Here is a 72,089-nt window from a genome sequence, read left to right on the forward strand (position 1 = left end):
GCATTGCGTTAGAGCTCTTATATCTCGTTCCAAGCTTTTAGATAGCCCTTTGGTAAGGCCTAAGTCACGAAGTTGGCGATTGCGCCCTTGGAGTCAGCTCATAAACGTATACTGATTTATTATTCGATTCGCAAACACCGTGTACAAAACGCACGACGCTTGCGACGAGCTTTAATTCAGAGATTATATCTTTGAGGAAAGCGTAAGCTGCCACAGGAATCCATTTATAAATGTCCACCGGCTGCAACGGTAGTGTCGTTAAGCTGCAAACTTTTCTTACTATTGAACAGATAATCTATTAAGGTCAAATTACGGTTGAGTAACTTAATCAAATTACGATCGAATGTTATTGAGTGCAGTCCAGAACTTGCGAATATATTCATAACTATTTTCTAGAAATGAAGATAAAAAAAAAAAACTCCAAAATTTATGGTTTAATGCTATATTTTTATAAATGAGACTTTTTCTAGATTAACAAGATCGGAAAACACAGAAGAGAAAAGAATCTATGTCACTTTCACATATATTAGTCAATCACGGGTGGTGGATACTCCCAGTTGGTCTTTACCTGTCAGATGAACAAGCATTCTAATAGTCAATAATTAAAATTTTGCTTCTTTACCAGAGCGACTTAAAAATATTCACACAAGCATGCAAATAAATAAGAAAAACAAGAATGGAAACAAACGAAGCATAAAAGAAAAGATAACAAACTTATAGAACAACACATGGATATTATTGCCTGTAACTAGAAGCGTAGAAAAACAGCATGAAATCAAAGTAACAGGGAAGACACTTTTCAAAGAATAAGACAGGCGGATCTATGTTGCAGTAGCAAATACACATACGCAGACATGCCAACATTGCCCCCAGCGGTAGCATCGACAAGCACTCATTCAACAGTGGACGCCTACAATGAACATTAAAACAATGCATGTCACTTACAATTGTGCAAGTAAGCCGAACAATGCCGTACCCACCGGCAACAATAGCAGCAACAGAGAATGGACGAACTGAACTTAAATAAAATAAATCCCATGAAAAGATTGCCATATCCGTGTAGATAATTCGGGAGAAAAACGCATATAAAAGAGAATTGCAGTTGCATCGAAAAAAAAAAACAAAACCGAAAAAACAAAGCAAATTTTTATTTTCTTCATCTACCCAAGCAGCACGAATAAATTTCCTTCAGGAGCGACACATATATGTTCGCTTTTAGTTTGACAAAAAAATTAAACCAGACAGTAAAGTAGTTAAAAAATCAAATCAATCCCCCTTAATATATCGAAACGGAGGAAGGAAAATAAAAAAATTTAAAGCAAATCAAGTAATTAAGCAAATTATAAATTAAATGAACCGGACCGTCCGCAATTTCTAAATCCCATTATTTCGAAACGTTTTCCACGAAACTTACTATAAAGTACCATAATTTAATTCCTTAGCTCTCGAGGGAAAGATCTGCGGATATGTGAAAAGAGTACACCCGCGAAGGCAATTTCGGAACATTTTAATCAAAATTTTGACTTTGAATTAGGCCAAAATTTTGCCACCGTCCGCGTTCATTCTAAACACATTTCTGAGCAAACAAATTAAACGGCCGAGTAAAATTTGAGTCTCCGCTTACTCCTCTTAACGGAAGATAGGAAAAAAGCAAGCAACGATATTTTAGACATCTGCTGATTAAGCTAAGAAAAAAACGCGTAAGCTACTCAGCCATATAAATCAAAAGTTTGCGTTTGTAGCCAAAATAACGCAAATCTGGTGTTAATTGCGTTTTGGATATACATACACATTAGTTATAATTGTCGTAGGGGAACTATTTTCGTCATTTCGTCATAGTGATCGAGCAATGACTTTCGCAGCGCAATCTGTGGACGAGGTGTCTTGCATACCGAAGTATAAAATAACATTTTCCGTTTTTCTGGAATTTGATACCAAGATTTTATATTCCATTAATAGGCAACGCTGCGAAACAACGAGTCGACGCTAGCATAGAACTCAAAATTTAGTTTCACCATAAATCATAGCTGGGCGCGTTATCTGCCTGAGTAGCAGAGCGACTCCAACACCATTGTTTGCGGGTTTAAATCTCCCTGCAGTAGAGTCAACTTTGCGCTTAGCTGAAGTGTGCGCTTACTCTGCATAAAGGCGTAACACTTAGCGATTTTCTCCCTACTTGTCTTTCTTTTTCTTTCCTTACATCTTTCTAGCTGTCATAGCGTTACGCGAATACGATACATCCCCTGGTCATTTTAAAAAGAAAACAAAAATCTAATAGTATTAGAAAATCTAATGCTATTGGATGAGCATTGACCAGCAAATAATTTCTGCTTTATAGCACTCATCGAATCTACTCAACTGGCTGTTAGAACGACAAACATGAACTTTCTTGACACTTGGTATATTATTTGGGTTTTACCAACGAATGATGATGTAGCGAAGTGAATAGTTGTCTTCTAGCGGCGTATGTACATTATAAACAATATTCATTCATTTCCTTGTGGACCAAACTTGTAGCAATCGATTTCGTTCTAATAGCCTTTTTTGCCATTTCAAGCCACAGAAAATGAACTTTTAAAATAATTCAAACAAAGTCTCTTTCTAGCGGTCATGAAAGTCAAACTTTCTAAAACATAAAATAAAATTCTGTTTAATTTTTCACAAAAATCAATTTTCTATACTTACTGAGTCAGAAATTTTATTTATAACTCATCTACCAAGTGTTGGTATCAACGATATTGCAATGATTTTCTGGCATGAAAAGCGTCAGTGCTATAGTTGTTGAATAATTTATGTAATTTTATTTATTAACGAGTAAAGAAATTATATTCGGCTGTGATCGAATGATACATACCCAACAATGTTAAAAAAAACCAAGAAAAAAACGAAAAAAAGGGAAGAAAAATGTTTTTTTTAGCACAAGTACTGCGGCATCAATCAACGAGTACACGTGAACATGATTATTGTGATATCTGTTACAGGGCAGGGAAAACTCAGTATCTTTCTTTTCAGTCTTCAGTCTGAGTTGGAGGTTCAATGTTTTATTTCTTGCGCCTAAAAGAATATTTACCACAGGCACCTCACTCGCACAATTCACAACGCTGGTCTCTCTGGAGATTTATCATAATTTTTTTTTTCACTTCCTCATGTGTACTTAATTTTTATATTCCTTAACAAAAGCGACAATTTTTTGCTGAAATAAATAAGCAAACTTCTTATTTGTGTGACATTACCACAAGTGTTCCTCAGAGATCGGTTAGTGTAGTTATTGTACTGCTCAGATGCCCATCGAGTTGATTGTCAAATATGCCTCTTCCGCTAATGTGATTGCAGTATTCTGCTTCACTGTGCATACTTGAGAAGTATTGCTCAACTTTCGCTTTCACCTCTGATACGTGTGAACATTGTCAAATTTCGAACGTTATAACTAATGAGAGCAAATCTCAGGCCATCTTTTTCACAAGAGTTATAATATTTCACATAGCGAAGCATAGCCAATGCTGGGAACAAAACAAAATGTCTACATCAAAATGCTTTACAGCGTATTAAGTAAAAATTTAGAATCAAGTTTTATCATTGAAATTTTAATAGTTTGACTATATTTGAAGTAAATGTCCTGTGGGTGCTCTAAGAGCTGTTAACGATTCATCTATAAGTAAGAAAGGCTATGGCTATGAATTTGTTCTGGTATTTTTCAACCATGAGACTTCAGGTTAAAGAATTAACATTCGATTTACATGGGGTTATAAATTAAGATAACGCTGCCATCTAAAGTATGGAATGCGAAGGAACTGTCCTCGCGTGAATTCGCTTTGCTGACATTGTTTGAATCTTTTGAGCTGGAGTCGCATACAAAATATTTTCTATGAGAATAATAAATCCCCCTTATGACACGCCTACATCCTAACACGCCTAAATCCTCGTTTACGTGGAGAGTATACAAAATTCTGCCCAAGAGCCCATTTAACTGTCATATTCAGTTTCTATTATTATTTGGCAATGCTTTTGTTCTTCTACATTCTAATGTGCTTTTGAAGTTTCAATACAATATTCATTTGTGCATATGTATATATAGAGCCCTTTTTTTGTTTTTTTGTTTTTGAGTTAGGATATCATTATAAACTATCATTTCATTTTGTATTCGACGTATGCACTCAAATCGTTTATTTATGTTTTGTATCATAATTTTATTAAAAACATAATTTATCACTTAGCTAATGTATAAATTTTCTAATAAACTATTTATATGTTTTGTATGCATACACATGCGCACACATTTATCTACATTTATTTTTGCAATATGTGTAAAAACCTCCTCTGCTTTATGTAATGTATTACTCATTATTAAATGCATTACGAGTGAGAGAGAGAGAGAGAGAGGGAGAGGTGTCTGCACACATTTATGTCAATCCTAATGCCACACTCACAACTTTGCTTCAGAGAAGAGGCCTTTTAAATATATATGCATGTATGTTTAATTAGGTATCCAAATATGTTTGACCAACGTCCGTTTGTCTGTCCGTCCAATTCCATAAACATGCTTAGAAAAGGTTAAAAATACAAAAAGCCACAAAAAAGCCTCGACGTTAATATAGTTTTCTTACTTGTTCGCTGTTAAAAATATTTCGAGTTGTTGACAGACAGCCTCAATCAAATATTTGCATTTGGAATGCACTCATTACTGTCACTGTCGCTTTAAAAATTATAATAGTTTATTTTTAATACGTATAGTTTAGTTAAAGTTTAAGTTTTCCTTTTTTTAATTATGCCATATTTAAAAACTAAATGTATTTAGAAAGACAAGCGCTGTCAGAGTAGTTAACCTTTAAAATACTTTACTATAAAATATAATTTCGGAATCTATAATGCAGAGAACATGATTAAAATGATGTCGGGCTTTCAGTTATCAATAACTGAGCCTAATTTAAATCAATTAAGCGCGCTTTGTGCAAAAAACCTAAACATATTAGTTGATCGAATCTCATGTGGATTTTTCATAAATCCTATCGCGGTACAAGATTGTCTTAGATGTTAACCATTGCCTAATATATGCTTAAAGTATGTGCTTTGAAGAACGGATTTCACAACCATAAGCTATCAGTTTAGTTGTATTGCAACTTTATTAAAGGGCCCGGCCTTCGTGTAATGTAATTAAATCAAAGTTTAAATCTTTTTCGACGCTATTGTTGAGTGGAAAGTTACGAATAACTAAAATATATTATTAGTATTATGTATAATATAAATATGGAGCTTGTTCACGAATTGTCTCCAAATAGAAGCGAAAGGTTAAAAATTTTAATAAACGGTTTGAATGACTTTAAAATTTTTATATGATTTGTTCGGCAGTAAGCACAGATAACATCTCGTTGCGTTAGCATCAACGCGAAAAGAGAATAAGAATGGGCCTTTACTACAAGTTGTGAAGGGTGGGGTATCTGCGAAAAGTTTTGTAACTCTACGCTTCAAGGCCTCAGTCACATCTGTTCAATGACCACCTAACAAATAAGTATGCAATGCACTGCAAAATTGAGTCTCTGCATTTACCGTCACTCCTAACTTCTTACCAGCTAAAGACTACCTAAATCTAATCAGTAACATATTGGAAGTGTGTTAAGCGATGAGCGACTTGAAGGTTATCGAAGCAGCTAATGTTAGACGTACCTTGTGTAACCATCAAGAAGTTGAAGGCACTTTGTTGCGTTGCATGGTCTTTTCAGGAAAATGTGCCCTGAATGAAAATGAATATGAGCAGTACCTTGAATGCCCCGGATTGGACCACGTTGGCTAGTTATGAACAAAAGGCAATAAAATACAAAAGCATTAGTTGTGTCAATAAGTTCCCTGTGCTATAATTGTGTGCTTTACAAAACGTACCTGACGTCTTCTTTTTTGCCAACATTTTAAGAGCCGATCTTAGAGTGTGGGGTTTGTACGGTGTAAGCTTTAGTTGCTAGAGCATGCAACTAAATTCCTCAAGAAATGTTCGTTCGAACATTTGCGCTGACTAAACAAATTTTATATCTTCCGTCTGAATCTGCAATCCATCCCTTTTTATAATCCCGATGTGTGTTTATGTTTTTTTTTTTTTTTGTCATGCCCTCTATATATGTAGATATATCAAAGATATATATGTACAGGTACCACGGTATTGAGTATTGCTACGCGTTACGAATATTTGTTAACAGATATTGCCGTCGTCTTCGAGGTAACGTTCGAGTAATCGACTTTTTTCTTTCATGCCATCTTCATTCATGGCTTGCGTAGGAAATGAGCAAGTATGTGTTAGATTTGTCTTTTAACGTGTTTATCGTGCACATTTTTATTAACGAAACCGATTAGCATCTTAAATTATCCAATCTCAAATCTGAATGAACAAAAAACAACATCACTAGCAATTTCATCCTTCTAATTGTGCTGTTTTCAATGTATTTTTTTGTCGCGCAATTCAAACTATGAAAAAGGATATATAAATTAAAGGCAAAAAGAAAGAGAACAGTTTCAGTTAGATGCACATTCATTGCCAAAAACAATTAAGTCATTCAGATAGCAAAGTAAGAAATGTATTCTCTCCCATATGTGCAAGTGTTTAACTGCGTATGTGTCTATATAAACAAAAAAAAAAATAAATAAATAAATAAAAAAAAAAAAAGAACGGAAAAGAAAACCAGTTCACTTACGTAGGCAATGTATAAATGGATTGAATTGAATGAATGAATGAATAACTGAAATGTTTGGTTGAGCGTATGAATAGAAGAGTGAATGTAATGAATAGATTGTGTAATGTGTGCATTTAAGTAATATTTAGGATTTTTGTTTTGCTTAAATGTATGTATATATATATATATATGTTGAAAAGGCTTATATGTTATGTATACAAATATTCATATTTTCCTTTTTAACCTCATGTATATGGGTTTGTATATGCGTGTTGGATTTCCACAGATAGTATTATGATTTTAATTGGTTTTCCTTTAAACAGTAAAATATCAAAAGGAAAAATCTCATCAAGTGGTTACCTGTTCTATTTACACAACAAATACATAACAAAAAAATATTTTCATCGTCATCAAACTCATCAGATGTGAATGTTGTTTTCTCTTCTCTCAATGCAAGAATGCGTTATGAATGCGCTTTTGTATGATGATAAGATGATGTTTAAATTTATCTTTGCTTGCAAACATCTTAATATGAATAAATAATTTAAGCTTATAAGCACATGCATAAATTCCATCATCTCCAACATATATTATAACAATTTTACAAATGTTTATTTTACCCTTTACGATTTTTAATATTATCATTAAGCAAACATGGCAACACTCACGCCTACATGCTTAAGGATTTCGCATGCTTACTAGCTTAACTTTGGTATGGGAATAATAAGCCAAGTGGCAATTATCATCAATATTCTAATCTCCTAAAATCATTTGTTACTTGATCTTTTCTGTTCTCAAATTTTCATCAATATTTATTTTCTGTTATGTGATCCTTTTGTGAAATATTGAACCGTACTATGATTTGCAGAAGATGCTAATAAGTAATCTCGTTTAATTGGCAAATTTGTTTAGCGTAGATGTAAATCCAAATCGTCCGTTCTTCTTCCATATTCATTTTTGCATCGCAGTAATAAAAATACTGTCGCCTACAACGCTCTAACTCGGCTAATATGCATCTGAGCACCATGTCACTTTGGCCAGTTTGACAATGTGCCTTTAAGTATGTTCTCTTCCAAGTCAGTTTTGCCACGAATAGGTGGCGCCACTAGCAAACGTCATTTTAACAAATTCCTTTGCACAAAAATTCAAGACATAAGGAAAGGACCGAACCGGGATCATTCATTTCGTGAACTTTCAAATAGTAAATCGTTTAGTTCGGTTACTGTCAGATGTGATTGCTTCTCTTCCGCATTATCGTTTTACGATAGTCCGTGAATCAACTCGGAGCACAGATTTTTCAAAGTAACAAGACAGCTGTCTACTTATAAATACTGAACGTAAATTATGGAACCATTCGTATACCTCGATAAAATTATATTCGGCTTAAGCTGAATCCTTATAATAACTCTTATTTTCTTGGTGTTCTTATTATGTGGTAGGAAGTAGAACATTCAAATAACAGGCCAACTGGTCCTGAGTACATTTTCAGACTTGACAATGATCATGTGTTTTGACTTATAGTTACGAGTCTTACATGGTTTCTCGGACAAATATTTAACAATGGCTAACGGTTACGCTGGGTCGCGATATATCCTAGAATAAATATAATTGGCTTGCTTGCATGCTTGTTTGAACAAATTGTTTTTTGCGAAATTAGTTTTCAGACGGCAAACGCCAGATGAAACCTTATATTTGTGTTGTACTTTCTCCTAATTTGCTGTTGGGACGCTCTCAGCTTTAATTCTGTAGCAAATAGGACAAGGTTGTAATCATTTTATTTGTCAAAAGAAGATTACTCGTAATTTTGGTCTTAGCTTTCTATCTACGATCAACTGGCATGCCGCTCCGCAATGATCGGAGTCCGCATATTACATGCTCGTTACGTAATAACTTTTCTTGTGCGAATGGCTGCAAGTGTTGAAATCTTCAGTTGAAAGTCTTTCAAACATAACTTACCTAGATATAGAGGGCGATATAAAATGTGTTATGAACCAACTTAAAAATTAATTTTAAAGTAATAGTAAAGTTTTCACAAAAAAAGAAAAAAAAATTAAATTTTTATCATAGGATAAATAAACATTCCTCATGCAACACAGCAGTTGCCGTTGATAAGTGAAAAAGTTATTGTTGTTATTGTTATTGTTATCTTGTTGAATTTCCTTATTCTTTAGAAAATCTTGAGGCGGCTTTCTTCACTTTTCTTCGCCCAAATATTTGTGAAAACGTAATAATATTTATTGTTATCTTTTGTTGAAAAAAACTTCTCCGTAAAACTGAAAGATATGAAGAAACGTACTTTCATAAGTTTGTTATCCACAATGGTGATCTACATACTGACCCTAATGCATTATGAGTGTTTATAATAAGTTTTCTCTTTGGGTAGTGATTCATTGAAGACCATCCAATTCATGTGGATTATCTATTCATCTTTCCTTTTCTATGCTTTTTCTTTCTCTCAACTCTCTAACGCCAGCATTTTCCCTTATAAACGGAAACATACACCAGCATATAGTGGATGAACTTTGTTTGTCATTGTTTGCATAAATCTTTCGCAGCAAATAAAAATAAAAATCTTTCGTTCGCTTTTCTTATCTATATATGCACTGTGTAAAGAGATTTGCGAAATAATTTTTATTTATTTTATTTTTAAACTCAGCATGAAAACAACAAACATTACAAAACAAATAGAAAAATTTGCTTTAAAACATTTTTACTCTACGTCATCATAAAGTTTTTAATAAATCCTTAGGAAATTTATTTATTTCTCTCTTTTTTCTCAAATCCAAAAGGACGACAAACAGTTAAAAGCTAAAAAGTTACGAGGACAAGCAATCGGACACAAACTGTTGCAGTTCAAAATAACTTTTAAAATTTTCCTAATAGCCGAAAACGTTGAAATAAAATTATATGTTTTCCTATTTTGTCTTTGTTGATATAAAAACTTAACACGGAACACGAAGAATAATTTCAAATGATACAACAAAAAGACCTTAGCACACTCTTCTACTGATGTACATCAAATAAAATGTTGTGATTGTCAATCACATTTTAGAATATCCGGCAATCCGAATAATTGATATACCAAGTATGCAAATAGAGATTATTAAACCAAGTACTAAATAGTATGGACGGATGAAACCAAGCATGGACAATTGACGTTTGGGAAAAATTCTTCAAGTTTCTAAGATCTTTGATTACGTTTCTTGAATTTTTTTATTTCGATCTCTCCAACCGCAATAGCAATGCAATGAAATTTATTTGGGGGAGAAACACTTTTTTATCCGCATCAGTAGCCGAGGAGGCAAAGTATCGCGACTAACAATATAATATTCGCGGGCTCATATCTCAAATGCGGTACAGTCTCTAATACTGGCGAACTTATGATCTAATTTCCTCGCCAGCCTTTTAACCCATACTTTGTTAAATTGTTTACACAATATGTAGACAATATGTAGACAATAAATGAAAGTTATATAATAATAAAAAAAAGGTATTCATGAAGAAATTTTTGCGGAAGAATTAGGCATTTACGTCTTCGAAAATCAACTAAAAATCCATTAGCTTTGTGAAGGGATCTTCGATCTTATGTTATAAATAGAAAGTAGAAAAACTTACTTTTAAACCGGCATTTTTCCAATCTGAGTTCAACTAAGCCAGTTTTACGTTTCACGCATAAAGCACAGATAAAAAAAAAAAATATGTATAATAACACAATTCCAGAGAGCAGTCGAAAATCTTTTTTTCTATACTGTTTCGTTTCCCCAAATTTAAAAAAAAAAGCTTACATCCTCTCTAAATTATTCATCAACATTGGCTCCTTTCTCTAAACTGAATGCACAAGACTTTGCCCAGCATTTGTAAATAGCAACAGAAGGCATATCAGTACAACCATTACACTACGTATATGTGTGTGCACACACTGTTTATGTATGTGCATGAGAATAAAACATTACTATTTATATGTAAACAAAAAGTTTACTCATCTCTAAGTTTTGCAACCATAGCTCCAGCATCGAAGTATGCTAACCTTGTTATCTCATTTGCCACACTCTGGACTCAAATGACTGCCGTGGTAAGTATACACTGAAACGCGGTACATATTCACCGCATAAAACCAATACTTTTTAAATGTGTTTTGCCTATTACCCACTCAAAGATCGCGCAAAAACAAGCTTGAGTGTATACCTGAGTAAGACATAAATATTGTTTTTCGAGGGGCGATTTTATAATGTAAATGACATATGTAAATGACATATCTGTCTATCCGTCTATCGCGTCTCATTCGATTTGAGGATAGTTGAAAATTAAAGCGGAAATATGCTTAATAAGTACCCAAGCGCCTTGACAAGGGTTCGAAAACTAAGGCTAACTTAGACATCGATCTTGAGAGCATATTGTTATTTAATAAACCCAAGTGAATTTCTTGTCTGAATAAATATCGTAAGCAGAAAAGTTGCTTGAGCTGTACAAAAGTGCGAGACTTTAATAGAGCTTCACAAGGTGATGGCGATGGGGCTAATTCGTTGTTCTTACTTGCTTAGAAATAAGATTTAGAGAATTCGTAACATTTGATATGAATTTTTTTTTTTTTTTTATTGTTTCTCTGTTTCACTTACCCACTCTGGCTCTCTTTCCGTTCTGCTTAATGCTGTCTGCTGTTGTGCATTTTATTATTTCTGTTGTTATTGCTATGTCGCTACTGTGTGTTGCCAATGCTACACCCAGTTGATGGGAATGCAGCATATTTTTGAATTGTTGTAAAGATGTGTCCTTTTAAATAAAATTTACATAAATTCTCCATTAATTTTTCTGGCGCCACGTACCAACTGTTAAGTACTGATTTATGTTTGCAAGGAACTCTGAATACTCACAAACACAATTATGTATACACGCATACATACATATGAAAATAAGAAAAATGAAAAAAAAAAAAGAAAAAACAAGTGGAAAGTATCCAACGACTGGTGAGCTAACATGAATTTCAAATTTTTTAACCGGATACACGGGGTGTGTTTATGCCTTAAAATTGTATTAAAAAAAAAAAAAAGAAAAAAGAAGAATATAAATAAATAAAAGAGAGGAAAAACAAAAATGACAATAATTCCCCAACACAGTGTTAAAACAGATGTTGAGTGCACACAATTGCAACATAGTCATTTGACTTTTGTGTGAATATATGCGTGTATGCGCTTGTTCGTCATTTTTCAACTGTTGTAACTTAACTAAGATTAACAGTAAGTGGTGTTATGACATAATAAAGCAGCAAAAGCAGCAGCACTAGTTGTAGCTCGGGGAACGCAGCATAGAATTCCATTACCCGTAAATTTGATTTCTCAATGCATAAGACGAAGTTTTGTTACGTGAATATCTTTGTTTGATGTCATCTTAAAGGAAATTGAAATTAAATTATCCCTAGAAAAGAAATGGCAGAGACAACATTTTTTACTTATCAGTAGCAATACGGGATCTTTAGTCTAATTATGATAGGCTTACCACCGTAACGAAAGGAGTGCAAATCAGTCAATGTATGCGAAAAGCACAAATAGGTTTTTCTTAAATGGAAATCTGGTAATTTCTTGTTGAGTTGTCTAAAGAGAGTAAGAGAGATAGGAAGAGGAAGAGAGAGAGAGAGAGAGAGAGAGAGAGAGAGAGAGAGAGAGATAGAGCGTGAGAAAGGGATGGGTGAGAAGGGTGAGGAGGGTTAATAGAGATGCTAAACTGCTCGGGTCGTATCAACGATATGCTCCACAAAACTCAATCCTCTTCAAAGCCTGAAAAATTCATTAGCATAACAATAATAATTTATCATCCGCACTGAATTCAGCCTATTACAGAATCATTCCGAAAACTGTTCACTCTCAATCTTTAAGTGAATCTACTTTCCTCTTCTATCCTTCGATTAAGGTATCGATCATCCATCACTCCATCTTGGTGGCAAAATGAATAGAAGGACTTGAGAATTTTGCGAGTAAACAAGCGAGTACACAAGTTTGTTTTGCACATTTTAGTAAGTGAAATAAATGCTTGCCTTTCCTATACATTGTTTATGCTTCTAGGTTAACGCTGCCGGTTGCTGTTGATCAAAAATTTATTGAACGATATTTTGTGTCTAAAAAGTAACCAGTTCTCTTATCAGATGTGTCAATAAAAGTAAACATAAGATCTCGTTTTGCGCACTGAGATAACTTTCCGCGAAATTATTTTGTTTTCTTTGCTTTATAATTTCTTCTCCCATAAATTTTGTGGTCCTTTCTTATAATCCATTATTTAAAGCGGTTGGCATTATTTGGTTTTGGTGAGCAGATGTTATTAAATTTACGAAATTTTGATGAAAGCTTTTAAATTTTTGCATGTCTGTTAAGGAAGCGCGTGAGATATCTTAAAGAAGCTTTCATCTTGGTTTTGATTTCCCCCTGATGAAGTGAACCACGCATAGAATCTCCCAAATAAAAATCTTTGATATCTTTTCCCTACGACTTAGAACTTGGTACCTTTCAATATTCTATTCCACCTTTTCAAAGCTCTGCCCTTACGCATCTATGGAAAGAATCTCAGTCAAAAACGTTAAAAACAAGCTTCCAATTATATGTGTACACATCATTGAAGAATGACGGTTTATCTTCAAATATTCATTAGTCCTTACGACACAGTTCTTTCGTATTTCGTTTCCTTTTCGAGCGCTCACTGATTGCAGTGAAAATTAACAAGAAGGTTTAAGCTTTGGCACACGCACACTCTTCATTTTAAACGTTTTGTGCAGATATGATTCTCTCCCTCAGCAGACGAAAATTACAACTTACAGTTCAAACCATCTAGCGGTCCGAACTTTTGCAAGCGTCCTTAGAAGAGTTTCTTAACAAAAAGATGCTTGATCTGATTGTAAAGCTCACCCTATGCAAAAGGGAGATGTTGCAGCAAAGAAAAAAATATCAATATAGACTTAGCCGAAAAATCGTGTATCAATAATGCTTAGAGGGCATGCAATAGCTTTAAATCGTACACAACATAATCGAAAGTTCTTTTTTAAGTTTTCCTATCAAAAACTTAAGTGAAAAATTAGTTGCATAACTGTAGCTCTTCATCTGTTTCTCTAATTTAATTGGAAAAAGTTTCGCCTTTAACCAGCTTTCTCTTTCATTCACTTTGTATTGATTATTATTATTATTATTATTATTATTATTATTATTAATATAAATTTAGCCAGAGAATAAATTCTAAGACTAAAGTCTTAAAGGATTAGCATCTAAGACTTTCGGCTTTGTTAAAAACTCTACCGCACTTGAGATTTGAACCCACGATCATGGGCTTTGTATTTAATTTAACTCTTGTCCACTATTTCTTTTCAATTATTTTATTAGCTTATCCAGGACGCACTTATAGTAGAACAAGCGGATATATATAACGAAAAATTACTTTAAATGAATCAAGCGTGCGAGCGTGTATGTGAGTACTTACATGTATGTATAAACGATTATAATACATTTATACACTTATACATAAATAGTCGGTTCGATTTAAACAATAAATTAAAACCACTCTTTTTAATTTCTAAAGTGATTAGTAAAAATCCGTAACCGCACACACACACACACCCATTCGCAAAACATATCATGAAAATCGCAATAAATCGCATTTTGAGATTTTAATTTATTTTAAGCGGATTTTATTACAATTTTCATTTTATATTTGAAAGTTATACATACATGAAAGTCTGAGACAACAAGACTACGTGCAACTTTGTTGATCCTATAGAACAAAACCAAAAAAAAAAAAAACAAAAAGAAGGGGGAAAATAAAAACCAATAAAAACTAATATTTATTTCTAACAATTTACGAATTCAGCTGTTTGTGTGCACGATATGCATGCAATTCCCTAATGTGAAACTATTTAAATGAACATTTGTTATAGGATACGTCAGGAAAGCAAAAGATACCACCAACAATAATAGCAATGAAAAATAGCTTATGTACATCAATATCAATTATATATGTATACCGGCTGTACGCTGGATTTTATAATAGCAATAATATGTTCATTTGATAGAAAATGCAGGACATCATTATAAACATTCGAGGATTAACACCCGATAACGGATAACAATCGATGCGCGTTCGGTGTGCGAGAGAAAGAGAGAGGGAGAGAGAGAGAGATATTTCCATCTATGCAATTACACCTTAGCTTAGCTTAAGCATAGAACATATGTATAGGTAAGCTACTATTTATAATTCATTGCGATAAAATTTAGTGGCAAAATTATTAATGGCCAATTAAAGTCCATTAAGTGCTTACAGATAATCATTAACTTTTAGTACTTCAATGATTAATGTTAAATATGTATAATGGGAGAAATTTGCAAAATTTTCGACATAACTAACATTTCCATTATGCTCTGAAAGGCTTCATTCGAGCGAGCAGAACAAATTCGTTTCAATTCGTTTCACTGTTGTATGTAATTAAAATAAAATTTAATTGATCTGCATAAACACATTACAAAGTAAAAATGTCTTTCTGCGATTTTCCATTTTTTTCCTAATATTCTTCAAATTACATTCGCATCACTGAATTATGAGCTTAGAATAGCGTCGAGAGCATTTTAGAAATACTATGTGCGACGAAATTGTCTAAAGGTATTTATATTGACCAGGACTTCAAAATCTTTTTTTCGAGTTGGTATTATTATCTGCATAAGATATCCTTACTCTGTGACACTGGTAGGTGAAGCATTGTAAGTCCGTATGAGTTTCCGATAGTTTTTATGCAGAATTGTCTTATCAAACGTGGAATGTCCTGAGTAATTTTCACATTGGATGGTAAGAAAAATGCTTTATCGTAAAATTTCTACTCGTTGCAGTGAGTTCGGGTCGGCATGACATCGGTTACCACAACGCTAGAAAAGCGTCAATTTAGATGAAAATTACTTCATATAGCGTGTAGCAGTCAGTTCGGCCCATTGGTTTGTGGTCAAAAATGCATTTATTTTAGAACAAAATGGATGAACAGATTAATCAAACTATTGTCCGTCACAGCGATTGCTCAGGCGGCTTTCTAATTCCATCTCGAAAAAATCTCTCGCCTTCTCAGGTTATCCCCAACAAAATCTGCATTTGGATATCATCACTAGAATCAAAACAGCGTCCAAGCAAACAGTGGACGATTCATGTTGTTCGATAGGACCTAATGTCTGCTGATAACAGCGGGAAAAACAAGGCATTGCAGGTTAAAAAGAAATATATTGACAGCAGTTCTTAAGACGAGCTCTAGATTTTCACCAGGGATACAATGTGGAATCTATTTACAACACTGAAATTCCCATACCTGAGTTGAATATACTGAGACTTTTCAAGACACCTTTCTCTCTTTCAGACCGTTATTATAATTATGAAATCTGCTCTCGGCCAATGGGTTCTGAAAGGTGTACGATGCTCGCTCACGCTCGTTCTCCACCAGTTTAATGATTACTAAAAATCACAGCGATTTCTTTGGCCAAGAAAGCCATGTCGTATCAAGTGTTAAAATTGTTCGTCAAAAAATTGTTACCTGGTTCTGAATATAGCTGAAAATTCATTCGCAATGTTAGAGGCCATTTCGAAATTTGAGTTTCGCGTATTGCTGAAGTGATGCCTAAGGGAGTTGCGTTCTGTACAAGACCGAGCAACCGAGTCATTTCTCCATAGTATCAGTATACTTCTGAGGCACCTTACCATACCGTATCTTGTTTAGTCGATATTCGACTCGAAGTATTTTTCTCTTTTGGAGCTATAACAATAGCTCCAAATGAAAATGTGTACACAAATAACTTGCTTAAATAAAAAGTCAATAAGATAAATTTACCTTATCCGTCTGCAGGAGGGTTTTAATAAAACTTTTCAATTATTGTTATTTTTGTTTTTTTTTAATCTTTTTTATTTTTCATTTGTTTATTATATTACATTTTAACACAGACAATTTCTCTAATTAATATCCGCACTTACATGTACACATATTGAAACTTGCATATTGTATTTTTTATTATGTAACCGCACATCCTCATCTGCAATTTGGTATAATTTCTCATTTTTCACAGAAGATACAACTATTTACTGGCTCCGCCATCGTATAAATCCAATTCAATTTAATTTTCAGGTACATGTGTGCGTGAGTAATATTAAATGCGCGCATTTTGTATACACAATAACAAAAAAAGAGCCAGTTAAGCAAGAATGTTATTGTGCCTGTATGTGTGTGATATAAATCTGATGTTCTCTTAGCGAACGTGTTCCTGCGAATTGCGAACAAAATCTCATCAAATATTATTTGCATACAAAGGCAAATAACGCCCACCCAACGATGCGTATACTTGTTGTTTACAAATCATATAAAATAATATGCAAACTATAAATGTGTGTGGGGGATGTACTTGCGTACGGATACAATATATCAGGGAAAGTGCTTGGGAAATAAAATTTAATGTTTTCCATATAAAAATCACATACACAAACTTACGCATATTTATGCACGTACGCTATTACTACAGTTTTACCTTCTACTCATACGCCTTCTCTCTCTGCATTAGTCTCTAGGTAACGGAAGTACATGCTGCCTTGAAAATAGATCAAAATCTGTTGTACTACATTGTATAATATAATCTGTCACGCGTTAAACGCGATGTATGTGGGCGTACATACTTCGTTTTATGCTTAAGCAGTTATAATATAATACGAATAAATATCAATAAAGCTTTCCGTACATGTATAGGAAAAACATGAAAACTAAATAAATACATGAACTAAGGATGGTACTTAGGCAGGCTTCAATTTCAATTGAATGACATACGTTTTGCTTATATAGTATATAACAAAGCAAGTAATAAAATATCTCACCTACCGATACACAAACATTACGTACTTAATGGCTATAATCTGTAAAATCTTTTTATCAAAAATATTTGATATCGAATTATAATTGAATGAAAGTGAATGAGTGAGAAAATAATATATATATATGTACAAGAAGATAAAATTATGGAATTCGAGATATCATAAAAAAGAGATTATTTTCATAAAAATAATTCAAAATTGTGTCCTATTAATTATTAGTCGGCCTTTGTTACACGTCTTCTTATCAAAATTTAAATGTACACGTAAGTCTTTTATTATTTTACAATACGTTGAACAAAATGACGTCGTTGTTATATTTGAAAACGAGGTGCAAGAAGATGAAAACCAAATACATGGGAAGAAGAACTATAACAATCGACTAACGAAGGCTCCAAAAAATTTAAACGATCCAATCTCGTTTGCATTTAATTGATCGCTGCAATATTGTGTAGTAACTGTCGGCAAAGGAATTATTTTCATTTTGCTTGTTGAGTGACTTAAGGCCTTTTTTAGGAATTTTCTCAAAAAAGTTTGTGACTTTGACTGCTCCTAAAACTCATTAATCTCTGAAGAATAGGTTGACGGATGTCGAAATACGCAGGATCAAGTGAAAAATTATTTTGGCTTATCTCTTATATATTAAACTCCTAAACATTTTCATAGCCATCACAAATGCGAGTAGACTAAGTTTGTTATTTTGTTCTTAACTTGTTATAGACTTCTTTTCTTTTTCTTTTTTTGGTTTCTTTAATATGACCAAACATTCGGGAGATGTTCCCTACTCGGCGAGGAGGAGAAAGAAGTGTGAAAAGAGAAATAAATGGGGAACTAGTGAGCCCAGCCAGCCTGGTAGGTGTATGCTCAATCGGCGAGTGCTACATCCTTACTGACTGACTGAGCACTCAATATAGCTACGATCAATGTAAATTTTACCGCATTTTACCGACTTCATGAAGGCTGTACATGATAAACCAATTAATAAATTGAGTTGAATTAGTCCTGATCGTTTGTCCGTCCTTTTGATGAATATCTGCTATAGAAAGCCAAAGCCCGCTACGCCTATTGCATTTATGGCTGATTATAATAGCTCAAGCATGTATGCAAACCATGAGTAGCCGAGTGGGTAAGAATCGCAAATGCCAAGAGAATACTCATGGATTCAAATCTGAGAGTAGTTTGACTATAGTTAGTCGTAAAGTCGCTAAAGGTATAACACTTTCCGCCTCAAACTTTAGGCGTACGTGCCACTAGACTACTCCTACTCCCTATCTCTTGGCCTTTCCGCACTTCTTGCGAACCGTTCTCGTGTTACACATATAAGAGAACTACCCTTAGCGCGCGATCATATTACAAAAAAAAACCGTATATCGATTGAAAGCTCTCTGTATAAGCACTTATTGTGAGCTTGGGCAAATAAAGATACAAATCGACTTGGAACTTCCGTTACCGCGATCCTTATAAATAAGATAATATAAAATTTGAATTCAATAGGAAATATTGGTCCAAAAACCTGCGACTAATAGTTTAAAGGTATTTTGTCATCCTTATATATTGATTCAATGTGGTGAGTGTCTAAGATACGCCCTAGAATGAGTATACATTTTTTACTTGTTATAAAAGTGATATGTTTTGATGCCGTAAATCTTTGTCAACTGTGTGAAAGGTTCTTATTTTTATCTCTTTTTCCTGTTGTCCAAACACTTTCGACCAAACGGTCTCGGGCATATAAGTAAATATACACGATGAAATATCATAATTTTTCAGTAAACTTGTGGCCTGCAGAAGTAAAGCGTTTTTTTTTTTTCTTTTTTTGTTCTGTTGTTTTGTTGTCTGCTAACAAATTTCCAACTTTGATAACTGCTGCTTCTATTGTTGTTGTTGTTGTTGTTGTTGTTGTTGTTGATAACTACTAGCCATGTGCAAATGATGGAAGTTAGTCGGTGTAATAATATAGCTTAGCATAGGTTGCTTATTGTATGTCTTTGCATGGAGAGCGCAGGAGAAGTTAAAGTTGAGTACATTGCGGTTTAGTGTGAATGCATGATTACGTGTGTACAAAGAAAATCCACAACATGACAAAACAAAAAGTGTCATGAGCAGGTTGCCTAAGATAACATTGATTAATCTTCTGTCCACTATACGAAATCTCATAACATCGCTTAGTTAAACATAGCTTTGAATGAATGCATTCAACGACTACCAGCCTGCAAGTAAATAAAAGATATCCATCCATGCACACATACATATTTATCTTAGCCATTGAGATGACTAAAAGCATTAAATTTAAACTCAAACGATTTACTTCATTCATTCATTCACTGGATAGCGATTTTGTTTGCAAAATATTTAAAACATTTCGTTGTGAACAAAAAGACTCTTTTTCGTCACAGTATCTCCTCCTCTTCTTTACTCCTCTGGCTGACAGATTTAGTAAAATGGAAAAAATTTCAATTATCGTTAAAAGAGTATAAAGAGCAGCCACCACCTTCCATAAGATCTACACTTTAAATATAAGATACCTGAGAAAAGTCTTTGCGTTTCAATGCAAGTTTCAAATTTCCGCCGCGTAAAGTAAATAAACAAAAGGTATTTTTAATAATTACTTGAACGCCAAATGACAGAATATCCTATATCACCCTCCCTTTCTCTTTCCACACTTCTTCTCTCTTCCCATCAGCACTGTGTGCGTGTAGCACGGTGGACATCATTCCCCTGAGTTGTGGATGAAAGCGTCAGGCTTGAGCAATTTCAGTGCAATATCCCAACGTTTTCCTCTTAAGACTATGAACAATCGCCGCCTAAATATAGACTAACTAAAGATTATGCATTGCTTAATATATCGGAGAAGGTTCAGACCTTCAGTCACCGATGTCCACATGGCAATGGTGCCTACTTTGCTGCCACTGACTAAAATACGTTTATTATAAAATGGCTTTTTTAAGTTTTTCCGGTGTACGCATTATTTTTGTGCATAAAACTTGCAAAAACACTTGAAGAAATTCTCGTTAACGCCATAAATTATGTCAAGTAACGTGAATGAATGACACGAAATTTTTGATGAATATTTAGTGTTTGCTGACAATTGGTTTGTCCCCATTTCTCAATTCGGTTTTGTACGAAATAAAAAAAATGCATTTGTTGTTAGCTTTTTCTATAGCGGGAATTTTATTGATAAAATTTTATCAGAGGAAAAACACAAAACTTCACTTTTGTGATTAATAACTCTAATACGTTTGCGAGGAATTTTTGTGATTCACTTGCAGACTACAAAGGGCAATAAAATAGAAAACACAGCTTTAAGTCAACGGCACGATACAGTCGATGGGTAGTCGTTAAAGCAAAGTAACTGGAAGTGCTATGTATTTAAAGAATGAAATTTCTATTGTTCTAATTAGCTTAGCTTTGATGTAACTAACATGAGAATCCTTTGGATGAAGGCAAAGAAAGTTAGAAGGAGACTGGAAAAAACTACTCTACCTGAGTGTTAATAATTTCCTCCCAATGTGTTTCGTTCAAAATATTGTCTAAAATTATTCAACGATATTATTGGCTATATTGTAGACTGAACACCGACTCCGGACAGAAAAACCATTTGAACCTATTATTTTGATTTCGTCATAGGAGTGGAAGCCTGCTCGAGCAAACAATAAGTCATCGATTAAAGCGAGCATTAATCAGAAGGCGTATTGTCTGACGAATATAGCGGAAAGAGACTAAACGTGCTAGTAATGCCAATGTGTCCGGGTCCAGTTTTACTGCATGGAGCTGAATGTCATCATTATAAAATATCAAGAGATCATAACTGTGCACAACACAACACAGTGCACTCACTTCTTAATACAGACTAGGTTGAGCTAATCTACCAGACAGGCACATCGTGGACACTCAGCTTTAGCGTAGAAGTTAACGGCAAAAATTGTAGTTATTCGTAACGCATTCATTATTCTTTGCTCACTCCGGCAGTATCGCAGTACCACTCGCCGTTCGACTTAAACTGGCAAAAGTCACGCTTGCCGCACATTGTGTTGCTTTATCACAACTTTTTAGAAATTTCAGAATAAAAAATGGCTCTAAGAAGCCATTAAGATAATTTCTTAAGCAGAAATGGATAATTAGTGGAGTAAGATAGATAGCACTGGATTTTTTTGTTTATACCAATCTAAAGCACCTGCCTTTGTAGAGGCGTGACATGGTACTTTCCATTCATAATATCTAAGCATTCGCATCTGCTATTCCCTAAAGTACATATAGCTTTGAAGAGCATGCAGATGTCAGATAGATTAGACATAACCGCCCGCCTACATACTCAATTTTCCTTGTGTATATTGTAGAGATCCAAATCTAAAACTTAGTAGTATCTATTTTACTCTCATAATTTTTCTGACTGGTTTGAATACGTGGACGTCGAACAGTTGCACCGAGGCGAGTCAAATTTTCTTAAGTGTGTGTTTTATGCAGTCGTCCGCACCTATTAACTTGCAAGCAGTCGGTGAAAGTCACATAAAATTGAAGCTTGTTGCGAATAAGCACATAAAGATTATTCTACAAAACCATGAATTTTATTCCAGCATTTATGGTAACTTTAAGGGCAACTTTGAAAACAAATATTTCAGAATTATCTCTCATTGTAAAGCTCTGGCGAATGAAAACATAAAGCAAACTCGCGTAACTAACGTGTATTTGGACAAAAAATGTATATTATTAACTTTTTTCTTTTTTAATATAATGAAGCATATAGTAGGTGCCAAATGATTCACTTCATGCGAAATGTAATTTTCTTAGGGTAAAACTAGATTTGGAAGGGTTTAAAATAACACGTAAATAAAATATTAACATTAAAATTATGAGATAAACATTAAAAATTATATATCATATACATAACTACGTAATAATTTATACGTGTACGTAAGTACTCGCATCTATCGCTTACGAGGGTTCTTCACTATGCAACGAGAATTTCAAACTTGTCACTTGTATAAATATTTATTTTACGTTAGCAAGCAAAATAGCATTAGTCACAGTAATATAAACTTTGTGCTCAGACAGCGGACAGACATTTTTCTTGGCATATGAATACCAAAAAGAATTTCGCGCATCTTTGCTTGACTAAAGTGATTTAGAGAAAACGCGAAAAGCCTAAAGGGGTTACCTAAAGACATGGCACCCATCTTGTAATTGTACGTAGCTGCGGTTGATAAGACATTGCATTGCTGTTCAAGCAACTAGAAGACGCACTTAACGATATAAATCGTCCTTCAAGGACCCATGAAGTTTTCAAGTTATTATTAATATTAATCTTTCTTACGAACGTAAGGCATTATGTAGGGTGTAGTTCAAAGAATATATGATATTAAAATGTTACCTTTTTTTTTTTTTTCTGACCAAACCTCGCATATAAATACAAGAGCATTTATGATAATATATTTTGCATTTATCAGAGCTTCCAATATGTGGTTGAACATAAATGAAAGTTATGTATATAATTGACTAAGTGGGACGGAAAGATATTTATACGAAATTCCTGTACGTTTTAATAGGTAGAGCTGGATTAAAGTATACGTATGGGTTAAATTAGCAATAAATATGAATATATGAAATATTATATATGCATACTCAAATAATACCCTTCAGGATATTAAGAGCGTATGAGTAATGGGTGTACCTTAATAATATATGGGATATCTACAAACAATAAGTCATAGCTTCCGAATAACAAAAACAAAACAACTCAGAAATGTTCCATTAGTTTGAACCGAAGCGATTAGTTTGCGAATGATCATTGTTCGTAACTTAAAAAACTAATTATCAATAATGTTATAATCACGACATATACATGCATATGTACTGAATGTAAAGATCGAATTGTAACTACGAAAAGAAAGTAAATCTATGCCATTTTTGTGTTAGAAAATATAACGGAGTTATAATCAAACAATCATTTGGCGTCTAGGAGTAATAGCCGAGGGGATAAAAATCGGGTTCGAATCTTTATTTTATTCTCTCTGCCTGCTTCTAATTGGTACCCTTTGCTATGATGTCATAGTTTAAGCCTAGGTGAACTAAGTTCAATTACTAGTACTTTGAGCCTAATAATATCCTAAAAAAAAAAAAATTTATTGATATTGACCATTGACAGTTAACCTTTGACTATGAATGGCTGAATGTATATTGTACTCAGTAATGAATAAATGAATTTAATATCATATAAATAATATAAATGAGGGACGAATTTCATCCTCATCACATTAACAATGTATTGTATGTATGTAAGACGCCCTCCTTTTGATGCTTAGTGCATTTCATTGAATTACGGTCTTTACGTTAACATTAGATTTATCTACGATTCTTAGGACATGTTTTTACAAATTCTTTTGCCGTATATTGCATAAATTTCCAAAAAATTAATGCTTCTTTTGGTCTTGTCTGTTCGTAAATTGCAATGTAACTTGAGTAACTTTGCCTTCTGCAATTATTCCGCTTACACGCCCTTTTACAGACAAACATTACAAATGTAATTTCATTGTGACATTTTCGGCTTAAACCCTCTTTCCGCGAACTATTGTTAAACACCAGCTGCATGCATTACTTTACTTGATGAGGCCGTCAGGTAAAGCATTAGAAATCTGTATTTAGTTTTTGCTTTTCACAACCTCGTTTCATTGATAATCGCTTAGTTTCCATGGGGACCAATTTTATCGTACGTATGATACAAGGGATACAAGGGGAAACAGACCGTCGTTTTATCATATCGAACGTATCATAGTCACTTTTCTCTCGATCTAACCCTGTGCGTCCGTCTGTCCGTGTGCTTTTCTTGCGTTCATATTAATGAAATTTAATTCACTGACGACTCCTGACCCAAGCATAAACGCTATTGATAACGGTTTGAATCGAACCCCATACTTTGCCACTTCCAGTATAAGTCCTTGTCTCAACAATTTTATAAGGCGATATGCGGTATTTAGTGGTGGACTATAATGGTTTTGCAAATGTTTAGTTTGCAAGCAATGAAGTATTCAAGCCGAACTAAATGTTTTAGTTTAATATAAGTTCTATAAACTTTGTGCCGAATTGTCTATAGGGATTGTGAAAAACTCCACTAATGAAGTTTGCATTTTAAAACAAAACGAGCATGTTTCATCAATAAGAGCAATCAATATTTTCATTTTTTTTCATTTTTTTTTTTTTTTTTAATATTGTCGAATTTTTAAATTGATTTGTTTAATATGTAGTTGACAATTTTGTAAGCACTTAATTTTTAAAGTTGTTCGTTGTTAACGAAAAGTTTTACATTGATTATAAAATTTCATATTACAGAAGTACTCTGCAAAACAAGTTTTCTTCCGTAATAGAATTTCCATTCACTGATATAGCAAAACCCCGTCCTAACCGCGTCAACTCATTGAAACCAAACCAACATATTCGACGGCATCAGGTATAAAACATATTGCAAATGTTCTCTCTGTGCTTTATAATGCGTTGCTCATGTTTTTCAAATATCAACCGTCGTACGCGACATGTAACCACTATTGTTTGGAAATTCCTTTCCCTCGCTTTCATTCGCTCGCTCACTTGTCTGTTATATTTCGTCGTTCCCGCTGCACAACCGGAATGTGTTTGTTAATCACACACAAAGCAGAACGGCAGAATTCCTCTATTTTTTAATTCATTATCGGAAGGAGAAGACATATATACTAATTTTCTCATTCCGGTCGTTATAGCAATCGCTCTTCATTGGAGTTTCACAGAATCTTTGAAATTTGTACCTGTTTATGTATTCTTAGTTTGGATTCTCAAAGTGATGATGATGATCGAGACAGAAAGCCGTATTTACTTCGTTTCTTCGAATTCTCTTCGACTCTTTAAGGGCTTAAAAATATAAAAAAGCAAAGGGAGAAAGTGAAAATTTTGAGAAATATTGAGCGGAAAATTTTTATATGACAGTTTTAAGCATAGAGTTTTCTTAAATGAGACAACGAAAAATAATTATACATCTCATGGGTATCCAAAAGTCGTTTTCTAACTTTCAGGAAAACGTTGCTCGTAAAAACTTCCCCTTTACTGCTATGGTTACATATATAGAAAAGTTTCCTGTTTAACCGCTAAAATTTTTAAGGAGAAAATTTTACAATATATATGCGTATGTCAATGCTGTTTAGAGGGTTTTGTTTAGAGAAGAATTTTTAACTACGTATATTTTTGAAAGTTTTTAATGCCCTTACATTGCATATATTTTGTGAGTTCAAAGAATATATTTAAATTTAAGTCTTATTCCTCTTAAATGCTACCAGGGAATACTTGCCATCTATATTAAGGTAATTTAGAAATATTTCGAAGACTATGATAACTAAAAACTAAAGCTAACTAACTAACTAACTAACTAGTTAAATATTATTATTATTATTATTTTAATTTTAGACTAATGAATTGAATTCTTAGACTAAAAAAAAGACATTGAGCACTAGTTAAATAGATTTCCTAAGAATACTTGAAAAGTAGTGTACATATCGAGCGATCCAAATATAAACTTTGAAGTAAAGACCTTACGATTATTTGTTGTGCATCAGGTTAAATCGAGTTTTTTTTTCGATTAGTTAGCTTTAGTTTTTAGTTATCATAGTCTTCGAAATATTTCTAAATAATGTAAATTGAAACTTGACTTGATTTTGATAACAGAGCTTCTAAGAGTAATGAGAACATATGACGTTAAAGGTAAGGACCAGCAAAAATGTAAATGTAGGCTTATCGTCGATGTGGATGCGACCTTTTATCCCCCCTTTAACATGCATATCGAATAGGTTTGTGAAAATCTCTTGTGTATGCAATCATAATCGAAAAAAACTATTCGTACACGAACAAACAAAAATACGGACGTATTTTATGTTATGGCTTAGACGGTGGATTCCTCTGAGTGCCCCAGTAGACAAAGAACATCGACTAACAACTCAATGGTCGCGGATTAAAATCTCAAGTGCAATAGAGTTTTCAAGAAATCCGATAACCGTAGCTGCTAGTGCTTTACTTTAGCCTGAGAATTTATTCTTTTGTTATGTTTGTCAAAGCATCAAAGCATAATATACTGTTACGCAGCATACACAGTATACAGGAGATTGTTTAAATTTATTACACAACCAATGAATTAATTCGGGTTACGTTTCACTTGAAAATATGCGACCTACAAAGGTCATTTGTTATTCGTAATTTATTTGAAAAATTCGAATCAATTCATAGTCTTCGTCTTTTTTTCGAGCGAAAGTGCAATTGGACCGTTTTTTTTTGGAAACTGAAAATGCGATTGCAATTACCCTTAAAAGAGAACTATACAGAAACGTGATTACTAATATTTTGTGACGTAAATTAGATGTAATTGATTTGGACGATATATGGTTTCAAGAAGACGGCATAACGTGCCATACATGCCATGGCAAAATTAATTTATTGAGAGAAAAGTTCAATGGCGGTATAGTCTCGTGGAATGTCTACTTAGACTAGCCACCAATGTCATACGATATACGACAATATGGACTTTTTTCTTTATAGCTAAGCTAAGTCATAAGTTTATTACAATAAATCTCTCAAATTTATTCCTTTTACTAGAGAAATAAAGGGAGATTTATGCGGAAAAGCGGGTACAACTTATTGTCCCAGAGTCGAATTTTTACAGATATCCAGATGAGGTCGTTTAGATGAAATTATCCATTTCAATGCCTAAAGAAAGATCCTGTTGACATCTCTTACCATAGATGTTGTGTTGGCTAACATGAGGATCGCAAGACCGGCCGCGATTTCACTTTGCTTACTCTCTCGTCGAAAAGCGTATAGCTAACAATATGTGGATAATTTTCCCCAATTTGTCCTAAACTATAGCCGCAATGCTTTAGAATTTTCTGCTTTTAAGCGCAAAGTTTAATTTTATATTTTTTGCTTTTAAATTTTATCTCATTTTATTTTTATGATCAAATTTGTCTCGTTGCAACCGATTATCATCATTGTAAGCGCATTTCAAAAGTGATGATGATTGATTGATAGATAATTTGAATACGTAATATTAAGACTATGGATTGATACATCGCCAATTTTTTCACATTTTAATAGCATTAGTATTAGCTAGAATAAAAAGTCAATTCAAAAACAAAAAAAACAAAAAATGTTCAGCGAAAGTTAAATGTTTTTAGTTTTACGTGTAAATATATTCACGCAACGATAAAAGCAAATTTTATAATGTTCTTAAGAAAGCGTGTCACATGTACTCAGTCATTTTCCGTGATAGTCACTCATTAGTGAATATAACAGTTTTGTAAAGATCCCTTTTTTGTATGCTTATGTGAAAATTAGCAAACTATAATAAATAATATAAGACATTACGACAATCGTTTACAAAGAATAAATAACAAACAAGATATAACTAACAACAAATTGAACAAATTTTTCTACACAGAGAGATACGTCATGTAAAATGCAACCCTTCTTTAAGCAACTGTAGCGACGTCTTTGTCGCATTTTATATAGAATTCTCAGCACAAATGTTTCAATTGGACATATAGGCGTACAATGGATGACAAACTTTTGCTTTATGGATGAGAGCAATCACGCTGCTGGTAATAAATGAAAAACATTTTTAATTATAAAAGAAAGGAGGAAAGAAAAAACCAAATTTATGGAAGATATGAAAAAAACTCATGGAATGAAAACTAGACCAAGACGAAGGAAATTTTTTCATACTAAAAATTTATTTAGAGAAGAAGCGGAATAATAAATATTTATAATAGAAACTTACATTCAACATGTAATGAATTTTTTATTTCAGTTTGTACCGTACAGCACTTCTTGTACAAGTGCATATTAAGTTAGCGCGGATGTATGCTACATCGAACAACGACCTGAAATGGACCGACCCTTTATTAAAGCGATCAATTCACAATAAAATTTGGAATCTATCTAACTTTGTCTTTCCGTTTGTCCGTCCGTCCACATTCTTGGCTTCAACGTACAGATGAAAATTATTGAGATATGTTGATGGAATTTAGCACATTGACGTAATTTGACACAAGAACGAATGCTGTTGAAAATGATTGGGATCGCGACACTTTCCCGAGCACTTCCAAAATAAAGCCTTATTTTGAAAAGTCGTTATATGACTAACTTTATTAAACGAGGCGATGTAAGATAAGTGAAGGTGAGCCATGATCCACTATAGTATTTTACTTGCTTTTATTATAGTATAGAATAAGGATTTCAGGAATAACATCTTGTGCGAAAGTGAAGACAAGTTAGAGCTGCTTTTCTCGAATTCTTGAACCGAAATCTTTACACAGACTCCGATAAAATTACCACTTGTGTTGCAAATATATTCTGATACTTATCGTATGGGATAAGTAGAAATACGCGTCAATGTCGACACATTAATCACATTTTTAAGAAATGGCGACCTAAAGTAGAAAACCATTATAAATATGCCATAGGCCAAGATATTTTTCATTTTATTTAAATTATCCCTTAAACGGATGACATACAAAATGATTGCAAAATTTTAAATGATCCAATAATTTGTTTTTCGAAACATGGACATATAAAGCGTTGCTCTAAGCCTATGTGCTCTTCAATCAATCATCAAAGGAAGGCATAAAGCGAAAAGCAGGCAGCAAAAATTATCCGAATCCGAAATGTTTTATCAACTATCACTTGACAATTAATGAAAATAGAACTTTGCAAAATCTGATATATGATATATATATGATATATGAGATAAGCGATAACGATGAAATAATTTTTCTTTTACTTTTAATCTTTCAATGCACTATTAACTTTTATTGCCACTACCTTAAAACAAAGCTGGTTTTTTTTTTTTTTTTTTTTTTTTTTTAAAAAAAAGGATAAATTATATAAAAAAATTTTGTGCCAAAAATTTTTTAAAACAAATAAGTTTTAAATAAGTATTTTAATGAAAATTTTGTTTTTCGCTTCTTTCTCTACCAGCAGCTTGACATTCTCTTGTAATCACATAAAATATTTTAACAAAAAATGTGCTTTTGACAGTTATGCAGGCATTGTTCGTTGCATTTAATGTTTCACCGATAAACTCCTACACAGCCAGTATAGCGTCTCACTGCCAAGACAGGGCGAAATAGTTGTGAGTTGAAGAAAAAATTGTTAACCATTTCGTAATTTGAACGTCGGCTCTATTAATGTTTCACTTTACCATATACTTGGCACATTCTTCGGCCATTCTCTGTTAACATAAGGTTACCATATTAGCATCGCTAATATCAGAATCGTTTTCCTTAATGTTGTGTCGTCGTGTGTTATATTACAGTTGTAATAGCACTTTAGCTTTTTTACGCTATTTACTCACGTCTCGCGGTTAAAGTTCTTGAAAAACATTATCATTAATTTTTTTGTTTTTCACTTACAACGTAATAATTATGCTACACAGACAACAGTATAAACGTCATTTTTTAACACTCAATAAAAATTCAATTGTGTATATAGCCGAACAGACGCAAACTGTATGATAACAAGAATGCATCAGTTATTGTTATTTGTAATCGTTGTAAGGGAATTTTAATTACAATTTAATTTTATCCCTGCACATATAATTATTGCCTGGCAGTCATTAAAATTGGTTATAAATGTTAAGTTGCACTCGTTATGATTTCCGCTACAACTATTACATCATAACAATAATTTCAAAAATTATTTTACTACTACTCCAATGAATATAACAACAACAACAACAAGAACAAAACCAAACAACAAGAAAAACAACAACAAAAACAACCAAAATAAAACGAAGAATGCTTTTTCCCAACTGCTTACAGGCATACTATACAATTATTTTAAAACTCTTATGGTTGCACACATATCCATACGAACACTTGCATATGCAGGATTTTCTCCAGCCGTGTAGTCATGCAATATAATTTGCTCAAGTATTTCGTATTAAAGTTTTTCCACTGTAATTGTATGTGTGCGCATTTCTTTTGCGTCTACTTCTTGTGCTCCTTAGTTTTCACTTAAAAGGAGTAGCAAGCAGCAGAAACATAAGCATAGAGTACTTGAACCAGTTCTGTTTTGATTTAAGTGTTTGTATTTCGTTCACATTGTTGCTGTTTTTGTTGTTGTTTTTTGTTTTTATTATTATTGTTTTTGTTGCTGGTATTGTTGATGTTACCGCATTCTTGTAGGCAAACACACATGCACACATGCCGGCACGTACACATACACAGATGTTCAGATGTGTATTGTGGCAAATTACAGCATGCAGTTAACATAATTTTCCACTAAATTCACAAGTGTGCGAATCTCTATATGCATTTAACATCAGGCACGTACATATACGCATACCAAATGCACGGGAAAATCTTCAAATAGTAGAAATTATTTGACAGTTTGTTTACTGAAAATTCATGAAAAATCCCCTTACCTCGGGCAATTTTACAATCTACTCATCATTACTTATATAGTCGAATCTGTTTCTGTTGAGTATGACGGGACGAGTCTATTGGAGTCAAGCTTACACTGAACTGATTTTTCTGATCCCGGCCTTCTGTCCATGCAAATATATGTGGGCAATACGTTAAAATGGTGATTTTTATGAGACATGTCTTCCCACTGCTTTTGCCTTTGATCTTTACTTGAAGTACTCGACTCCGAACGTTTCGTTTTGCATTTTCCTTTCATGTTAGATTTTATTTGAGTTTATTAAAGACATTAGGAAAACTCCTGAAAACGTATAGTTGACTATTGCGTATGCCCTACACTTATTCGCATAATAACTTATTCGTTTACATCTTTTCAATTACTCTATTTGGTTTATATTGTATTGTTGTTGTAAAAGCATACTTCTCATGAAAGTCCGTATATAGTATGTGAGCAAAACGCGAAGTAACGTGACGTATATAAAGCCTCACTATTTATACGAAGCCTTGCATAGAATGGTGAACATAAAGTAGGCCTACTTAGTCCACATGGGATACAGTTAAGTTCATCGTTAAACATTGAAAATTAGATTGCTTTGCCTTACGAGACTTTAGTTTTGAGAGAAATTCCCGAGTTAAATTTTTCATATCAATATTAGAATTTCTATATTTCTTTTTTGAGGAGGAGTTGAAATTGATAATTTTCTGATGTAACTATTTTTTAAAGAAAGGGCCTTCTGTGCAAAGTCACTGCCAAAGTAATCCGACACAATGTGCTTTCAAAAAAATGCATCCTTAAGCCAAAATACAGCAGAGTACTGAATTTCGTTCAAATGTCTTAAAAACTATGAGCTGAGAAATGCACATGACGTACGTCAAACCACCAGACATGCTTGGTAAGATTCAGGGAATGATTATGAATCAGTGGATGTAATAAGGCAAACCGTTTGTAAGGGCTTGTGGAGATTATATGCATCCGTATATTCTGTTGGCGTATGGCATAATTACATTCCGTCACAGATGTCAAGATTTAAGCGATTTCGACTTATCACAAAAAGTTTTCTATGATAAGAAAAACGGATACGTAACTTTTTCACTCTGTGTGTGGATAGTAAAAACTTGTGTTATATGTGAGAACGTCGTTTAATAGTTACTTTTGAAACATTTTTAATATCAACGATAGTCTAAGCTCCGAAACCCATTTAATGAGACGCATTAAGAGATGCAAGGTACAGAATAGTTGACTTCGAATTGTATCTCAAACCAGTAAGAAATCCTCCTGTAAAACAATAAAACGGGACAATGAATGCACCAAGCAAACTGCTACCCTGGCACTATGACAGTTGCATTATGCATTTTGTAATTATTAGCATGAGAATGACCATGAAATTTTTGAGGGAGACATAGCATAAGAAAGCAAAGAAACAAAATCGAATATTGTAACTATAAAACACGCTACACATCTCTTGCATAAGATAACATTAATGGTAAGAAGTAAAAATGCGGGTGAAGCGAAAGGTTTAAATTTATTATTAATAATGAATAATAAATTAGCTAAACGTAATTGAGCAAACTGAACTAAGGAAATTCATTAATTTCTAATCGTTAATCGCGGTACAAGCCTAACGGAGAGCGGATCTGTGTTGATCAGTTTCAGTTCTGCATTCTGTGCTATATAGGACAGCCAGCGAGCTACAGGAAAATAAATTCTCTGGGAGACCCTAAGAATGAAAAAGTAGTCCTTTTATATTGAATACAATCACGTTGTCATGAATAACAGGATCTCAGATAGCGTTTTTAAACGCTTTTTTCTCAATAGCAGCTCCTATAGCCAGAATCGGAAACCTCGACCTTCAGAGCGGGCTTAGTATCTTCAATTGGATCAGCTAGAATGGTTTGTTGCAACACCTTTGCTTTCTTATATTCATTGAAACTTCTATTCCGATTCCAAAGGTCGAAAGATTTCTCGATTGGCTTTATATAAAATCCGGATCAGGTCACACGGCTTAGATTATGATTCGATTTATTAAACTTCGACTTATTTTATTTATTACACGATTGTTGTTCCGAGTAGTAAAGTCCATGCATACCTACGATCAATTTTCCATCCTGCCTATGTATTTTGCAATCATAACAAAGAGAGGAGAATTTTGGCTAAAGAACAGCGGTAACACTTAATTAAAAAGATGTGTCTTTGAAGATTAATTGAACCACCAATCCATCAACTGTGACTAATGCTTTCGATATGCTTTATTTAATTACACTGCGTAGCCATAAGCCGTAAGCTTATATTTGAGATTATAGTAATATTGTTATTCTCTCTATCGTTGTTGTTGCTATTGTTAGTGTAATAAATTCAATTAATTTATACAATATCATTAAGACATTTACGCAGTTTAATTACTGGCAAAGCTTTTCGATAGCCAGTCATATTATTTAGTATGGACGAGAACGTTTATTGTATTGATATTTGGGTTGCATATATGCAAATGTATACGTAGTACATCGGTCGATAATTCTCGGGACTAAGGTAAAGATTATATATATATATATATATATAAGTTTTTTTTTGTTTTTTAATTAGATCTAATTCATTGATATAGTTTCCTTCAAGAGTTGTACCATCGGTTCAGTCTTTTGCTGACAATTCGCAAAATTATTTTTTCTGTAGATGGGTGCACTGATAGATTTCTCGTAAAGTATCGATCAAACAATTTCAGATTTATGCTCGTTGGAAAGGTGACATTTCGCAATAAAAAACATTCTTTTGCTGTTTTTTGTTTGGTGCATTCAGTTGTGAGTTACAGCGTGTTAAAAATGGAAGTGAACAAAGAGAAAATTCGGTACATTTTACAGTTTTTCTTTGGCAAAGGCGAAAATGCAAGCCAGGCGGCTAAAATTGTGAATGGTGTTTATGGTTCCGATACTGTAACAGCCAATTATGTGCAATTTTGGCTTCGTAGATTCCGTTCAGGAATTTTTGATGTTAAAGATGCACCTCGCACAGGTAGGCCGGTCGTCGAAAATGTCGATTTAATGATAAAAAATTGGAATCTAGGGAGGATTGTGAAAATCGACTACTAGAGTTTTTTGCAAATAGAGACCAGGACTTCTATGAGAGAGGCATTTTGAAGTTACCTTTAAAATGGCAACAAATCATACAACAAAACGGTGCATATTTGACCCAAATCGGACAATCCGAAGCATGTTAAATAAAGTCCTGAAGTTCATATAAAAATAATGGATTTCTTTTTCCCCAAACTACTATCTCCAGTGTATGATTAGCCAATGGATATTTGCAAACGGATTGTAGTCACTGAGTGACCAGTGTAGAGGATGTGTGAAGACATTAAACGTCAGCTATGGGCCGTCCGTTTGTCCTGCAGGTAGTACTTACGAAAAACATTGGAAGACCGGTTTTTCATGCCCATCTTTAGAAATCAACTGTTCCTTGCAGCTTAGCTATTTGGATGCAGAGAATAGTTTTCAGGACATTGAGATGGCGTAACATTTTTCAAGCCAATGCTGATTATGGACACTGTGTTGCTTCACGCATGAAATTCGAAGTTCTTCTTTATTCTGTAGCTCTGTAACAATTAAATTTGTACATGCATCGCTCGAGAGTTAGAACTTTCTAAAGATAACAACGATTTTTCTAGCTAGTGATGACATATATATGCCGGTTCTGGGAATTATTGATCGATACATTATTTGAAATATATATACGCGCAATTTACATGTGCACAAATATGTGAACATATTAATGGGATTGTAGAGAGTTAAATGAGCTGATAGTAGCATAAGGGGTTTATACTCTAAAATTAATTATTTATTGCAGATGTGCCAGAGCGTTAAACTCTCGTGATCATGATTAATACGAAAAGGTATTACCCGCTTGCAGATACATACTGCAGTTCCCTGAAATTGTATTAAGGCAATTTGGACTTGTTAATCGTAAAAGTTTCCCTGCGCCAGTGAACACATGTTCATGCTGGCATTCACTTTTATGCAATAAAAACTGTGATCTCTTTATATTCTGTTGATTTTATAGCGATTTTGAATGCAAAAATTAAACATTAAAAGAAAATCAATAAAAATTACTTGTAATAATTTATTTGTTTTTATACTTGAATATGATTCATTTCAACATTTAACGGAGCAATTACTTTTTGCAATGAATTACTTAATATTTCTGAGATCTTTTAAGGTGATGTTCTTAAAGAAAAAAAAAAAAAAACAAAAAACAAACAAAATCTTAAATATTTTGCTTCTTCATAAGCCAATCACACAGCAGCAATAAAGTAATACTCGATTCTACCTCTGGTATCCCATAGTGCTATTGTCATCGAGAAGATGTTCTTTACAATGAACTTCTCTTAGAAAATGTTTATCTGCAAATAATGCTTGTCCTGCATTGTTAGTTCGGTTGTTCTAAAGAAGCATTTTTGCGAGAAAGTAGCATAATAAAATTATTTTTGTAAAATAAAATATCTATTTTTCTACTTGAATGGCCAGAGACTAAAGAAACGACCAACAGCTGTATTGTGTAGCATTTCACACATTGGCTCCTCTGTATGGAGTGCACATAACTTTTGTTTGAATTTCTGTTGTTGCATTTATATTTGTTTCCTTTTTTCCCCTTTTCCTTCTTTTTTTTTTTTTTTTTTTTTTTGTAAAGTTACGTTATTTTCATTGTTGAGTGTGGCGGGGTGTGCTTATGCACTTCAGAAAGTTTCAAAAACCATATGCTTCATATAGAAGTTTCTTATGTGATATAAACCGTCTTTCAGAAAAACAAGTGAACCGATTGTATTCGTCTTGTAACGAATTTTTGTTACCCGCTGCGGAAATAATGAGAAAAGCGTTTCTGGTTATTGTGGGGATGTTAGCTGCACTACTTTAATCACAGCCGCATCCTGAGAAGGGTCTATTAAATCCTGATACGATATTGCTAACATATTTACGAATTTTCTTGCATCTAGCATTTGGAGGGTTGTTCCGATATTATGCCTAAATCTAGACTGAAAAAAAAGAGATTTGAAACTTTTCAATATTTCATCTTTCTATCTCAATTTTGCGATTGTCTACGGGATCATATACATTTTAGGGGATAACTTAGGTGTGTTTTTATGTCAGAATTACAATACCTCCAGTAGTTGATGTAACGAGAATTAATGCGATGATAACTGTGTTCTATCATAAGCATCAGTGCGAAAAGAAAGATATTTTTTTATAGTTCAAGTTTTTCAGTTTTGATTTAAAGAAACTTATTTATAACATTATACTACTATCTATTTAATTCAATTAAGTTGTTTTCAATCTAATTGGACGGCGCTTTTCGGGGATTATTCAATGAAATTTTCTATAAATGAATAAATTTTTGTTTTTTTTTTTTTAACTTTTTTATTCACTGGAGTACTTTTATTAGCAAAGGTATACGATGTGTTTGCAGAAGGGATCAAAGAACTAGATCACTATGTGTTTAGAAAACAGGTCACTAAAGAAGTTTGCACCATTTGGATGCTGTAAAAAAAAAGTGTACTTCTGAGCATGTATTTTATATGGTGCACTATGTACATAAATTGAAATGCATTTCGCGCAATTACTTTTCATTCGGCCTGATTGCCCACTATCTGCTCCTTTTCAGTGAGTCTACTTTGAGTCCCGGGACAGATCAATTAACGTTATCTCTAACGGAAAATTCATATTATGCTTCGAAAGCGTTTACCTTCAAATAATTTCTGTTAAAGTTTTATCTCATTTCGTTTACTACACGCAACGCAGGTGTTGAGAGAAGCATACAAGCTTTTTTGTGAAAGCATCGTGTTCATGTTCTCGTTAATTTTTTTTTTTTTACTTTTTATTATCTCAGTTCAAATATTTTTTCACCACTTAACTAAGGCGACCGGTCGCCTTGAGTAGTGTTCTGCGGCAACACATTTGCACAACTTACAGAGACTGATTAAAGAAATGACTTGCAGCTAACTTAATAAATTACTACATGAATTAAGTAAATTTTGCACACGTTAAAAGCACATTTGGCGCTTTCGCAAAGGCATCAGTGGTCAACTGGCCTTTTGTTGTTCCGTTGCAAAATACGGGGACACATACTCTTGTGTCCTATTATTTGTACTCCCCAATATATTCTTTCAAAGTTATATTCACCCCAGGTATCATGCAAGCGTGTTGTCCTCATAACATAATCATGTAAATTATTATTTGTCTCAGCCTGGACTCCAGGCTCTCGGTTCTTCAATTAGAAGTTCGAAGATCACTTCGCAATAGTCAGCGAGGCGGGAAATCATTCGAGTACACATTATTAAAAATACTTTGCAAATTTCTACTTTACAGAATGTGATCCAAGTTTTTTTTTAGCTGTCGTGAGGTAATCTCAACCATTTCCCATTTAAATATGATAAACGCATCTAGTGCGAGAACAAACTTTTCACATTTGTGACTTTAAAAACTTTTCGACTTGCACAAGCTGACGTAAATAAGGACGAATATGTACCTATGTAGTTGTAGGATTACTTGCAAATGTTGTCATCGAAGTGACAGTTGATTTCTCTCTACTGAATGGACGCCATTTCCACATTTAATTAAATCAAATGCGGTAAACAAATTGAAAATAAGAATCGTACAAGCATGACAAACTCTCCGTTTATTTATATATATATACGGTATCCAAAACAAATCTAAAATAACAAAGAGCACATACATAAGTGCAAGCTATTGTAAATAGCTATGTATGTATGTATTCATGTAATGGTAGATAATTTAAAAATATTATCGTACCCGGTTAATGATAATTCACACAATGCGATACCATGGTACAGAGCCAACGCTTTTATGCTTATGGATCTAAGCTAGACTACTGTTCTCGATACTATACCTCATCAACAATTCACAACAAGAAATGGCTTGCTGTGGTCTCTATTTGATTTTGAATGTTTTTTTTTTTTTTTTCATTTTGTTTGGGGGAAAAAAAACAGGCAGAGGAAAAGTGTAATATTCCCGAACAATGCAATTGTCTGCAAAACCGATAGAAACTTTTACTTGAAGTTATGTAAACCCTACATTCATAAACATTCATGTATATAACAATACTGAATAGTAGACCGGTGCAAGTTAAATCTAAAAATGAAATCCTAACAAACCATCAACCCATACAAACAACCAACTAAAGGCAATAGTCGTGGCAGCAATTCATGCAGGATATGTTGTGCTAAAGGCAATGATGCATTAAAAGGCGACATTTTTGCCATTTCCACATAAAGCCATTTGTATGCATACATTTATTCATTCACAAACATTTGTTATGCACGAAGTGTTTGACGGTATTTTACTATTTTGATTTTCGAAGTTCAAACAGGTCAACCGGTTCTCGTATGCTCTTCTTCTCTGTCCTATCCCATATCCCATATCCTGTGCCCTATACTATACTTTCTGTTTCCAATCTCATTTTTTGTTTTTGTGTATTCATTATTAGGAAGCCGCATTACTGATCGGCAAGGGCCGCATATGAATTGCTTTATGAGACTACACACATACAAATGTATATAAATGAATCGTATTGTATTCATAGGTTTTGCAGCAATTGAAATTAAAATTTATTATGGAATGCAATTAAACTATGAATACAAAAAGCAAAATAAAAACAGTCCCTGTGCTTGTGTGAGAGTATCCAAATTTACATAAACATTACAAGCATACATTATAAGATATAAGTATTTATTTAAAACTAAAATCTGCTTTATTTCATATAAATTTTTGCCCAAATTTAAATTGATAGTGTTTTGGGTAATGTTTCCCAATAAATTTGTGCAAATTATCCATCTAGATACAAATGCATAAGTAGAAAGAGTACAAAATCATACACACAACTATATAAGTGCATATATATAAACGAGAGCTTTATCATAATTTTATTAAATTCTTTACTTTAATTTGATGTTTCCTTAGCTTCTCGAGATTCGGGCTTTTCCGCAAAAGCTGACAATGATCAATGGTAAAAGATAATTTTCTATCGTGTTAGGCCTGCCTTGATGCTATGGGGGAAATGCATTCCCTTTGATTTTTACTTTCACCAGCAAACCTATTCCTTCAATTCACAAAGCAGGCAGACCTCCACAAACCGGTTCTGCACTTTTTCTATCAATAATTACCTCTCCATGAAATTATTTCTTGTTGTATCTATCGCAAATTCTGAATTGATTTAAGTATGTCCGTCTGTCCGCCTGCCTATTTGTGTAATATCTGTTTTAAAAATGCCCAAGGCCGCATAATTGAAGCTGTCCACTTCAAATTTGGCAGAGACATTAGAAGTTCTTGCACGCAAGTTGGTATTGCAAATGAACAAAATCGGTCGAAGGAAAGGTCTAAAGAGAACTTTGTCTTTTAAATGGAATTCAAAATTGATTTTTGAGCATTACTCATAAACTAAAGCAGGTAAATCTTCAAAAATCTGAAGGTATAATCTATGGGTAACGCTTTAGCGCTTCCACCAAAATGCAAGAAATCGGTCACATAGTCTGCCATAATTATACTTTTTTCAAAATTTTCATATAAAGCACAGAAGCAAGATTCCGAGTGCACCTGCGTCCATTCATTTGTCAATCTCTCTATCTGCGTAACTGTGTAGTATCTGTGGTAAGCATTCTCCCTTTCGCAACAACGAAGGGATCGCCTATAAGCATGCAAAAGAATTTGAAAATGACTCAAACTTTTCAAAGAACATGCCTACAACGCCCCATGTCCATGTAATAAAAAGTGTATATATTTTCGCTGTCCGTGCTTTTTGCTTGTTATTCAAAAACTACGACATATACACCATATAACCCTTCACTTTTACTCTGAAAATAGAAAAAATATGATGCGCCTACAATTATCGAGTATAAAAATTTAATTCTTGACATTTGTTAGGGTCACGCTGATGTGTATAACAAATTCGGTCATTAGTGCATATAATTTATTTACTTATATATATTGCCAGTGTTACCTATCACATACTGATAATGAAATGCTCATCGTTCTGTGCGTTTTGTATTGATTGATATTAAGTCAAAGGGTATACTTTGTTGTTAAAATCGACTGACAACAGGCAACAGGTAATAATATTCACTTGCATGAAGTAATGATAACGTCTAAGGAGAAAATGATAACTTTTAAGAAATAAAATTACTAAAGAACCTTTTTAATCTCTCTCTCTCTCTCTTTGCTAAAACGTAATCGATTAGGGTTTCAGGTTAGGCGGTCTGGTTAACAAAGGATATTCTAACGGCCAGATTAACAATCTTTTTTTTTATGAAAATTGATATTAGGAAGTTTTATGTTGAGATTTCTACTCCGGAATATTAAATATGATGATAAGAAAACATATTGTTTTCTCTTATAATCAGTAATCGGTTAGAATGTCAGAATACGATTTTATATTTCATTAAAATTATTTCAAAAAAACACGAAATTATTTATAGTTTAAAACTTTTTATATATTATTTCATACTCGTTTTTATATTTTCCTGATTTATAGACATTCTACAGCAATTTGTGAATCTATTAAAGGCACACAAGTGCGTTTTATTCATGATAGCCAGCAACAAATTAACCAAAAAAAAAAAAAAAACAACAAAAGTTGGTATAATATGAGAAAATAAAAAAAAAAACAGAGAAGAGTTTGTGACCAGCTTAAATAAACAACATGTGCAATATATTCGTTTCCCTTTCTTTTAATACTTTATTAAAATCATAAATTAAAATTTTTTTTTATTTTAATACTTCTCTCATTTTGGTGTGTTTGTGAAATTCTATGCCGAATGAAAAAACTGGTTAATTGCTTGGCTTATCATATGTCCATGAGGTTTGAACAAAAAGTAACAGAAACTTGAAACTGAGCGCATCACATTTTAAATAAATGGGGCGGAGTAGTTTAACTATATATATCACCACCTAATACTGGATCTTAATATTTTTTTCATCTTTTTCTTTCACATTCTCTACTTATACTGAACTTGACTCTTATTGATAAGAGCGCTGGCCTATCGAAGGCGCCTTGTATACCTTGAGAGACTTATGTAAAGCAACAAAATTCCGGACGCCCTCTATATATGAATATATATATAAAAGTCCTAGTTTTTCATTTCTAGTATTATTTCTCCAATTTATTTATTTATTTATCGTTCGACTTTGTTTTCAATAACAATATTGCATTAATTTCAAGAGCACCGCTATTCTACTTATTTGATATATGCGTTCGCTGCATATTTATTATCATAAGTAAAAGTCAATAACTACATTCTCGTTTACCGTAATCTTAGCTTTAATCTTAGCTTTAATAAGCTGGCTTGCAATCACGTACGCATAATCTATACAGTGAGCAATTTTAAGGATTATAGAACATTCGTAAATCAAACGTTAAGTTGTGGCCATATTGGTATTATTGTTAATGAAACCTCATTCTAACCAACTATAAACAATCAGTCGTTTACCTACACTTTATCTATATGTTTGGTCAATCAGTTTTTCATAAAACTTATGAATTATACTTATGGCTCTGCTTTAACTCCCATCCACATAACTATAAACTGGAATATAAGACAAAGCAGGGCAAATAACAATTGAAATAAAAAGCATCGCTAAGCTAATATGTAGGCTGCATTGCTCGGTACAAGTCTGCTTAACCTGTGTTTATAAGCCCGCTTGGCGTATTTAATAAAGAGATAAAAACAAGAAGTCAGCACCTATCCTCTATTAAAGAAATAAATTAAAAGCTTTTTCTTCTTTTTTTTTTTTAACTACACTCGGCACCAGTTACTCTCCACTTTTGAGCCGAAAATATTTCTAGATAACGGCTGCTGCGTTGATATTTTTCTATATTTTCCTACAAAAAAATTTTTTTTTTTTTTAATAACTTTCTCGAATATTGTTATTCTACTATCTTTACTTAATCTGCTATTATCCTTTTACCTTTGCATCTAACCGATAGCCTTAGAAAATTAAAATTCATTGCTCTGGCTAAATTAATTACGATAAGAATAATAATAATACCTTTCCTTCTATCCGCAAAAAAATTATCAAAAGTACTTTTTTTTTTACTTTGGTTTTACTCCTTTACATGTTGTTTGTATGATGGTAAATAATCCCGATGACGCGTGCATTTACCAAAGGTTTGAATATGTCTTCGTTGGCTCCAACCAAGGAAAAATGTTTATATATATATATGTTAGGGTACAAGTAATATACAGAAATCATTTTTCGGGACTATTGATCCTAAGCCGAAAAACATGAATAAGGCGGTAGGCGCAATGATCGCTGTTATAGATAGAAGTGAAGACAAGTCATATAAATTCGGTTTACTCAACAACAAGCAGCTTTAAATTCAAGCATATGGCAGCTTTTTCTGTTACACACGTAGTTCTGTTAAATTTAATACCAATTTAAATGAGAGCCACGTTATAAATAAATATTCCGTTTCTTCGGAAAGTGTTTTCGTTTACAACGTCATATGAAAAATCTCTTGTTTTAATATGCGAAGAATTCGCTAAAACTCGGACATAAAAGTGTGTGTTCAGTATTTAGGATAAACTCTTAGCAAAATTTTTATAACTACTTACTTACATGCACGTGGACGACACAAGCAACCATTGCAGAGATTTGCGTTCATAGGCAAGGTTGTTATAATTGAGCTGTAGGGAGCTGTAGCGCAAATAGATGTGGTCCTCACTTAAATCAATAAAGAATATCAAACATTAAAATTTTCGCTGACATAGCAGCCCACATATACACAGCGTGAACATACATATAAACATATATACGCATGCTCTATATGTATTTAACCCATAAAGCTCTTTCCCATGAAACAATGTATGGACAAATTATTTATGGATACATTCACAGTACTGTAGGGGATTTTTCTGCTTTTCTGAGTCGGCCTTATCGTCCGTCCGAGTGCGATTCATTCCCTGTGTGTTTAAATCCTTGTTGATATTTTGACCTAGCTACCTACCTATCTGCTTGCATGAACACACATTTATACTCGCTTTATTTGCACATATGCGATTGCCACTATATATATATGCATGTGTGTGTTTGTGTTTCCCAATTGCCATGCTGACATTTTGTTAACATTAACTTTTACGCATCAACTTTGCAACTTTTGTGTAATTTTTTTCCATTTTATTTTTGGTTTTTTCCCTCCTGCAACAAAAGCAACCAAAACAATTACAATAAAAAAAAAAAAAAAAATTCAGAACATGAGCAAAAAAAAAAAAAAAAAAAAAACAGGACTTACAATCATGTGCTCTTATATAGTATATGTTATGTTATGCACGTTAAAGCACATATATGATTACCGAGAGTACAAACTATAAGCCTGGTAGGAAAAATCTGTTATCAGGACTTAATATTTGTGCTCGATACATCAACAGGCATATAAGGATTTTAGATATTAAAGAAAAATATTTCTTTTAAATACGAGAAATTTATTTTTTATAAAATATTTTACGCCCATTTCCTCTTGGGTTGAGTGCGTGTGTATACTGTTTCTTCTTCGCCAACATTCAGCTTCAATTAGGAGTCAAGTTGATGGTTGACTATGGAAAAATGCCATGAATGGATGAATAAATTCGTAACATGACAATAACATGAAAAAATTAAATTGTAAATTGTAAAAGATAATAAAGAGGAAAATGGACAACGGCACCCAAAAACAGATAATACCAAAAAAGAGAAAAACGAAAATGGAATTAAAAAAATAAGAGAAAACGTTATACTCACAATAGCACAACACAGGAAAATGCTTAAATGTTAATTACACGTGCAGAGGGAGAACAGCATGAAAGAACAGCAATAACAGCAACAACGACAATTAGGGAATGAAGGAAAGGCAAACGGAAGGTGCAATTATATCGCCAGAAAAGTCTATACAAAAAACTTAAATGCAAAATAAATAAACAACAAATGAAATTAAGCAGCGTGCACTTGACTGCGAAACAGATCACAAATATGCTATGGTGATGCACCGAGAAGAGTATGAAACGAAAATTGAAAATTATTTAAAATTAAAAATATCGAAAGAGTTGAATTTTTAAAGCGATCTAAGCATTTAAGGCGCATGAATGGAGGGAGATCTCATACTTTTTATACCTAAAAATTTCAAAATATTTTCAAAACAGTTTCCAAAACGTTTGAGTGAAACTTGCATATCCAACACGTATTAAAAATTCAGATGATTCGCATTCGTTTCTCTGCGTGTGTGAACATTATAGTTTGTATAAAGAAAGAATGGTTTTCCTTAGGCAAGCTGATCTCAGGCAAGCTGGTCAATTGACCAGCAACTTTTGGCTTTGACAAACGCAAGATGTTCATCGCTGCCTAAATGTGTACTTGTCGGCGAACAAGTTATTCCAACGGGATTTTCTTATCCTCCTTGCAAGTAGGAGCTGGATTCAATAGGAGTTGAATTCTTTTTTTTCTCATGCTTTCGCTACAGCTTTCTTAGAACGAATTCGGAACTAATTTAAGTCGTGTCCAAATCTGATTGAAAAATTTTTTAATACAAAATAATCTTGTAAAGAATTACGATTTAGAAGAGATGTTCTGAAATCCAACGTTGATGACAAAAATATGCAAAAAATTTGCAGTGTTTTTCGAGGTCGTCTCAGTTATTAATTTACGATGGGAGATTATGGGAGGGTGGGGTCGCAACCATTTCTCGAACTGGGTTTCCTAATCGATCAAAATATGTCTATGCCAAATTTCAGCTTCTTACCTTCATTTTTGTGACTATAGTAATTACACATGTGTCATCGGTATTTCCAAAACTAGTACAGCTTTACACTTGGGATAGCAAACAACACTATTAGCCGAGGATTAAAACTTACACGTAAAGTTGTAAGACTAATAACTACTTGTTCAAATCACAAAACGCAAACCACAATTTGCTTCAAATTTAACAAGTTTCACCAACCAAGATAATGTTTACCTTCCTAATATTTCTGAAATTATTATTAAATATAAATTAGTTTGGGGGGAGAAATGTTTATGAGCTGAAATTCTAATCTATGGAGTTTGTAAGCAGAATGTTTTTTTAAATATATATTAACATATATATATATATATATTTATATATATATATACACCATGTTAAATGAAGACACTGACAGTTGTTTACAAAATATTTATACGAGTAATTGTGTGTATTAATTATTAAAAGAGTGTCTTCATATTTCTAAAGAAAATTCGAATTGAAATCCATTGAAGTGCTTGACGAACATAAAATTTAGAAATCTTCAATGTGAACTGAAGCTGAAATAACAAAATGAAAATAAATTACATTTGCCATCGCTTCTTCAAACACACGCTCATGTATTCGTACCGTAGCGTAAATGAGCTTAAAAACACAAAAGTGTATACGCTTTTGCAAGCATCGCAATGATAGGGAAAAGGTTATGAGTTAAAAAAGACCTTGCTGTAGACTTATGTAAATAAGACCTGTCACTACCGAATTGACGGTCGCGGACTCAAATCTCAAATGCGATAGAGTTTACTTTATTCGTAGCTATAGTGATTGCTTAGTCGGTAGTGGCATAACACTTATGGAATGGGAGATTGCTTTCTCCATCTCCTTGCATCCCTAGGGCATCCCCTAGGTGATTAGTCCGTGTGAAATATTCAATCATCCAAAAACGATTGATTATTATTCAAATTTTCGAAAGTACATCAACAATGCTTTAGCAACAACATACGGAATGGCAGTGAACGGTATTGCCAATAAAAATTCCCCAGAAAATTGTGCTCCACAGAAAAACATGACATTAATACTTGCTCGTAAAACATTCATTAAAACGAGTTTAATAATCTTCATCTGCTTTATTTATTTTCCTTTATGCCTATCATCACTTATAGGATCAATAAAAATGAAAAAGGAAAGCTGGGTATTAAGACCGCTTTAAAATATATGACCAACAAAGTGAAAAAGAAAAACAATGAAATCCTTCGGCAAATCCCGGTAGAGACGTTTAACCTCTCAATTTAACCAACATACAAAGCGTGTATTGTTTTAAACGCTAAAATCCTGCCGAATAATCTTAATATACATAAATACAAACAAACAAACAAAACACATCTGAGAGGCTAATAATACTTAAATGGAAATTCCTACAAATCTTATTATGGTCATAGTCGGTGACTATGCATATTTCATACTTGCTGGACGTACTTACACAGTATATTTATTTATTTATTTGGCTTTGCATACTAAACTAAAGACTAAGGAGTAATGCATGTCAGTATCTTGCATTAAATTCCTTGGATTTTGTTTTAAAATTATTTTATTCTTCATTTTCCTAACGTAGAGATTAAATGCTTGCGGTCAAGTCAATCATTTTGCCCTTAAAGTTTTTCGAAAAAGGATTACTCTCAGCAGAAACTCAAAGTTAAGTCTTCAGCGTAGCTGCGTAGAAGAAAGGATATTTGAAATATTTCTGCATAAATATAGTTATGAAACAAATATTTGTCTTTTCTTTTGCACAAATATGCAATGGAATAATATTTTCTTATAAGAGTCCCTAAAAACCAAAGTATGCTTAGATGGTATTAAAGTAGAATGAAATGTTTCAAATAATTTATTGCTTACAGGAGGCTACTTACTTACATGCACGCAGCTATCTTTATGCATACGCAAAATATATATTAAACTCATAATTCTAGAGAATTTGCCAGGTATTTCAATTAATAATAAACGTCTAAACGGATTCACACGCTTAGGAATTCAAACTAATATTTACTATCTTAACATTTCCACCTGCGTGAAAGTTAAATATTATATTGCCTTACCTGCCTGTGCTTTTGCTATGCTGCTACGTATCATCCTAAAATAGTTTATGTAATTCATTTTCAGTTCATTTACTCTTCATTTGTTGATCACAAAATGCTAAAATGCTTTACTTTTCTCTTTCGTTACTGCTTACTATCTAACGACGACTGGTTGAATATGAAAGCATTTATTTATTTTGTTGTTTGCGTTTTTAATGTTGTTGTTGTTGTTATATATGCATACATATGATTAAAACTCTATTTCATATCACAACAACGTCATCATAATTATTATAATCATCATTATCATCATTATCATCATCATCATCATCATCGTCATCATCGTCATTATCGTCAAAAGTATAATCATTGTTAGCGTTCCGTATGTATGGCTGCTTCTCAATACATTTTGCTAGACAAGCAGAAATTTATAATTTACCGCAACAACATGTCAATGAGAGATACAAGTTTACCTAAATCCATGCAAACACACCCGCAATGATATGAAAGATAACCCAAGTAAATGCCGCTGTAAGCAGAGGTGAATGCTTCTCTAACATTTTTGTCAGTTCATTAAATATCTGACAAAACATTGCGTTCAATATACAAACACTGGCGCACTTATGAAACCGTTCATTCGAAAAGTGCTGCAAGTCCAATTTTAAATACTATCTAACTAATATTGTCCCTTTCTCTGCCGGCAAAAGGTACGTTCATGATGATTTAATAATAAAAACCCAGCGATTGTCATTGCTTAGGAGTATATTTACCGCAAATTTATTTGAGAGTTTTTTTACGGCATGAAATAATTCAGATTGAAAAATCAAATTTTGCTAACGATAAGGAAACATCGACTTGCTCCATTTGCAACAGAAATGGTTCATCTATATCTTACGATGTTTCGCAAAAGCTGCCTGATTCATCATTTTGTAAATTGTGATGGCTGTCTTGTATCTTTCGCGCTGCTTATGAAAACTTGCATATGAACGAATAATTTCAGTAAAAGCGCACTTGATTGTTGGATTATTCAACTAAACGTTTCTATCCTTGTGAAATTTGAAGAGGAGAAATGTTTTCCTTTTTTTTCCTTTTGTTGTCGTTTTTTTTTTTTTTTTTTTTAATTGTCGACTGGCGTATTAACTTTAGCATTTTACGAGAATTTGTAATTATTCGGAAATATACAATTATAAATTTTCACTCTATAGCAAAACTATAAGGTTCACTAGTGCAACGAATGCGATACTAATGATTACACTTTTTCTCTAATCATTATTTTCGTGAATGAAAAGAACAAGCTTATTGGATACGACTTAAGATCTATTTTTACTTATTTGAGACAGCCTTGTTTAATCGATTAATCTAATAAGCTCGCCGAAACCGTCTGCTTTGCCAAGCACCCTTTTTGAAAGTACTTTACAAAGAGTTGAGACATTCCTCTCAGACTACAAACGTAGATGGCACGATGTTCTCTCTCCTGTACTTTTTACTGATCATGAACGTGTCAATATTCCAAGAGTGAGAGAGCATGCAAGAAAAGCTTTTTCTTTGCAATCATTTTCGCTATTCCATAACTTAGCCCCAAAAGTTAAGCTAAAGGTCCGTCAAATTGCATTCGGCACGACACTATCTACTTTAACCACCGGGCTGAGTAGTTATCATTTGGTGACTATTGGAGCAAAATTAAAATAATTTCATATATGCGAATATGTGTTTCGAGACCAGAAGATTCGCACGGATAGTCAATACTATTATAAAAGTTTTTGGAAAGAGCAAAGATAATAGCATAACGTAAAAAAGAAAAAGAAAAAAAAGACGATAGCAAGAAAGACTTATGTATTTTATGTAATTGCTCTCTTTTTAACTTTACTTTCATGTAATGTTTTCTATATCGACTCTTGCTATAAATTAACCAAGTCAAGACATTATGGGTAGTAATGGGTAGTAAATACCCTAACTTGTTTGCTTAATACAGTTATGCATATAATGACTTTTTAAAATAAAGAGTTATATAGAAAATGGTCGAAAAAATGGTTCTATCCGATTCGAACCATTTTAAATAGCAATCGTCCTTGGGCGAAAACACGTTGGTGCATCAAATTTTAAAAAATGTCTCGCAAATTGCGACTTGTAGGTTGAACACAAGAAAATAAAGCGGACAGCTGGACCGACCAGCCTAGAGCGATTCAGAAAGATATCTGGTTTGATCAGTAAAATAAAAGACGCATCTCCCTCAAGTCATTTTGGTTATTGCATACACTCGCACAAATTTAATGTATCTATACAGTATAAGTAATGTAGGATATAAAAAAATTTAAATGTGTAGCATATTTTATTTTTGGATACTCTTCATTTCCCTTTGGCCTCTGACATTAACAGTACTCTGAATTAAAGATTGTTTTTACGAAATTTTGGGGAAAGTGTCTGTGAACAGTTATCCACGTTTATCTTAACCCTTCTTTAATAGCGCTGACTTAGTTCTAAACTTAGTTATTGATTAATTGTGACCAATCTGGCATTTTCTTTACAGAACGATAAAACTGTTAAATTTAGTTAAATTTCATTTTATTTTTCAACTTGATATTCGAACACTAGGAAATATATAAAAAATCTACATTCACGCCGGGAACCATTTATTCACGCATGCATATCTATGTCAACATTGTTTTAGAGCAAAATGTCTGTGACACTTTATGATTACTGTCATATCCGACGCAGTACACATAGTAGATAACCTAAAGTGAATCGTTTAAGCAGACATTTTGTGTACAAAAAAAAAAAAAAAAAAGAAAAATAAAAAAAGAAAAGAAATCAAGAAAAGTGAGAAAAAACAACAACAACACTGTGAGTATCTTCATCCAGAAAAACATGTTACAAAATGTGTTTAAATGTACGTATGAGTGTTGCATATCAAAAAAATCTCTTTTTTTTTTTTTTTTTTTTTTTTTTTGCTTTGTTTTATATCCGACAAACGTGTTTGGAAAATTAAATGCAAAACAATATAACGTTACAGGACCCCAACAACAAAAAGAAAAGAGAACTCTTTATCTCGCTTCGAATAAGGTTTCCAGGGACAAAACGTTTATAAATTCTCTTTATGAAAAAAGATAATACGTTTTGTGTTATCTGCCAACAAAACTAAAAGCTCTTTGTCAGAACGAAAACCAACCATATTCAAGTAAATCAACAATAAACAAACAACAACGACGTGCGACATGAGGGAACATTTTCATAAAATTACCACTTGACATTATGGTTAAAGATAATTTGAACCGATTACAACGCATTTTCTGGTCACTGTTGTTCTTACTTAACACAAAAGCTGTTGCAATGAATTTTCGCATTACGAACCAACTCACTTGCTTGCTTCATCGTACAACCATATATATATATATATATAAAACTGGAAGATGCAGCAGAAAATGCGTAAAAGGATATTTATTCATTTATGCTTTCGCTCATCTTGTTTAGCTCGTATATTCGTTATATCTGTTGTTCTGGGTGAGCGATAGTGTTTACTTAAACGTTTACTAACACGAGAGTTCATTTTTCCCAACTTTCTCTCTCTCTCTCTCTCTCTCTGTCTCTGTCTCCTAAATTTCCAAACAAATCACTTTATTTACGTACTTCTTAGTGTTTATGTGCGAATGTGCATTGATTGGCTTTTCAGTGATTAATATGATTTGTAGGGCTTGTGATAGGGAGGCTTGCACGACTACATGTCAGATGATGTTAATCCATAGCGCACGCACTAGATATTTGTCATCAACTTTAATACGACACTCATAAATGTTGCTACCAATAAATTTTAGTGTTTATATAGCACAAAGAAGGAAACGAAAGAATTGTGCAAAAAAAAAAAAAAAAAAACAATCATCATTGTACAAACTTACATAGACCATTTGGCCAAAGAGAGAGAGAGAGAGAGAGAGAGAGCAACGTCTACACTTTACATTGACTACTAGAAACGTGCCTCAGACGCAATATATTCAAAATACTTAAGTAAAAGTTTCTCGAACTCGTTAAGTTTTCAAAAAAATAGTTTAATCAGCAAAATTAATTTTATCGTTTTCATCATAAGCATCGTCATTATTCAATCGCTTCAGTTTCGCTAAAACTTCTTGCTTGAACATGGTTGTGTGTCATTTTATGATGACGTCCAAAATGTCATCCAAAATATTCTGAATGGACATGAAAGGTAAGTTCATCGCTTCAATGAATTCTCTGCAGATGCGCATACGATGATTTTTGAACTCCAACTTCTTCGCCGTGTGACGATGTTTTTCTTCCTAACTACCTACAATCACAATTTTTCGGACTTTCATCAATGCACCACATTCATAGTCACGCTTGTGTTCATGATGTAGGCGACTCATTGTGTCTCTTTCCACATTTTATTTGAAACTTAAGACTTAACGCAAATGAAAATTCCATTTTATAAATTTTGCAGAATGTACAAGAATATGAGTAACAAAAACGGTAGTTTTTTTCTTCAATCCTATCTAAAATTTTTTAAGAAAGGGTATTGCTTTTGACTTCAGATCAAATGTGATTAGCTGCTACCGTAAACACTATATATGAGGTTTGTCTTTTGTAAACGCATTTGCGAGCGTATGTAACATTCAGGCTTTAATGCTTCAACTTCATATTTCCAACTTCGCGAACTCAGGGAAGACTCAAGACAACAGACGTGCGGATAAGCAGGTGGATTTATGTGTGAAAAGACGATAGATATAAGCGAATAATCACATGAGAATCACGGACGAAAAGGCGAATAATTCGGTACATAACGTGACATGAAATTGACTGAAGGAGCAAACAGTGCTCAAATTTTTAAGTGAGTCCACATTTTCGAGTATGTGGTTTCGATACAAAGAAATCCTTCACATCTACATACTTCACATCTACATACTTCCGATGTGAACAAGAAAATAACAGCACTTAGCCACAACAATTGACGCGCCGGCTAATATGCGCTCATTAAAATTTCAGCCACTTTGGGACACGCATCTACTGTTTGAAAATTGTCTGAGTTACTCGATGTTAGTGCTTTTGTGAAAACGAGCCAAAATTGAATATTGGGCTAACATTAAGTCGTTTGTCTTTGAAAGGCAATACGACTCGAAAAATTAAACGGGAATTGGGCCTTATGTACGAGTATCCTCATTGCCTTCATTCATTACAATGAAATGTTGCGAGATCGATTTGAAACGTGACCATATCACAAGGGGTAACAATGAACGGTCGGGACAACAACTGCACGGATTAACGAAAACATCGTTCAAATTAACAATTCCAACGATGTAAGTTTAGGGAGACGGCAAGAGATTTGAAAAATCACAAAAGAATATGGTTTGTATATATTAGATCATGTATGTAAGGTGAGAAAAGTGACCGCTTGCTGCGTGCCGCACCGTTTTGGCGCCGTTTAATCATTGTCGTTAACACTTGGATATACCAACATACTTCAGACACAAAAATGTGATCAATCCAAATGTCCTGGGAAGGGAGAATCCGCTAAAAATAAAAGCTAGGTGGGAAAATGGTAACGATTTTTGTCTGGTACAGCCATGGAGTTACTTTAAACATTACAGGAGTATATTGAACATTATTACTTGACAAACTGAAGGTAGAAATTGCAAAAAAAGAAATTTATTTTAATAGGACAATGCCCCACCTTATACATCCGTTGTTGCCATAGCGAATCTCGGATCGAGACTAGAATTACTTTACCATCATTCTTAGTCCGGCCAGATCTAATCGCAAACTAGTTTTGTATATAGCGATCATAGGGCTTGCATTTTCGTTAATTCAAAAGGTGTCCAACTTTTCTAATCCTAACACATGAATTTTGAACCTTTGAACTTGACACTTAAGCTTATTTTAATTGCTTCACAATGAAAATATACGACTTGTGTGCAGTGTTGTATATCTATTGTATATATTTATTATCTAGATATTTGATTATATCATAAGCTCCCCTGTACTGAAAACCCTAATGCACTTGAGATTTAAACCCCCGACGATGGAGTCGTTAGACACAAGCCTTTGCCTACTCGGCTACTCATGCGGATGTGTCTTATGTTCATATATAACTGGCTTGAACTGAAACTGTAGACAAACTTCCTATCCAAGTGCAGGATTACTTGCTAATTAAGCGCCTGTGAGGCACATTATCATGTGATCTATTATAAAAACGTGTGTGCAAATTAGTATTAACACCTGTCCCATAGAGAAGGACTCCAAGGACTATTTGGAAGGGTTAAAGAAGCGAAAGTAGCCCTAAAAAAAGTATATAGACTGATAAGGAGATTACGGAAAGAAATGCAAGTAAAGTTTAATGTCGTAAATTTTGAGTTTTCGTTTATGACTGATTGGCCTGAACAGTTTAAGTCCGACCAGTTTTTTTTTTTTTTTTCAAATATATAATAAGCTACGCCTTATTTAAGAATATGAGAACATTTTTTATTCATATAATAAAATGTTTCTTTTTTGCTATTAATTACTGTGACAAACTTTTTCATCTCCCATCTTTCGTTTACGTTTTCCTTCTTTTTTACTTTCCTGCGTCTTAAAAAAATAATTTTTTTCTATATCTTCATCTTTGTGCCGCTTAAAAAGAACTATATCTAGGGTACCCAACTAAATACTAGTTGTGAACAGAAAATTCTTCGCACATTCCCGATTCTATTACTTCCCTTTCATACTCTATTTTTTATTTTTTATGTTTTTTCGTCTCTCTGTAGGTGAATATGCAAATGTAAAAAATGATTTCTTTTCCTCATGCAATGATTTTATTTTTTTTTTTTATTATTTTCTTCTTCATTCTTATTTTAAAGAACTGGTTTGATTAAAAAAAAAAAAAAAAAACTAGTTTTTTCTCCCTACTTTTCTCTTCTCTTGTGTTTTCTTTTTCTCTGTTTTCCTTCTTAATGGCAATTAAAAATTCTGTAAATTAGAAAAAAAAAAAAAAAAGAAAAAATCGCTTTTCTCATAAACTTATGTTGCATATCGTGAATTTAAATTGGCTTATTATACGATTGAATTACAAATACGCCGGCTTGTTACCTTTGTAACTAGCTAACAGAGTAAAGGCATGTGTATGCGTGCGAGAAAGACAAAACAAGGGAAATTAATTGATTTGTATACGTGGCCGGGATATGCATATTCTGGTATGCATGCAATAAACCCATAGTTTAATAATTAGCAAAACCGTTGAGTTACGTTTGTATTAACCAACAGTAATAACAAAGATTACTTACGTCTGAACATTCATCGATAGATGTGTGCATGTGCACGTGTATGTGTGCCAATCTCTTTTTTTCACTCTTTGCAAATGTGTTTTAGATTCTTTTTTTCTTTTTTTTTTTTAGTTCAACTAAAGTTAATTAAAGTTTGCACTTGTTCAGCAGTTAAACAAAAAGAAATAATTTAATAGTCCGTAATAATAGGGATAATTGTTATGAATTCCGATTCAAAGGAAAGAAATTCGAATTCTAAACATTTTATTTATTTTATTTTTTTTTTCGAGAACCCTCCACAGTCACGTAAAGCATTTTAAAAAATTTCTGTAAAAAAAAATGCAACTTGTCTAACTGAAGAAGGGAGCAAAATTTTCATTTCTCATCATCCTTTCTAGAGCAGACTTCCCCTGCAAAGAGAATAAACAGTTAGATCGTTATCTCTAATTTACAAGCAGAAGCATGTGTTTCATCGTAAGAAAATGAAACCAGTATTACTTTTGTCCGAAAATATGGCTTGCTTTTTTTTTTTTTTTTTTGCTGATTGAGAGTACAGTAGTAGTAGCAGTTCTTCAGAATTTCGTGACGAGAGGGTGGAAACGCATTCTAATGTATTTAGAAATTTGAAATGATAATCCACTAATGTCTACTATCGTGCACTTTCTCCATTACGAGTCTAAAAACTAATAAAATAGTTACCATATTCACTTTAGGGTAAATCTTTAGCATCCCTCATCTTACATCAATGCATTCTAATTGCGGAATATCTTTCGAAACACGGACTACTGTGTCAGTTTGACGATTTGCGGATTTTTCGCCAAAAGATAATTCTTGACGTAGTCGCTTGACAGAAATTGTCCTTGAGATGAATGAAATAGCTCTGCATGTACGGGCAACGTTGCGCTCCCTAATAATCACTAATACACTACATCATTTCAGCTGATACCGCAGCTATCATTTCAATGAGTGACGTTATTAACTTTATTAACAGTAGATAGTAACTTGGATGCGTTTGTTGGGAACGAATAAAGCACAGAACGACCTTAAATCATTGGCGGTCACAGGCGCTGCCTGTTGGTTCTTTTAAAAATGAAGCACAAGCTGAGTGGCCTAAATGAACACACCTACTGAAAATCACCTCATGTTCGTCAAGTTTTTTTAATACTGACAAGAATTCTTTGCTTATTACCGAAGATCTTATTTCAGTTCGCTTTATATCTTAACTTGTAAATCTCGATTTGTTCCGTCAGTACGTAAGCAACGTTATCCCTTCGAAGGGCCCAAAACCATGCCTACAACTCCGTAAATATTACCAACAAATTTCGGGTGACAATATCGTTTTATATAACCGAGAGGCTACAAAGCGATCAGAACATGAATGTTTTGTAACGAGTTTTGATGCATATAAACTCTCTATTCCCTTTAGAAGAAACACGAAAAGGAATAAAATTTTGATATTCTACGACTTTGACTGCAGAATAAATAATTCATGAAATATAAGCGGAAATTTTCATGGCTTTATCTGCTTTATAATATAAGTAATAGGTAATGAACACCAAACGCCATTATTACGAACTCGGGCATAAGCTTTTTCGATTTTTTTCGTTTTCATAGAGATACTATATAATGCCCAATGATAATGATTTTCTTCTTAACACATTTATCATTTTATTGGGCTTTTTTAGTCCTTTCTTCTCCGTCTGGAATCCTCCGAAAGATAAGCAATCTTGCAGCCGTTTTATTTTTACTTTTAAGAAACTTTTCTTTTTTCATGTACGAAATATGCACGAATTTTAACGTATGGTGGCGATATAACAACTTTTATGCTTTTATGGATATAATAAGGCTTGGCGGATGTACGCCACACGTAGAAGGACGTGAGAGAGTCCCCCTTTAATTATATCCATCAATTCAATATCACTTTTCGCATCATCATCTGAATCGATCTAAGTCGCTTGTCCGTCTGTTTGTCGGTCAGTTTTGTTTTCTGTATGTTGAGTCAGAATTTTTGAAATATTTCAATGAAACTTGGTCCACATCTTGGCCCTAGTACGAACGCTATTGGAAATGCTTCAGATCGCAACACTTTTTCAAGCAATCTCCATGTTAAGTCTTATGAGTAACCATATTAAGCGAAGTGGTATGGGGTGTTTATTGGTGGGCCGCGTTTAATTATAATGTTTTCACTTACATATATTACTTCACCTTGTGTAATGTAGTTATGTCCCTCGTCAAGATTGATTTATTAACTTTGTTTTCCAGGTGTATCGCAAACACAATAATTTTAAATTCATAAGAGGTAATAAAACACAAAATGAATATATAATATAATATATAATATAATAATAATTATAAAGAATTTGAAAGAAAATACGCATTAGAGAAAGAGAAAATATTACATATTTGCGTAATTCTAAATCATTATACACGACAAAGAAGAAGAAAAAAATTAGAATTTATTATATCACATGTGTACAATGAACAATGTGAAGGAGAGGTCTGCAAATAAAAACATCCGATTAAAGTGAAATATAATAGATTGGCATGCAAAATGGATTGCATATTAGGGTTTACGAAACGTTGATTTATTAGAATGTTGTTAGATAAATGACAATTTACCATAAATTTTGTATGTAATTTGAAAATTCTTACTTGTAATGGATACACATTTGTTATTTTGTGCAACATGTTAGTGAAAAAGTCCATAGGCAAATGAAGCAACGTTGTCTATAGTTTATTTTGTCATATTTGAAAATTCTTAATGTGGGTTAATGCACAGCTACCCCACATTGGACAGGCATATAAGAAAACTCGTTGAAAAACGACTTGACATAAGAGACTCTCTCTACTTACAATACTACTCAGTTTCGAGTCTGTTTTAATTTTTGATATGTTGAACAGAATTGCTGAAGATTCACATTTTATTTTATATTACTCCTAAACACTGGCGAATGTCATGAATTTCTTTTTTCTAAACTCGCATTTCTTCAAACAGACGAAAGAGAGAGAATGATTATACTTTAACAAGCCACAATAGAGTATCGCATTTAATCTTTCGATTAGTTTTCAGCGATTGCTTCTGAAAAAAATTGACTGATACTGATACTGATACTGAGAAAAACACTGCTTTCCGATGCCGCTTTGTGAATGTAGTTGACCACGCTTGCGAATGAAGTAGGTGTTGTATTGTTGTAAAGGCCTGATGCCTGCTGCGATCTGAATTCTCCATTGTATACGACCAAATTCCCAACTTAGGGATTATTGCGAGTTCTGCTATCGTCTTTGGCACGAAGCGTCATACTGTGTATGGCGTCACGAAATGCTCGGCATATATCTGCTGAAGGCCGTGCTATCACTCAACACCTGTTAAGACTTTCAGCCGTCCTTTCGCACAATCTTCACAAATTGTTATCAATGCGTAAGTAGGGATTATCGTTCAAGTAATAACCACATTTGAACGATGACCTTTAGGTCTAAGGGCAAAATATCTTATTATAATTCCAGATCCAAAAATATATCTTAGAAAACCTTTTAAATAAAAATTATCAGTTGAGAGTGAGTTAGTAAAATTTTTACAATCATTAAACATCAACAATTGCGTTTACTTGTCATTCTCTTCATTCGTCAGACACATCTGACGGCTTCTAATTGCAGTACATATCATGTAATTAAATCAAATTTCCACTCTATTGTCGTATAAATTCATAATGAAGCAAATTTACTCTACTTATCTCTAAATAAAGAAAAAGTTAATTTTTGGCCCGTGGGCTTTTCGTAAAACTTGGTTCGGGTATAAGAAGTAGATATATTGTATATAATGATAACACATATATACATATAGGAAGATATCTCTTCACATATTTCATCATCATCATATTCATATACAATTTTACATATTAAATGCAAGCTTCAGTGATTAAAAGTTATTCAAAAAAGTGAGATTAGTTAATAAATTTTTAAGCCCTTGAAAGTGATAATCAAGATTCAAGAGCAAAACTTTCTTTTTCATTTTTTTGTTTTTTTTTTTGTTTTCTTCATACTTTCCTACAATGTAAAAAAAACTGCATTGAAAACTTTACAATTTCAATATTTGAGATGTAACGTTAAAGTTTCTCTTTTTTATTTTATAAATATTCGCAAAAAAAAAAAAATTTTAAAGAATTCTTTCTAGTTTATTAAGTATTTTTACTACATTCACTCACAGTGTGTTGAACGTTACACGCATACTTAACTCTTCAACAAGAAACCAAAGAAGTTTCTTTCATTTTTACAATCGGTCTTAGCTCGAGAAACTTTATTGCATAAGTGCTACGTATATTAAAGTTATACTGGTTGTGCGTGTAGCACATGTGCCTGAGATATCCGAGAGCGTAACGTGTCGGTAACACTCACCAATTGGTTACAAAGTACTGCGAAGAACTATTGAGTTCTTTTCTCTTTTGCGCTTTTATTACACACATTGTCGCAATGCTTTCATTTTATTAAAAAAGTTATACTACGTACATCAAAAGCATGTAATCAACATTGTTCATAGGATAATAGTGGCATTACACGGTTATAAATACATGCTGAAAGTAGTTATTATCTAACAATGTTCTGCAGGGGATCTTTTATTTCAATGCAAAACCAAACAATTATTTTGAAGTGAATGGTTCTCGTAACTCTCTCTGATCGACAGGAAGGAAGGGTGATAAAGGTTTTGGTTTGGATTCTGTTGCTAGTATCGAAAGCGACGCATTAAAGATCGTTTGAAATGAACGAATTTTTTAAGACATGGTCTTGTATCCATCCGTCTTTTCACACCTCAATCGTAGAGTTCTAGGTAGAAAACAATGAATAACGGCTTCTAATCCTTCAGTAATCTTCAGAGTACACAAACACTTCAAAATGCTGCCACCGATTCCTCACAATTTACAGTAGATATTAGTAGAAATATACGCTGGGGGTAATAAATGGTTTGGTGCCGATTATTGCCACCACCTCGCACTCATTACGAGAGCTTTGTAAGTTGCAATTACGTAGTTGAGGTGGCGCATATCCAAAGCATTTTGTTGCTGGTTTGAAGACTAGTGATTGACATAAGCTGCTACTGCTAGCATTGTAGCTTTTACTTTTACTTCTTTAGAATAGTGTCGTATAAGAAAAGGAAACTTGTTATGAAAAGTGACAGCTTTAACACGAACAAAAATTAAGTCATTATAGTATGGGATAAAGTACAGCAACGAAATGTAATTGAAGAACAACGATGACGAAAAAAAAATTTCTGAGAAAAAATCGAAAACTGAACTTATATTAGATAAGTAGTAGGACAATAATATCAGTTGAACAATTTGTTTAAGCATTTAACTGTAAATCAGTTAATTGCTTCTTCTTACTTTTACTAATATGAACACCCATTCGAAAATTTCAATATTTATTATATTAGACGATTATTATTTAAAGACGAAGCCGATAGCCTTAGATGCTAGTGTTTTAAGAGTTTAGTCTTAGAATTTATTTCCCTGGCGAAATTAATAATAATAATAATAATAATATTTAAAGACAAAAAAAAAAAAAACAATTCGATATATTATTCCGATATATTCTGAGGGAATAGTTCAATAATGAGAATTTAAGTTTGACTGTCTAACTGTTCATCTTACTTTCTTGAGCTCAACCTAAAAGTCGTCGTTTTTTAGGTACTTTGATGACATTTGACACACACAAACACATGTCTTGACCCAAGGACGAAGATTATTGGAAATGGCTCGAGGCTTCCTTTATAAAGCGTTACCTTCAAAAAAACATCTTATAAATCAAGTCCACGTTCTCCATATAATATTAACTCTACGCTTAGCGTTAAAAGTTGCGTTGACAATATTTCCGAAATCCTTCATTCGTTGATTAATGGAAATGCAATTGGAACATAGATAGGAAAAAATTGATTATTAATACCGTTGTATACGTCAATTCCGCACGTATTATATTGTCGCCTTTCGATTTTCCCCTACTTATTACTGTAATATTAAAATATTGCAAAGGAGAAATAACTTTTAATGCACCCTAACATTTTCCCACATAATTTTTGTATTTAACTTTTTGATGACGAAATTTAGGGTTAAAAGTTATTTAACTTTATTACAAAAGGTCGAAAATTCACATTACCCTCGTAGCAATGTGAACAACATTTATTATATATATATACACATAATATAAATTTGATCTTTATTTTGCCTTAACTTTAAATCAAATATTATTAAATAATATTTAAGTTGTAAGCAGGAACAACTTTTCCTAATAACTTCGATTTATTACAGTTGCAAATAGTTTTGTAGAATTTAAATAAAGATACAATGAATGAATAAAGTGTTATAAAAAAGAACCAGTCCGCAGGAAGATGCTTCTAAAATGTTCTAAACCAGTTGCAAGGTAACAAAGATATATTTTTAAAAGTTATTGACAGAAACTTTGATGATATATCAGAAGTTCGGACTTGTTTCTACCAATTTTTCAAAAAAATTGAACCTCAACTATAAAAATAGGTGAAAACATTATAGCCGAGCTAGGTCTTATAGTCTAACATTCCAACGTGGTCTACACCACAAGTGGTGTAGAGTATACAAGGACAACAACACTATATTGGGATAAGGCCGATTATTGAACACTTTACATTACCTCGCTTAATAAATGTATTCATATAACTTTTCAAAATAAGTTATTATATGAAAAGTGCCCGAACAAGCGGTATGGTCTGAACTATTTTCCATAGCGTTCACGCTTGAGCCAAAATATATCGGTGCAATAAATTTAATCAAAATATCTCAAAATTTGTAGGCCGAATACAAGGAAAGAAGAAAGACAGACGGAAAGACGGACAATTAAGCTTAGATAGATGGAGCAGGCTACTCTGCATCGCTTAACATAATAATAAGGGATTGGTCCATCTAAATCCCTTCGGGGTGTAACATACATCCTAACTAACTAACTACGCTAACTTAGCGTAGTAATTGTGTAGGGCATAAGATATAGTACATTCCACATTCAAATTACGTTGTATACAGCTTCAGTTACCTTCGGATGAATCACAATTTTTTTGTAAGTTTCTCTTAGAAAACAGTAACAACTTATATTCCGAGTAGCGCACAAATTACCTCGAAACACGTAAATTATCATTTCGACTGCCTTTCATAGACTAAACGATAAAATAATATATTTAATGAATGTTAAATATTTAAGTAATATTTTTATAAGCGCTCCACGCGTTACCTAAGGCGAGGTACAAACAGATGTGATGTTTGAATTATAAAAATTTATCAAGAATGAAACTTTCAAGCTACCGCTGAATTCACATTAGAGTTTGAAGAAAACTTTGTTAATATTTTTTCATGTTTACAAATAACTTTCGCTGTTGTTTATTATAGCTATTGTTGGATTCTTTCGACGTAAACTTGTTACCGTAGTGCGGTTGTTAGCCAAACGTGAAAACAATAAACTTTATTATGCTTTTTATTTCTCTTTTATTCGACTTTTGTATTTTGATTCAGAAATGACAAGAGACTGGTGAAGAAGAAAAAGAAAAGTCTCAACAATAACACATAAATGAAATCAATCACTTGATTACTAATAAATACAAAACAAAACAGAGAGTAAACAAGCCGAAGGATGCCTAGATGCGCCTCAAGTATCCGTTACACAAATTTCATCATTTGATGAATGACCTCCACAACTTGTCACGATTCTAAGTTGACGTAGTTAAAAGAAAATTTTGATAAAACCAACAAAGACTTTGGACGGTATAAACGACTAACTTTGACGAGCGGACGTAAGAAGGAAAAAGAATCATCACAAAAAACTGGGCGTATGAGCAACATGTTTGCGGTCTTCGCATTACTATCGTATGGAAAAGCATGTGCTTTGACAGACTTACTTTCCTCTCAGCGTTTGTTTTTATTTATGAATTTAAAAACACTCCCACGCGGCAAAGCTACTATCGACTCCTAAATATTTAATACGAAACTTCAATGTCGCTAATGTATTAGTTTATATCACTAAGCGCGGAAGAAAGGGGTGTGCGTTCATTTTGTCAAACCGTTTACAACGGAAAGAAGAGGAATATATCCAATAGAATGCTGCTAACCAGTTAACTGTGTCGACCTCTTTAGCAATATATCCGTATACTTGTACACAGAGTATGTATGATATGAGAGATGACTTGACAAACTGACAAAAACATTTTCGAAAATACATTATTATATTAAATACACGTTCATAACGATAAAATCTGATAAGGAGAGATGGACGGATCATGACATATATACTCGTCATGCACAGTTAATTAATTGCTTGAGCAATACCAAATCTACTTAAGCATGCCAGTCTGTTTGTTTGCCGAGTGCTCGGTGCACCTTTCCTAAAAATGAATTTTGGCAGAAACCTTTGAAGTTCTTGCAAGCGCTTTCTTTTCGAGCAAGTCGATCGAGTCCTGCACTCACAAAAGGCAAAAAAAATGTCACTCTCCTCTCGTAACTTATAAACTACAACATGGAAGATTTTAACAATGGCAGATTGGAAGATTTTAAGTTGGCACACAAGAAGCCTGGCTTTTAGTTTTTTGTTTGTTCTGTAAACTTGTTCTAAGGAAAGTAGGGTTCTTTCATTAAGTGTACCTATCGAACGCAACTTTATTGGAAAGTAGCAACTTCTCTAATACCCTAATATATGTCTTCAGGAGGCATTAATGTTCATATAAAAGACTTGCCAAAGAAATATACGTTAGTGTACTCTATTGCTGCTGCGATATCAAATTTCCATGAAGGGAAGAATATTTGAGTACGGAAAGGCAATTTTATAGTCCCGACTGTTGCAGCGGCAAACTAATGACAAAAAATAATATCACGTTGTCTATCGAGCACATTTCAGAGTTTTAAAAGCGTTTTTCTCAGCACGAAGTTTCTCCAAATGACAACCTTGCTCCGATATGTTATGTTCCTTAATGTGCTCTATGGAATTGTTAATAACTTCGTTTAAAGTGTAATACATATGAGATTTTTCATAAGACAATCAACTCATTGTTTAGTAATTGTTTTTTTGTTGTTGTTTGTTTTTTTTTGGTCAGAGATTGCACTTTTTCGTCAATTAGTTACTATAGCTATAGACATGACATACGCCAATATAACCGTACTCGAAAATTCGTGCGACATTCAGCGTTAAGAGGTGAAAGTTTGTTTGAGAGTCAAACACTGCTTCTTTTCTTCTGTGCATCTATCCCATAAAAAAAGGAATGAAGGACAAAAATAATTTGTAAAAGAATACTTTCTCTTTATCGTTTTGTTCATTTTTATTGCGTGGTATATGAAAAAGTGTCTCCTGAACTTTTCAAAGTAATTTCGAACAAGTTTAATTAATGAAGTGTCATTATTATAAAATAATAAAAAAGTAAGAAAATTAATCTCAGCTGTGGCCGACAGTTTTACATCCTTCAAGTGTGTAACAAGCAGAAAATAAAGTTTTTTCACTTTTGAAGACAAAGATTTCTCTCAATTTATGTTGTACTGAGGACGTGTCTTTCCACTGCTTTCAATACGAACATGCCTGCAACGGCTTCCCGTGCTTTTACCAAATTTGCAGTTATCTTAACTTTTGCTAGCGTGGAAATCTTAACCAAACAAATCCACAGCAACTGACAGACGGAAGGACTGATTGCTTGGACGGTTAAGAATATAGGCGTTTTGAAAAAGAATTCTATTTTAGTATTTAATAATATTGAATGGGCGTGGCTGATTTTTACCATTCTCTTTCAGTTACTGTAGGATCATTCATGGTATATATGTGTAAATTTTTCCTTTTTTCATTGTATGTGTTGTAGTTAAGAAGTAACAAGCAATATTTTTTGATTGCGGAAGCAGGAGTGCCCTCAAGTTTCATCGTACTATGTGCCCGTCCGTAAAACAGAACCTGTTCTTACAGAACGTGTGGTGCAGACTATATTAGGTCAGGGCGATCGTACGTAACATGCAGAGGTGCTTAAGATACACCGCTCAATTGAGAATCATAACCTGAATTGAACTAAGCCCATCTGTCCGTCTGTCCAAATAAATTGACCCATAATAGTAATTTCATACATTAATGGAATCTACGTGATTTGAACCATCTACGCCTAGTTTTGGATCCTATCCTATGTAAAATATAACCTTGGACTACATTAGGTTGCGTTCTGGGCACGCTTCCACATAAGTACGCACATGAAAAGTATGCTTTTATATAGAAATAAGCTTTGATTTTTGTGTTCTATAACAAAGACCTGTATTAGATAATGTGGAGTAGGGTATTTAATGGTCGACCTTGCCCGACAATAATATTCCTACTTGCTTTTAATACCAAGTACAAGCACAAGAACTTCCACAGCCATATTACAAGCTCTTAGCTTCCTTTTTGCGTCCGTGAAAAAATATATCACAGATATTAGACTGACGAGATGATGAGCAGACAGACAGAAAGGATTAAATCGATTTAGATAGACTTTGATTCTGTTCAAGAATATATATATATGTGTAATGTAATGTACGAACGTGGATGTGGTTTTCTTTTTCTGCAAACGTTGCAAACGTTTATATAAAAAGAATGTACTCCCATCCGTGGATGGTGGATATGAAATGTAATGGACATCCATTAAAATATAAAATACTTATTAATTATTAAATAAATAATTACTATGCTTTGAGAAAACCTTTAAGAATTGCATAACACAAATATTCTATAAATTCTTAATTTATTAAAATGAAAAAGTTCTCGAATATAAATGGTGTACGTATACTGGTAGCGAAACACGTCCAATGGATTTATTTCTTTCAAACATAAATACATTCTTACACAGCTATATATTATACATTACATTAAATAAATTTTTGACAAAACATAAATCTCCTATGTGTACGTATCTGATATGTTTGCTGTATGTCTAAGTATGCGACCGAGCATATGTTCATTTCTGACCACATAAATCTCGGTTCTTCTATCCCTTTTTAAGTTTATGTTGATCATAGAAAATCTTTTTATTACTCATTAACTTATAAGATTTTGTTTGGCACTTAAACTTTATTCACAGGATTTACCGTAATTTAAAGTTGAGCGGTTTTAAAAGACAATAGTTGCGGTCGAGTATATGGAACAATCATAGTGGTAGTTATGACATTTTTAATAGACAATATATACTCTTTTTATATGTAAGAGTTCTCTCCCAGGCAATAGTTAAACTAAGATAGCAGTTGAGTAAAAAATATTGATAGTAGAACAAGAAGTTTATAACGCTAATAGTGAAAGAAGAAAGGGAGGAGAAAGAAATTCACAAAATATTTATATGAATGAACAACTCTGGTTATACGAGAGAGTGTAAAATTTCTTTATTTAACTTTATATTAAGCAAATATCTTGTGGAGGATATATGAAAACGGTTGGAAATGCTTTTCTACATATGTAAGAATATAAATAAAATTTAATATGAATTTGGCGAAAAAGTGATTTTTTCGCAGCGAAAATTTAAGAAGATTTCCGAAACAGAATTTTTGAAACATTCGCGAAAACTTTTAATTTTCGATATACTAATTTAGATGGTAACAGCATCTTGTGTTCACAATGATGGGATCGTTTTCCAAAGTTTGTATAAAAAGGATTTGAAAGAGTTTTTTATATTCGTGTTTTTACAATTTTTTTTTTTTTTTTTCATAGTTTTTACGTAGACTTATATGAACATATATAGGAAGCATTATTAATTATTATTAATTATTAATAATCATTAAATGCAGACGTAATAAACGAGCGTCGTCGGGTTACATCGATAAGTCTTAATATAACCGATTATTATACATTATTTCGTTCAGGAGGCAGAAGATTATGATTTACTCCAATGTAAAAGTTTAGTTTTTTTCTGCCGAGATATACCATTTTGTCATGTTTATTCCTCTATTAGATACTATTTGCGTCTTGTTGTATACGAATCCCTGGTGGAGAACGTGCATATAACGACTAAAGGCTAAGTTTTGCGGATCGGTAAGATCTCCCGATTGAATCGACCCTTACCTACAAAATATTGCCTGCCCCGTTGATGACTGTCTTGGCTATTAAGTTGTTTTGGGAGCTCTGCTTATATATTGTTCGTGATATCAAGGGCAGATTAATGATGCATTGTCGAATTGGAGAATGAAGAAAAATGCACAAAAAATACATCCAAATATGGGGCGGGGGTAAACATCAAACTTGAAAGATTTCAGGAAGACGATTGCTACGAAATTCTATATCATATACAACAAGAAGACACGGACAATATTTAAGATTCTTGCCTTGCGAATATTTTAGCATCAAACCATAAAGTTTCACTAACATTTCAAGAAATGTGTCCTCTCCCGCGCTCAACTTTAATAACTAGATGATTTCGCTGTCTGCGGATTTTCTAAATGTTATTAAAGTGGTTAAACATTATAGTAAACTTTATGACATCAAACGTTGAAGGTTAAAGGAAGTTAAAGACTTGTTAAGCAGTTTAAGTGATTATTATTATACCAGAATTTTTGGTATATTAAATATAAGGGTACCTTAAGTTTGTGCGGATGGGTGCAACAGCCGGAAGACGTTGAACTGTTGATCCACCTTTTTCATACGATTCAGGATCGATTTAAGATTGTCCCTGCGGCTGCCTGTCTTGTTTTTTTTGCTTTCAATTTCCAAGTCACAATTGTTGAGATATTTTAATGAAATTTGATACACCACCGCGTTTTGACCAAAGAACGAACGCTATTGAAAATGATTTATGCCGGAACGCTTTTTCGATCACTACGCATTATTTTAAAAAGTCATTACATGAATAGCTGTAGTAGGCAAAGTGGTGTAAGGTATGTAAGCGTATGTCATGGCCCACTATAGCACGTTTACTTGTTTATTCTTCTATTTATTTTATTTATTTTATACACAACTTTCCACTTTTAGCAGAAAGATTAAACAGCCTGGTGCTTGCAGAAAAAATTAATAATTAAATAAATAATAATTTTACTAACTTATTTACTAACGAAACTTAGCAATCAACACTTTAACGCGAATTACTAACATAGCAACTTTAACAAACTAATGCAAACATGACAAGCAAATGCAAACCAACCAATGCAACCGGAGATCAGCGAGAAAGTTCTACTTAAAGTTCTTCTGTTTTGAAGTTATTTAACAAATACAATCAAAGATGACGAAGGAAAATGATTTGCCTTTATTTGGATTTCAAATGACTTTTGTCCATTTCTACTATCCATCACCACAATTTCATATTTATAGGATTTTTCTGGAAGACATTTTGCTGAATAGCGAGTCTTAGAGAGATAGAGAGAGATTAAAAGCCTTTACATAGCCACTAAAATACTGTCTTTGATCAAAGGCTGGGGGAAGAAACTTTCAGAACGATCAGGACCTCAGTGGTAAGCAGTATCGGACATTCTGTCAATATTTATCCTCAAATAGTTAACTGCGCATGATCGTTGCTAAACTTCCTACCAAAACTTTCAAAAATCCGAAGAGCATTTTTCGTTTCTTACCACTTCTCTCTCCCTTCCTCTGTCTCTGTCGTTTAAAAAGTTGAACAAGTCCTTCGAAATTTATGAATTTCGTGGTGTGCGCAACGTTCATTCTATAAAGTGCTAATTATATCGTTAGGAAGGATTTGAAATTAAATATTTAAATTAAATAATTAACCTGCGAAACTGTGAAAACATTTTCGCTATAATTTACTCATTTTAAAGCTAATAAAACTGTTTCTATACGAAGGCGCAGTATACAATGAATGTGTGCTGATATATGATAAATGCTTAGAAATGCTAATGAAGCAGCTAATGACGGATGAAAACATAAATAAGAAAATAGCACACATACAATTGATGATTTCGAAGGAAGGGTATGAAATCAGAAAGCAACCCACAACATAAAAACAAAAGTTTTAAAAGTCACCACCCTAAGGAGAGACGCCTTTCAGTATATAGCGTGATTCGCAATGTATTTGCTGCTGTTTACATGGAACAAAGTAAAAAGGAACCGAGGATTTTTATGAACGTTAGTGCATAAAGTGCACGGCATACATAAGAAGTTACTGTAAATGCCTTTAAGTGGATAATTATGAAAATGGCCAAAGTAACTCAAGTAAGGTGAAACGAAAGTCCTCCACTCACCAAGCATTTCTACTTATTTGATATTTGCACTCATCCTCGTAGGCATCATCCTCACAGCGTACGGAAATAAACGCTTCACCATGTGTTGCATAATTGTAGCTTCAATTACGACGAAACGTAACGCTCTCGTTCCAATTTGATGATAAAAACTGTTTGTTCACTTATTCTGAACTTTTTACATATGAAAGCTGAAATTCTTTGTAATGATGTAAAAATTGTCTGCCATTAAACTGAATCAAGTATGCATATAACTACAAAATCAGAATAATTCATTATATTAGAGAAAAATTAGTTTAAATAAATTTGTAATGATTCGAATAACTCCTTTCGTGTTACTTTTCCATTTCCATCAAAATACTCGCATAATTTAAGATAGCGCACAATGCATAACCTAATCGATATCATCAATGGTAGATTCAATTGCAATTATTTTATGTAAACGTTAAGAAACTAATTTTAGTTTTTTTTTGCTTTTTTACTAAAAGAACTAAAACAAAATACAAAAGCATATATTAAACAAGTCGTGATCGAAAGTTTTATCGCCCTTATTGAAAAGGAAAAGGACTAAATTTTCAAACTCCTTAATATTGGTTGGGCGCGGCTGGTATTTGTTATGTAGTGTTCTAAGCGTAAGGAGCAAAATATGCGCAAAACGAACGCATTCACAGTCCTCGCTGAATAGGCCTGTGGGCTTGGTAGGCGTATCCTTCGACTGATTCGTCACATTTTCAAAACTATCTTGTATGAAAGAACATGTAATGTCGATAGCTATGATTTTGCGACCGGGAGAATGATTACAACAGAAATTACACCGACAGACAGACGGACAGGCAGACAGACAAGCTGTCGGGCATGCTTAAATCGATTAAGAACTCAATGCTGATCAATGTATACACGTTTTGGGATCTCTGACCTTTCCTTCTGGGAGTTGCAAACATTTTGACAAAATGAATATAACCCTAATCCTTTGGTGAATGATATAAAAAATAAAATGAACAAAATGAGTAAGTAAGTTATCATCACAAAGATTCTTAGTGTTACTAGTTTGTAATTTGCCAACAAATTATGCGACTGTTCTTTCAACTTTAACTTACCTATCATTTACGCTGCGCTGCCTTAATAGCCTTAGCGTTAAGAAATTTCAAATTTTTCAATCTATTAACCTATTTTATGGGTAAGCGCACATTTTTCGTCTGTTTTGAGCAGCAGTGACATTGCTGAAATGTACTGTAACTCATTCTCAAAAACACTTACTCTTTGTAAAGCAAAATAGTTATATATATGAGAAAATTCGGCCTTGATAAACCCGAGTATAGTTAATTTTTTATATAAGAACTTCAAAATACAGTAGTCATACTATCCTTGAGTAAGGTTTAGAAATATGCATTAAGCAAAGCTTAACTGAATTGATGGTCCTTGTGAGATCTTGTACGGGTTTAGTAATATCCTTCTGGATATCCTACTGGATAGGAGTAAACTTGTTTAAAGTGGATTTTATTGCTCTTGTATTCTATGTAAAAAAGTGCCCCAAGAAAAGGCTTAAAGTTGATTTAAGCTTAATAATTTGAGGTTAATAACTGTTTCGTGCAGTCGTTTTTTCATTAGAATTTTAAAGTTTATATTTTTAAATTTGAAAGTAACAAACCGAAATTGTTGGAACAAATTCTTAAAACAATCTTAAATAGATCAACATCTGACCAATAGCCCCGTAAGTAATTTTTCAATATATAATAAAAAGTTGTCAAGTTATTCAGTCTGAAGCAGATCTTTACTTGCAACTGACCTGAATTTGTTTGAAAATATTTTGTAAGTCGTCTAAGAATTTTGCCTGGGTATACCTATTCCACTGTCTTTTTATCTATTAAAAAAACGACAGGGTATGCGGGTTACCTTAGAGTCCAGCGAATATTGATGTGGTATCTAACAATTAATTTTATAAATCCGTGTAAAAAATCACTTTGAAGATAGTCTTTATCGTTGTAAGTATATCGTGGTGTATACTATGAATATTATGATGATGATGATTATTAACATTATGATGACAATTTAAAAAATTATTTTTGCATTCACTTATATAAAAGAAGAAAGAAAATTTTCTTTAAACCTTGAATTTTATGCGTTTGTATGTAACAATTTGGAAGCAAACATATTCGCCTTGAGACAACTTTCCATTTTAAATATTCAACCTTTTATTTCAGACTTGGGATATAATCCCGATCAATATTGTAAGCATTTTATGATGATTCTTATGCCTTAACTTAAGTGCCAGAGACGAAGTGAGGAAATTAGCGTTTACATCATGACAATGACAAAACCCGAAATATGATTATAATAATCGTTAAGAGCATGTGTGTGCTTTCAATATGCTACAAGGATAAACGAATTTTCTTCGGCAAATAATTTTCCATAAAGTGCATGCGTTTTATATTTTATTTTCATGGCATTGACCACAACAGTGACACTTAAGTAATGCTTCTTACGGTCGTTATAGTATTTTGTTACATGCATTGATACAATTGTTATTGTAACTGAAATGAATTTTATTACCAGTGAGTGCGAAAAGAATGAAATACAAATGAAATACCAAAAGGAATAGAAGTCGAGAAAGGGAAGCGGAGAGAAAAAGTTAATATGCGTGAAAAAGTGTTTTGGCGTAAAAAACAAAAAAGAAAAACATGAATGTTCGGCTTGCGATGAAGCTTGCGCGTCACTGACCCCATGAATCTGTTCACTAATGATCGGAATATCATGACATTTTGACACATTTCGCTTCAAAGTTGATATTATGCAAAAACAATATGGATTCGTCGATAGCGGCGACATGTAACCGTCGTCTTACAAGCTTATTTAGTGATATATTAGTTCCGCCATTAGCATAACATCAACTTAGTTATACCCAGTTGGTCCCTCGTTCATCGCCCGTTTACAGTCTATGGTAGAAACTTCACAGACAAATGGTATCGACAACATGGTATCCTTGGCATATTAATCGCCCAAGACGATGATCCACATTGATATCCCATTGTCGCAGATAAGAGTTGCGAATAACAAGTCGTTGGACGCGGGTTTAACTCTCTGCGCGGTTCAACATAGTTTACTAATGGGGAATACACACATCAAGTTGCACTCGCTCCCTATTTCTTTATTTCACCCTACTTTTCTCTGCTCGCCACTGTGTTATACGCCTAGGGGACATCTCCTGAATGATTCATCATATGAAAGAAGTAAAAATTAATATTAGGCGATTATGAGGTTTTTACTTGTTAGCCTATAGACCACTTCGAAAAAGTCTTTAAAGCAAAATGCGAAAAGAATTATTGTAATTGAATCATTTCAAAAAGGCTTTTAACGGCTTTCTCGTGTGCCTACTACATTTTTGCACTTGCTTAGTTGTTTAGGTCTGTGTCTATGTGCCCATAGTTCTCGTTTAGTTCGTATTCCGCACTAATTCGTATTATTTCCTGTCAAATATGTAAATCAGCCGATAAATAAATACCCTTAGTATATAGCGTATAACCTTCAGTTCACAACCATACAATTTCCTCAATTCAATACAAGCACACGTTTCTATTCATATAAATCCGCAGGCATTTTTATACACACCATAAATTAAGAGCAAAAACTCGCTACAATATCAAAACGGAAAGGTGAAGCAATGCAATCACTTTGAAATCCAATTTCATTTAAAAAATTTTAGTTAAAAGCAATTCAAGCACACACACACACACACACATACACACACATGCATATGTCTATATAACCAGTGTAACAATAACAAACCATAAAATACCGAACGAAACATAGCAATTTCTGTTATATATACCTACATATATATATATATATATATATACATATGCGCATAATAAGCAAAAATATTTACACATTTATACGTAGGGTCCCTGTATTCAGTACATTTTTTGTGAGAGGGTTCGC

The sequence above is a fragment of the Glossina fuscipes genome, unplaced genomic scaffold (assembly GCF_014805625.2).
Source record: "Glossina fuscipes isolate IAEA_lab_2018 unplaced genomic scaffold, Yale_Gfus_2 2, whole genome shotgun sequence".
Taxonomy (NCBI): domain Eukaryota; kingdom Metazoa; phylum Arthropoda; class Insecta; order Diptera; family Glossinidae; genus Glossina; species Glossina fuscipes.